This window comes from Dryobates pubescens, chromosome 3 (assembly GCF_014839835.1).
Source record: "Dryobates pubescens isolate bDryPub1 chromosome 3, bDryPub1.pri, whole genome shotgun sequence".
Lineage (NCBI taxonomy): Eukaryota > Metazoa > Chordata > Aves > Piciformes > Picidae > Dryobates > Dryobates pubescens.
Window position 1 is genome coordinate 12,945,859 of NC_071614.1, and position 69,820 is coordinate 13,015,678.

General features: G+C 52.2%; 1 protein-coding gene across 1 annotated transcript; it reads right to left on the bottom strand.

Moving 5' to 3' along the window:
• Positions 1-581: 581 nt before the first annotated feature.
• Positions 582-43,330, bottom strand: RBBP8 (RB binding protein 8, endonuclease). The gene is made up of 18 exons (XM_054180144.1): positions 43,176-43,330; positions 35,219-35,261; positions 27,818-27,913; positions 26,264-26,376; positions 23,264-23,339; positions 22,293-22,462; positions 20,539-20,640; positions 17,673-17,770; positions 16,902-17,029; positions 13,618-14,464; positions 12,712-12,838; positions 10,875-10,972; positions 7,034-7,145; positions 5,587-5,760; positions 5,219-5,288; positions 4,004-4,100; positions 3,344-3,485; positions 582-760 (listed from the first exon to the last, which is right to left on the bottom strand). Exons 1-18 carry the CDS (start codon positions 43,285-43,287, stop codon positions 663-665), a joined length of 2,703 nt encoding a protein of 900 aa, XP_054036119.1. The 5' UTR covers positions 43,288-43,330; the 3' UTR covers positions 582-662.
• Positions 43,331-69,820: the final 26,490 nt, after the last annotated feature.

Sequence of the window (69,820 nt, forward strand, 5' to 3'; positions counted from 1 at the left end):
CCTGTGTATCAGTCGAGGAGACACAAACATTCCAACAGCCAAACCAAGGCTGAAACTCCTCCTGTGAACTGCCTGTTCTGCTGTGCACACTGAGCTGCCGCCCATTTAACACCAAGATGCAAGAAAGACACTTGGACAACATTGGTTTTCACATCTCCAGCCCAGGAGAGGCAGGGCTGGCCCCTATCCAACAGAGCTTTATTCCAAGTAGACAGAACCCTTGGTGCCAAAGCAGGAAGGCTCTATAAAAACTCCAGTGCCAAAGAACAGCACCTACCAGAATCTGCAGCTCTGTCCCCTCTGGCCTGGCAAGAACAACCCAGTCCCAGGGACTCTCAACCAGGGGACACAAAGTTTGGCCAGGACTGGCTGGAATTTTAGCTGCTGCTGAAGAAAAAAACATAACAGAAGGAGTCCCTTGTGTGCCAGGTGCCAAAATGAGGCCCAGGTGATCCTCCCACCACCAGAGGAAGCACAAACCCACTCAGGAGCTTGGCTCCTGGGAGACCATCAGGTCAGCAAAGGACTGAACACATTGGATGGGGAGGATTTTACCTATCAGTGTGGAAAACACAGCTCCTCAGGTCAGGTTTATATTAACTATAAATAGCTAAGGACAGGAAAGAGACTCCTCAGGCTGCTGTGCCCCTCTGGCCCAGCCTTTATGTCTTCTGCTCTTTGGCTTTCGGAGAGAACATGACGGCGTAGGGCTGGCGCCGCTTGGGCCGCTGGCAGGGACCAACGTCCTCCTTGATGTAGCCTGCAAGGCACAGAGCTGAGGTGAGGAACCAGACACACAGGCCCACTGCCACTTTCTGCTCACCCCCAAAACACAGCTGGCCATCTCCTGTTTGCCTTCTGCGGCATATGCTTCTCACTTGACACCAAGTGAGAGATGCCAGAGTGCAGTAACTTGGTTGCTGTCTTGTATTGAATCCTACAACGGTTTGGGTTGGAAGGGACCTTAAAGAGCATCCACTTCCAACCCCCTGCCATGGGCAGGGACACCTCCCACCAGCTCAGGTTGCTCAAGGCCTCATCCAACCTTGCTTTCAACACTTCCAAGCTTGGAGGCTCCACAACTTCTCTGGGCAACCTGTTGCAGGGTCTCCCCACACTGGTGGTGAAGGATTTCCTCCTAGTATCTCATCTCAAGCCAGCTGCATCCAGCCTGAAGCCATCCCCCCTTGTCCTGGCACTCCCAGCCTTTGCCAAAAGTCCCTCTCCAGCTCTCCTGTACCACTCTTCAAAGGCTGCTTAAAGGCCCTCCCCAGAGCCTTCTCTTTTCCAGGCTGAGCAGCCCCAACTCTCTCAGCCTGTCCCCACAGGGGAGGTTCTCCATCCTCTGATCACCTTCATGGCCTCCTCTGGACCTGCTCCAACAGCTCCAGGTCCTTCTTGTGTTGGGGGCTCCAGAGATGGACCCAGGACTGCAGGTGGGGTCTCAGCAGAACAGAGGGGCAGAATCCCCTCCCTCCTCCTGCAGCCAACACTGCTGGGGATCAGCCCAGGACATAGCTAGGACTGGGCTGCAAGGGCCTGGTGCTGGCTCCTCTTGAGCTTCTCCTCACCCAGCACCCCCAAGCCCTTCTCCTCAGCACTGCTCTCTGCTCATTCTCCACCCAGCCTGGTTCTGTGCTTGGCATTGCCCTGACCCAGCTGCAGGACCTTGCACTTGGCTTTGTTGAACTGCATGAGTCTGGCTTGGGCCCAGCTCAGCAGCCTGCCCAGGTCCCTCTGGATGGATCCCTCCCCTCCAGCATGCTGACCACACCAGAGCTGGGTGCCCCTGGCAGACTGGCTGAGGGTGCCCTGATCCTACTGTCCTTGGCACGACAAAGATGTTGAACAGCACTGGTGCCACCACCTAGCCCTGAGGAAGCTGCAGAGCAGTGCAGTACAGACAGTGCTGAGGGGAGGACTGCAAGCTGTGGGTTGTCCACCTACTCCAAAACCCAATTCACTGTCCTTTCACTGCCTCTTCTCCTGCAGACCTTACCCAAAGCAAGTGCTGCAAATGCAGCTGAGCAGCAGCAGGCAGGGGCAGCATGTGGCCTGTGCCAAGCCCTTCCTGTTTCTCAGCACCAACACTTGCTGCAGCTCAAACCCTGCTGCAGAGCTGGAGGTGCTGCCTGGGCCACTCAGTGGCTACAAGTGGCTCAGGACAGCAGGAAGGAGCAGAAAGTACTCCTTTGCATCCCACTGCTTCAGAGGGACAGCTGCAGTTGCTCTGCATGGCAACACATCCAGCTGAGGGAGCTGGGGTTGTGCAGTGTGGAGGAGGCTGAGGGGAGACCTCATTGCTCTCTGCAGCTCCCTGAGAGGAGGCTGGAGCCAAGTGGGGGTTCCCCCTAGTAACAAGTGATAAATAGAGGACAGGGCTTCAAGATACACCAGGGAGGTTTAGGTTGGAGGATTAGGAAGCAGAGTCTCTACCTTTGCCTCCTAAAATGCTGACTTTTGTTCACAGACATCTGAGGATTTATTTATGTACTACAAAAATTCCAATAATTTCTGCCCTTATCTAGGCCACAGCTCTCTGGAACCCCTCCAGGGATGGGGACTCCACCACCTCCCTGGGCAGCCTCTGCCAGGCCCTGACCACTCTGGCAGCAAACAAATTTTTCCTCATCTCCAACCTAAGCCTCCCCTGGCACAATTTCAGGACATTTCATCTCCTATCACCTGAGCCTAGGGAGCAGAGCCCAACCCCCAGCTCACTGCAGCCTCCTCTCAGGGAGCTGCAGAGAGCAAGGAGGTCTCCCTCAGCCTCCTCTTCTCCACACTCAACCCCCCCAGCTCCCTCAGCTGCTCCCAGCCCTCTTCTCCAGACCCTTCCCCAGCTTGGTTGCCCTTCTCTGGACCTGCTCCAGCCCTCAATATCCTTTTTGGAGTGAGAGGCTCAAAACTGAACCCAGTATTTGAGGTGCAGCTGATATGTAACCAGACCTCAAGAAGAGAGGGTGAGAAGTGCTGCTTTATGGCCTGGAGAGAGCCTCAGGGAATGATTCTCAGGGAAAAAAAAGGAGAGGTTAGGAGGGAGGAGGAGAAGGAGGGAGGGGGAGAAGGAGGGAGGAGGTGAAGGAGGGAGAAGGAGGGAGGAGGAGGAAAAGGAGGGAGGAGGAGGAAAAGGAGGGAGGAGGAGGAAAAGGAGGGAGGGAGAAAAGGAGGGAGGAAGGAGGGAGGAAGAAAAGGAGGGAGGAAGAAAAGGAGGGAGGAAGAAAAGGAGGGAGGAGGAAGAAAGGAAAAAAAAAGATAAAAAGAAAATAAAAAGAGAAGAGACAACAACAATTAAAGGAAATGAGCTTTGCAGAGAGCTGGGGAAGCCTCCCTGTGCACAAACCTCTTTCCACACAGGTTTGGGTGGAAGGGAATCCAACCTCCCAGAAGTTCTCCGGGCTGTTTGGAGGGATGTAGCGGAACCTGTGCCGTGAGCAGGAAGCCAACTTCTTCTCTCTCTCCTCTTCTGGAATGTCTGCATAATACTGAGTGGTGGGGGGAAAACAAACCCAGGTTAACAAATCCAGACACACTGAGCAACTGCTTCACACAGCAGAAACAGAGAGTGGTCTGGGTTAGAAGGCTCTGACAAGGCCTGACCTTGGATATCTGCAGGGATGGGCCCCAACCACCTCCCTGGGCAACCTGCTGCAGTGTTCCAGCAGCCTCCTGGTGCAGAACTTGTTCCTCACATCCAATCTCAATCTGCTCTGCTCTGGTTTGAAGCCATTGCCCCTGGGCCTGTCCCTGCAGGCCTCTGCAAACAGTCTCTCTGCAGCCTTCCTGTAGCCTCTACTGGGAGGCTGCTATGAGGTCTGCCTGGAGCCTTTTCTTCTCCAGGCTGAACATCCCCAGCCCCCTCAGCCTGACTTATATGCAGGTATAAGAGGATACAGCACTGAGTGATTCCAGGAGCTGTACATTTCAGCAGAGGCTGTGAGCTGAGGGTCAGAAGCCCAAGCCAGCAGATGCCCAAGCCAGCAGATGCCCAGGCAGTACTCACAATCTCACACTCCTTGCAGGTGTGGCCAGGCAGCTTCCTTCTTTCCTCCTTCTTCCGAACGATCTCAATGTGAGGGAAATCCAGCACAGGGTTCCTCCTGCAAAACACACAACCCCTCACAGGATGCTTCCCCTGACTTCCTCTCCCTGCTGGGCAATGGCCACTTCTTAAGGTGCAATGAAGGAGAGCATCAGGGAAGTCAAAACTACCAGGCCACGCCTGCAGAACTCAAGCAGGCTGCATCTGAGAGCTCCACAAGGCCCAGCTGGGCAACCCCAACAGCTCCAGCAGTGTCTGACTGCAACTTGCTCTGGTACCCAACCAGAGATGGCAGTGAGGGCTGGGGGCAGGTTTGGGGCCTCACTCCAAGCAGGACAGTGAGAGGCTGGAGCAGGTCCAGAGGAGGGCTGCAGCCAGCCCCAGGAGGGGCTGAGGCTGGGGCAGGGGAACAAGCACAGGGACCCTCACACAGGAGGGAGCTGGGAAGGTTGGGCAGCTCTAGAGCCAGGGAATGACTGCTGCAGAGATGTGGAGCAGATGGGACACTCAGACACTGGAGGTGTAACTCATGAGGCAGGAACAGGAGGCAGCCAGCCTGAACTGCCACAGTGGCCAAGAAGGCCACCAGCAGCCTGGCCTGGAGCAGCAATGGTGTGGGCAGCAGGAGCAGGGCAGGGATTGTCCTCCTGTGCTGGGCACTGGGGAGGCCACAGCTTGAGTGCTGGGTTCAGTTTGGGGCCTCTGACTCCCAGAAGGACATTGAGAGGCTGGAGCAGGGCCAGAGAAGGGCAACCAAGGTGGGGAAGGGTCTGGAGAAGAGGGCTGGGGAGGAGCAGCTGAGGGAGCTGGGGGTGTTGAGTGTGGAGAAGAGGAGGCTGAGGGAGACCTCATTGCTCTCTACAGCTCCCTGAGAGGAGGCTGCAGTGAGGTGGGGGTTGGGCTCTGCTCCCTAGGCTCAGGTGCTAGAAGGAGAGGAAATGGCCTGGAGTTGTGCCAGGGGAGGGTTAGGTTGGAGAGGAGGCAGGTGTCCCTGCCTGTGGCAGGGGGTTGGAACTGGATGATCCTCAAGGTCCCTAACCCAAACCATTCTATGAGCAGGAATCTCTGAATCCTTTACCTGTGCTTCTTCAGCCACATTAAGTTTGAGCAGCACAAGTGCCCTGTGGGGAGGACACAAAGAGCCCTAAAGTGCCTGTGCAGGACAAACTGAATTACCTTTCATCACTTTTGAAATAGGGCTCCACAAAAGCTTTCTGCTTGGCTTTATCTTGTCTGTCCTCCTGCTCTGTAAGTAAACATGCAAAGCAAAAAACAACATCATGGGAGGTGAACAGAGTGCCTGGAGAAACAGCTGTAAAGCTATTGCTTAGCCAGCTGTGAAGAAACACAGAGCTCTACATGCAGTCTGAAGCAACAGAGTCAGACAGGTAGTTATAATAGCCCAGGATGGGTGGAAGCAGGGCTCACAAGGCAATGCCAGTGCCCAGCAGCCATGGCAGCAGGGCTAGGGCTGGACTCAGGATCTTAAAGGTCTCCCCCAACCTTAATGACCCTGTGATCCTATGACAAAATAAATGATATACCACTCTTCAGTCTCTTGCTTGCTGCTGGGATTCCTTTCTCCTGCTCTTCATCAGGGAGAGCTTCCTTCTCCTCACACCCTGAAGGGCTCTCTCCTGCCAGGCAGGACTCATAATCCTCATGGGATGTCCTATCAAACATCTCTGTGAGGCTGTCATTCATTTTTGTCTCTCCTCCTGTTACAGAAAGCACAATGAGCATCCAAACCAGTCAAAAAAGAACCCCCCCAAGGGTATTTTGATTGAATGTGTATCCAAAGAACTAACAGCTACTCCCTGCTCCAGGGCTGCTGAACTCAGCAGCAGCCATACATTGATTCCTCCTGCAGCTTCCCTGCCAGTTTCCAGGTGGCCAATGCTTGGTGATTTTTCACCCTTGATCTCATTTCTACCACCTCATGACCTTGAACCTGGACACTGGAGGCAATGACAGTTCTGTTCCTGTAATTCTGCAGCCAGCCAAGCAGAAGGAAACACTTGCTGGGGGTAGGAGATGAGCTGCAGAAATGTCAGCAGGTTGCAAAAGCTTAACAAAGCCCAAGCCCCACTGAGAGAAGTCACTGCCCTGCAGCCAGGATTCACCACACACCACACACTGAATGTGGCAGAAACACCTGGGCTTCTGACAGGGGCTTGCTGTGAGAGGGCAAGAGGGGAAGGATTGAAGCTGGAAGAGAGGAGATGGAGACTGCAGAGCAGAGCAGCCTTCCAGTACCTGAAGGGGGCTACAGGAGAGCTGGGGAGGGACTTTGGACAAAGGCTTCTAGTGACAGGACAAAGGGCAATGGCTTTGATGTGGAAGAGGGGAGATTGAGACTGGAGATGAGGAAGGAATTCTTTGCAGTGAGGGTGGTGAGACACTGGCACAGGTTGCCCAGGGAGGCTGTGGCTGCCTCCTGCCTGGAGGTGTTCCAGGCCAGGCTGGATGAGGCCTTGAGCAAGCTGTGCTGGTGGGAGGTGTCCCTGCCCATGGCAGGGGGTTGGCACTGGATGAGCTGTAAGGTCCCTTCCAACCCCTTCTGTGATCTGAGCTGACTGATTTTAAACAGTTCATCTCTCTGCCATTTAAAATGCCATGTCTTCCAACAGAAAGTCTGGTGTGACTGCACAGCCAACTTCTTGCTTGCTTTGAGGCTGCTGAGGTGGCAGCTGTGGCACACTTCACCCTTTAAGCACTGTAAAAGCCTAGCTGCTGGCTCCACCCCAGCACAAATTCTGTCACTTTCTTGATCTGGCTTGGAAAAAGCTCCACACCAAGCCCTGCTTCTGCTTGGAAGCACAAACTGACCTTTGCAACCCAGAGAAATGCATCAGCACTCTTTTACTGCAAACCTTTTCCCCCTGTTTACTCATACAGAGGGATCAAGCATTAGCCCTTTAACTCTTCCCTCCTTCTCCACAGAAAAACAGCAAACCAAAGGAGAGAAAAAAACCCAACTCCAAGTCTCACCTGGGCTGCTGTCCTGGCTTTGCTCTGGGGTTTTCAGTTTGAAGAGCACACTCTCATTAACATAGGTGTAATCCAGATCCACCTCCCCTCTGGCTCGGGACTGAGAACCACCCTGCAGCAAAAACAAGAGCAAACATCACAACTGCACTGAGCAGCAGCTGCTGTGGGGCCTCTGCTGGGCACCTGAAACACTCTCACAACAGGTACTGACATCTGCTTGGACAGCTGCTGTGAGTGGCTTTTTTCACCCATGATATGGATTCATTACTCCCAGAAGGACATGGAGAGGCTGGAGCAGGCCCAGAGAAGGGCAACCAAGCTGGGGAAGGGTCTGGAGAAGAGGGCTGGGGAGGAGCAGCTGAGGGAGCTGGGGGTGTTGAGTGTGGAGAAGAGGAGGCTGAGGGAGACCTCCTTGCTCTCTACAGCTCCCTGAGGGGAGGCTGCAGTGAGGTGGGGGTTGGGCTCTGCTCCCTAGGCTCAGGGGATAGAAGGAGAGGAAATGGCCTGGAATTGTGCCAGGGGAGGCTCAGGTTGGAGATGAGGCAAAATGCCTTTGCTGCCAGAGTGGTCAGGGCTTGGCAGAGGCTGCCCAGGGAGGTGGTGGAGTCCCCATCCCTGGAGGTGATGAGAAGTGACAGAGATGTGGTGCTGAGGGCCATGGTTCAGCCCCAGCCTGGGCAGAGTAAGAAGCTGGTGGGACTGGATGAGCTGCAAGGCCTTTGCCCTCCAAACCAGCTCTGTGATTCTATGAAATCCAAATGTAATGAAACTCAATTGTCCCTGCCCATGGCAGGGGGGGTTGGAGCTGGCTGATCCTTGAGGTCCCTTCCAACCCTGACAGTTCTGGGATTCCATGCACAGCATTTATCTGCTGCATGCCATTACTTGCCAAGCAAAAAGTGCCTTGACAAAGACAGAAAGTCCAGGAAACCACACAGAAATTACAGAGTGGTTAACTGAGACAGCTTCTAAGGGTGACAAAACCAACAGACTGCAGGACAATTGCAGCTGCACTGCAGTGTCTGAAGGTCTATTCTCTTCTGAGGGCACCTCCAGGCAGGCTGGGGAGGGACTGTTCAGAAGGGGCTGTGGGGATAGGATGAGGGCAATGGTTTGAAACTGGAGCAGGGCAGAGTTAGGTTGGGCATCAGGAGGAAGCTCTGCACAGTGAGAGGTGAGACACTGGCACAGGATGCCCAGGGATGTGGTTGAGGCTCCATCTCTGGAGACATTCAAGATCAGACTTGATGTGGCCCTGACTGATCTGTGGCCTGCTCTAGCTGGAGGTGTCCCTGCTGAGTGCAGGGGGGCTGGACAAGATGCCCTTTGAGGGTCCCTTCCAAGCCAATGGCACCTGTGATCCTAAAAAGCAGCCTGGACCCCTCCCAGATAAAGATAACAGACATGATGTCCATGTTTGATGACTTGAACAGCAGGAGGCAGGGGGTGCACAGGAAAAATCAGACTGACAACATTTTGTCTTACAATAAACACCAAGCTACTCCCAAATGTGGCACTTTCACACTGCCTGAATTGCTCAAGGGCAAGTGGGCAGGGGGAGGGTTTCAGGCTGGGCAGGGGGAGGGTTTTAGGCTGGGCAGGGGGAGGGTTTCAGGCTGGGCAGGGGGAGGGTTTCAGGCTGGGCAGGGGGAGGGTTTCAGGTTGGGCAGGGGAAGGGTTTCAGGTTGGGCAGGGGAAGGGTTTCAGGTTGGGCAGGGGGAGGGTTTCAGGTTGGGCAGGGGGAGGGTTTCAGGCTGGGCAGGGGGAGGGTTTCAGGCTGGGCAGGGGGAGGGTTTCAGGCTGGGCAGGGGGAGGGTTTCAGGCTGGGCAGAGGGAGGGTTTCAGGCTGGGCAGGGGAAGGGTTTCAGGTTGGGCAGTGGGAAGGTTTCAGGATGGGCAGGGGGAGGGTTTCAGGTTGGGCAGGGGGAGGGTTTCAGGATGGGCAGGGGGAAGGTTTCAGGCTGGGCAGGGGGAAGGTTTCAGGCTGGGCAGGGGGAGGGTTTCAGGCTGGGCAGGGGGAAGGTTTCAGGATGGGCAGGGGGAGGGTTTCAGGTTGGGCAGGGGGAGGGTGTCAGGCTGGGCAGGGGGAGGGTGTCAGGCTGGGCAGGGGGAAGGTTTCAGGCTGGGCAGGGGGAGGGTGTCAGGCTGGGCAGGGGGAAGGTGTCAGGCTGGGCAGGGGGAGGGTGTCAGGCTGGGCAGGGGGAAGGTTTCAGGCTGGGCAGGGGGAAGGTTTCAGGCTGGGCAGGAGGAGGGTGTCAGGCTGGGCAGGGGGAAGGTTTCAGGCTGGGCAGGGGGAAGGTTTCAGGCTGGGCAGGGGGAAGGTGTCAGGCTGGGCAGGGGGAAGGTGTCAGGCTGGGCAGGGGGAAGGTTTGAGGCTGGGCAGGGGGAAGGTTTGAGGCTGGGCAGGGGGAAGGTTTCAGGCTGGGCAGGGGGAAGGTTTCAGGCTGGGCAGGGGGAAGGTTTCAGGTTGGGCAGGGGGAGGGTTTCAGGCTGGGCAGGGGGAGGGTTTCAGGTTGGGCAGGGGGAGGGTTTCAGGTTGGGCAGGGGGAGGGTGTCAGGCTGGGCAGGGGGAAGGTGTCAGGCTGGGCAGGGGGAAGGTGTCAGGCTGGGCAGGGGGAAGGTTTCAGGCTGGGCAGGGGGAAGGTTTCAGTCTGGGCAGGGGGAAGGTTTCAGGCTGGGCAGGGGGAAGGTTTCAGGCTGAGCAGGGGGAGGTTTCAGGCTGGGCAGGGGAAGGGTTTCAGGCTGGGCAGGGGGAAGGGTTCAATCTGGGCAGGGGGAGGGTTTCAGGCTGGGCAGTGGAAGTGATTCAGGCTGGGCAGAGGGAGGGTTTCAGGCTGGGCAGGGGGAGGGTTTCAGGCTGGGCAGGGGGAGGGTTTCAGGTTGGGCAGGGGGAAGGTTTCAGGCTGGGCAGGGGGAGGGTTTCAGGCTGGGCAGAGGGAGGGTTTCAGGCTGGGCACCGGGAAGGTTTGAGGCTGGGCAGGGGGAGGGTTTCAGGCTGGGCAGGGGGAAGGTTTCAGGCTGGGCAGGGGGAGGGTGTCAGGCTGGGCAGGGGGAGGGTTTCAGGCTGGGCAGGGGGAGGGTTTCAGGCTGGGCAGGGGGAAGGTTTCAGGCTGGGCAGGGGGAGGGTGTCAGGCTGGGCAGGGGGAGGGTGTCAGGCTGGGCAGGGGGAAGGTGTCAGGCTGGGCAGGGGGAAGGTTTCAGGCTGGGCAGGGGGAGGGTTTCAGGCTGCGCAGGGGGAGGGTTTCAGGCTGGGCAGGGGGAAGGTTTCAGGCTGGGCAGGGGGAGGGTTTCAGGCTGGGCAGGGGGAGGGTTTCAGGCTGCGCAGGGGGAGGGTTTCAGGCTGGGCAGGGGGAAGGTTTCAGGCTGGGCAGGGGGAGGGTTTCAGGCTGCGCAGGGGGAGGGTTTCAGGCTGGGCAGGGGGAGGGTTTCAGGCTGGGCAGGGGGAGGGTTTCAGGCTGGGCAGGGGGAGGGTTTCAGGCTGGGCAGGGGGAAGGTTTCAGGCTGGGCAGGGGGAGGGTTTCAGGCTGCGCAGGGGGAGGGTTTCAGGCTGGGCAGGGGGAGGGTTTCAGGCTGGGCAGGGGGAGGGTTTCAGGCTGGGCAGGGGGAGGGTTTCAGGCTGGGCAGGGGGAGGGTTTCAGGCTGGGCACTTGAGATGTTTCAGGCTAACTGTAGTGTACTAGACACAAACACACATCTAAGGAGTGCAAACAAAGCTCAAATGAGCTGAATTTGGATTTGTGTTAGAAAGTGGCTTTGGTCTGCCCAGAACAAAGTTCCTGAGAGTACTTTTGGAGGCTTTTTTCAGCACCACAGGCCATGCAGCATTGATCTCCACCTTTACCTTTGTGTCAATTACTGTAACATCCATTTTGTACTGTGAAAAGTCAGCTCCTGGGTCTATGCTCCACTGGAAGCTCTCTAAAGGTTTCTCCTTCAGCTCTGAATGCAGAGAATATGAGAAAGAAAAAATAAAGAGAGACAATCAGAACCAAATTCAGCAAACTGTGTCAAGTTTAAGGCAGTTTTCCTCTCACCAATTCATCTTTGGGGGCAAGGTTGATTATTCTCAACCAACAAGCTCAGCTGCTGTGGATCACATCTTGCCTGAAGAGTCAGAAAGAGGTCTCCCAAGTTTTTGTCACCACCAGGCAGCAGGCTGCTCCTTGTGGTATGTTTGATGTATGGAAGAGGTAAAATACTCTGGGCAGCTAAACTGTACTGCAAACCAAATCCTATTGCTCCTGGGGAGAAGACTTTAGGTGGGTAGGAACAGAAAAATCAGGTGTCAGGATACAAAGCAGCACCAAAGTGTCTGTTCATTGCTCCAGAGGTGGCTCCTCATGGATCTGTGATGTTGAGGTGTAGATTCCAAGCTACATGGCCACACCAAAGACAGATTTTTTCTGCTTCAACTTCTAAGGCAAGCATTTCTACGTGAAGCATGCAGTGTGGCAGCTCAGCTGAGGAGTAGGGAAGCAGTGATGCTGCAATCCCAGTTTCAAAAGTCAGTTTTCAGACTTGGACAGCTTAAATGGGAGGAAGATAGGGTTGGACTAGGTGACCTTCCAGAGGTCCCAACCCAGACCAGTCTATGATTGTAAGATCATAGACTCAGCACTGGGGAGGCCACAGCTTGAGTGCTAGGTTCAGTTTTGGGGCCCTCACTCCAAGAAGGACATTGAGAGGCTGGAGCAGGTCCAGAGAAGGGCAGTGAAGAGTCTGGAGAAGAGGGCTGGGGGGGAGCAGCTGAGGGAGCTGGGGGTGTTGAGTGTGGAGAAGAGGAGGCTGAGGGAGACCTCATTGCTCTCTACAGCTCCCTGAGAGGAGGCTGCAGTGAGGTGGGGGTTGGGCTCTGCTCCCTAGGCTCAGGTGATAGAAGGAAAGGAACTGGCCTGGAATTGTGCCAGGGGAGGGTTGGGTTGGAGATGAGGCAAAATGTCTTTGCTGCCAGATTGGTCAGGGCTTGGCAGAGGCTGCCCAGGGAGGTGGTGGAGTCCCCATCCCTGGAGGTGTTCCAGAGAGCTGTGGCCATGGCACTTGGGGCCAGGGTTTGGTGGCCATGCTGGGGTTGGGTTGCTGGTAGGAGTCAATGATCTTAGAAGGCTTTTCCAAGCAAACCAAGTCTGTGATTCTCTGATAAGATACAGCTTGAGGCAGAGCACTTGGCAGCATCTGTTCATTACAACCAAAGGCACAAATTTCCTTAACAGATCATCAGGAATAACGAGAGACACCCAGGAATGGCTTACCCTGAGACTGAAGCACAGTTCCCAAGCTTTTGACAAAGCCAAACTCAAACCTCCTGAGCTTTTCAGTGTATTACTCACATGCAGTAAACACAAAGAAGCAGCAGACTCCCAGCCTGGGGAGTTCACAGCTGGATGCCAGCCATAGGTTTATTAAATATGGCAAAGGACTGCCAAGAAGAGAAGAGTGAAAACACAGTGGGTGACCCTGTGGCAGGGGTCAGTGGGGACCTCTGGAGATCACCCAGTCCAAAACAGGGTCACCAAGAGCAGGCTCTGAGTAGAGTAGTTCTGAGTGTACCGAGACTGAGTTGGCAGCAGAGCAGAGGAAGTGACTGAAGTGGGGAAAAGGAGGTGTGAAGAGTTCTGTGGAATCATGGCACAGGCTGGGGGAGCAGGGGGGCAAGAAAAGGATCATTTTCCTCAGGTTACCTTGGTCACTTGGCAGGGCTTTAGTTTTGGATAGTCTACAAGGGTTTGGTTGAAGTACAGATGCTGGTTCAGACTCTCCATGTCCTGTCCTTGCTTTCTTTCTGTGTGGTACATGGCCACTGGCAACCTAACAACACATTGCAAGTTTACCACTCATAGTATCACAGAATCAGTCAGGGTTGGAAGGGACCACAAGGACCATCCAGTTCCAACCCCACACTAGATCAGGCTGGCCACAGCCTCATCCAGCCTGGGCTTAAACACCTCCAGGGATGGGGCCTCAACCACCTCCCTGGACAACCCATTCCAGGGCTTCACCACTCTCATGGGGAAGAACTTCCTCCTCACCTCCAGCCTGAATCTCCCCACCTCCAGCTTCATTCCATTCCCCCTAGTCCTATCACTCCCTGAGATCCTGAGCAGTCCCTCCCCAGCCTTCTTGGAGCCCCCTTCAGATACTGGAAGGCCACAATGAGGTCACCTGGGAGCCTTCTCTTCTCCAGACTGAACAGCCCCAACTCCTTCAGTCTGTCCTCACAGGAGAGGTGCTCCAGCCCTCTGCTCAGCCTCCTGGCCCTGCTCTGGACACCTTCCAGCACCTCCAGATCCCTCTTGGAATAGGGGCTCCAGAACTGGAGGCAGTACTGCAGGTGGGGTCTCAGCAGAGCTGAGCAGAGGGGCAGAATCCCCTCCCTTGCCCTGCTGGCCACACTTCTTACTGCAGCCCAGGCTCTGATTTGCTTTCCTATCGCTCCCTGAGATCCTGAGCAGTCCCTGCCCAGCCTTCTTGGAGCCCCCTTCAGATCCTGGAAGGCCACAATGAGGTCACCTCGGAGCCTTCTCTTCTCCAAACCGAAGGAGAACAGTCCGAAGGAGAAGGGGAGCAAAGCGGTCAGGAAAGCACACCTTCAAGTCATCAAAGAGATGCTCTGTCTCTGCAGAACTTGGCAGTGGGCTGACTTTGAAGGGAAGAACTTCTTCTTTCATCTGGCTCTGGCTTTTCTTCTCTGGGAATGCCTTTCCCCGCGTGGCCTCCTGCGGGTAGGACTCCTCTTGCAAACCTCTGCCAAACAAACAGCTCTCACTGTTGGCATTGGACGAAGGACCTTCGGGGACAGGCTTCCCTAGCTGTGAAAAAATGTCATGCAGAGTCACCTGCTTCAGTCTGTTCTTACAGGCCTCCTCAGCTCCCTGCCTCCTCTCCTGACAGCGAGCTCCGGAGAAGCGATCGGAGAGGTCCAGAGGCTTATCGGCCGCGTGCTCCCCGCTGCCGGCCCGGGCCCCCGCGCCGCAGGGCACCGACTTCTCCTTGTTGAAGGACGCTTGCTCACGGCTCCCTGCACGCTCCTCTTCAGCTTGCTTTCTCTTAGCACACCTGCCTTCTAGCTGCTTCTGCTGCCCAGGCAGGAAATCGCTCTTGCTCACCTCGCTTTTGGCTGCGCAAGAGCCGCCCGCAAGCATTTGCCTGCAGAGAGCGGCCTGGCCGATAACGGAGTTGATCTCTGCTCCCAGGTTCAGGGGTGCAACAAAAGCAACATCTTCAGATTTTGGTCTACTTTTAAGAGCTCTGGAACAGGGAGGATTGTTGAAAAGGCTGGGTTTGAGGTTAGGCTTCAGTCCTGAATCTACAACACAAGGGGCACGGCTGGCACTTGAGTTGGTCTTCACACTGCTAGGAGCTCCGAAGACAGGAGAGGCTACCTGAGGATCCCAGTCAGCACGTGGTGGGGTGCTCTGAGCTGCATCTGAAAGGCTGGAGACAAGGAGAGGGGAGATGTTCACACAAGGAGCTGGGAGGAGAGGAAGGGCTGCACGAAAAGGCTGGGTTTCCTATCAGCAATCTGCTTGAAAGCTGGCTGCTGGTATCAGCTGAAAGCAGAGGGCAGAAGAAAAGGGAAGCCTGGGGTCTGCTGCACTTTGAGCTGCCAAAGGCAAAGGGAACACAGGCCTAAGCCTTCCTGGGAGTGTGCTGTGAAAGTCTCTTCCACACCCACCTGAGAGCCAAGCACAGAATGAAGCCTACCTTGGAATCCCTTCTATCAAAGGACTCCCTTTGCAGTCTTGTACAGACCTCAGCACAATCACACACACACAATCAGTAAGGTTGGAAAAGACCTCAGAGATCATCAAGTCCAACCTGTCATCCAACACCTCCTGACAACTAAACCATGGCACTGAGTATCATAGAATCAGTCAGGGTTGGAAGGGACCACAAGGATCATCTAGTTTCAACCCCCCTGCCATGGGCAGGGACACCTCACACTAGATCAGCCTGGCCAGAGCCTCAACCAGCCTGGGCTTAAACACCTCCAGGGATGGGGCCTCAACCACCTCCCTGGACAACCCATTCCAGGGCTTCACCACTCTCATGGCGAGGAACTTCCTCCTCACCTCCAGCCTGAATCTCCCCACCTCCAGCTTCATTCCATTCCCCCTAGTCCTATCACTCCCTGAGATCCTGAGCAGTCCCTCCCCAGCCTTCTTGGAGCCCCCTTCAGATCCTGGAAGGCCACAATGAGGTCACCTGGGAGCCTTCTCTTCTCCAGACTGAACAGCCCCAACTCCTTCAGTCTGTCCTCACAGGAGAGGTGCTCCAGCCCTCTGCTCAGCCTCCTGGCCCTGCTCTGGACACCTTCCAGCACCTCCAGATCCCTCTTGGAATAGGGGCTCCAGAACTGGAGGCAGTACTGCAGGTGGGGTCTCAGCAGAGCTGAGCAGAGGGGGAGAATCCCCTCCCTTGCCCTGCTGGCCACACTTCTCTTGCTGCAGCCCAGGCTCTGCTTGGCTTTCCGGGCTGCAAGTGCACACTGAGAGCTCCTGGTGAGCTTCTCCTCCCCCAGCACCCCCAAGGCTCTCTCCTCAGGGCTGCTTTCCAGCCAGTCCCTGCCCAGCCTGCATTTGTGCCTAGGGTTGCCTCAACCCAGCTGCAGGACCCTGCCCTTGGTCTTGCTGAACCTCCTGAGGTTGGCTTGTGCCCACCTCTGCAGCCTGTCCAGGTCCCTCTGGATGGATCCCTTCCCTCCAGCTGTCTGCTGCACCACACAGCTTGGTGACATCAGCAAACCTGCTGAGGGTGCACTCAATGCCACTGTCCCTGGCACCCACAAAGATGTTGAACAAGCCTGGTCCCAGGACTGACCCCTGAGGGACTCTGCTTGTCCCTGGCCTCCACTGGGACATGGAGCCATGGACAGCCACTCCTTGGGTGCAGCCATCAAGCCACCAGAGACCTTCTGTGAATGAAGGCTGAAGGTGCAAACTTCCTTCAGGTGCTCTGGCTGTTGTATTTTACAGACATTTGAGATGACAAGCAGGGGCTAAAAAAACAATGTCAGGTTGAGACCAGAACATCCTGAGGAGGGTGGGAAGGGTCATACTGGTCAGACATCTAGTCAGCAGAAAAGCTTTGTGACTGTTTGCCTACCCCGGCTCCAGGCTCTTGTTATGATGAGGCATCTTCTGAGGTGGTCTGTGGGCCTCAGAAGATGCCTCACCATAACAAGAAGGCAGTGAAGGAGGGACTGTCTACACAGATAGCCCAAACCAGAAGTGTGAGCCCCCCAGCTTTGTGCTCTATCACTTTGCTTGCTTCCACTGCTGTTTACTCTACTGGGGAGAGTCCAACAGAGGCTATGAGGATGATTGTGGGACTTGAACATCTCTGCTGTGAAGACAAGGCTGAGAGCCCTGGGGCTGTTGAGCCTGGAGAGGAGAAGGCTGAGAGGGATCTGATCAATGTCTATCAATAGCTGAGGGGTGGGGGGCAAGAGGAAGGGGCCAGGCTCTTTTCAGTGGTGCCCAGTGATAGGGCAAGGATCAGTGGGGCTAGGATGGAACCCAGAAAGTTCCCTCCTCAACGTGAGGAGAAACCTCTCTACTGTGAAGGTCCTGGAGCAGGCTGCCCAGGGGGGTTGTGGAGCCTCCTCCTCTGGAGACTTTCCAAACCTGCCTGGCTGTGTTCCTGTGGGACCTGCTTTGGCAGGAGGGGTGGACTCCATGATCTCTGGAGGTGCTTTCCAACCCCTACCACTCTGTGATTCTATGACTGAGACCTGTAGGACATGGACATCTTTATTCTCATGCCTGTACCTTCAAAGCAAAGTGCTGCAAGGTTTGAAACTCTCCTAAAAGCACAGCTTCAGCCAAGTTTGCTTAAAACAGCATCATTATCACCAAGTGGAAACACACACCCTACATTGTTGTCATCATTTCTTGAGTCAGAAGCTGGATGCTTTCTTGAGTCTTCAGCCTGCATGCTCTCTGGGGCCTGGCTCAGGGCAGTATTGGTGTGAGGAGGGCTCAGCACATTTTGGGACTCCTTGGAAGTGGTGAAGGAAAACCAAGAAAGGAAGAGTGAGAAGCCATTAGCATTACAAATCAGAAACAGGCTAGGCTTGCAGATCAGTACTTTGAAGACCCATTCCAACCAACCCCTTCAGACCACTGAAAAACACCAGAAGTGAAAAGGGAGATGACATCCTGGCCAGCAGCTCTGAAGAAATCTTATGGGAGTGGGAAGCTTTCATCACTGCAATGCACACACACAGAGCAGTGTTTGCATGCACTCAGTCTCACTGCAGTGACCAATCAAACCCAGCAAATCATCTCACCTGAGGCACCAATCTCATCACCAAATCATCTCTTCTGGGATCTCAGACTTGATTACTGCACTAACTGCTGCACCTGGCAGAGCCAAGGATTCAGGCTGCTGTCTGAGTCACAGCTGAGAGCAGTTCACACTGCAGGGACTGTGCCCCTGCCCCCTCCCCAAGCCCAGGCAGGTCAGCACAGTTGCCTCTCTTCTTGCTACACCAATTCTGTACTGAGTAAGCAAAAACAAACCCAGGGGAGCTGACTGCAGCTTGGGTGACTTCTGCACAGTATGAATGCAGAAAAGCAAAGTCCTTCTCTCCAGAACAACTGGCACCAAACTGTGCCAGAAATCTGGGACTAGTACTTACAGGTTCCTCTTGAACACCAAGTCCAATTGTTTCTGCCACAACTGCAGCCAAGTTAAATGCTGGCTTTGGAAGAGGATAGCCTCCCACCTTGGGTTTACCTTCAGGAGAAGAAAGAAGCTCACCATCAGTTGCATGCACAGTAGAGCATCTTACTGCACTCACACAGAGGGCACAAACACAGAACTGAGAAGTGTGGCCAGCAGGTCAAGGGAGGTTCTTCTCCCACTCTGCCCTGGTGAGGCCACAACTGGAGTACTGTGTCCAGTTCTGGGCTCCCTAGGTCAAGAGGGACAGGGATATAGGATAGGATAGGATAGGATAGGATAGGATAGGATAGGATAGGATAGGATAGGATAGGATAGGATAGACCAGGTTAGAAGAGACCTTCAAGATCATCACATCCAACCTATCATCCAACACCATCTAATCAACTAAACCATGCAACCAAGCACCCTATCAAGTCTCCTCCTGAACACCTCCAAGGGACACTATGAAGATGCTGAAGGGACTTGAACATCTGTCTGATGAGGAAAGGCTGAGAGCCCTGGGACTGCTTAGTCTGGGGAAGAGAAGGCTGAGAGGGATCTGATCAATGCTCATAAATATCTGAAGGTTGGGTGTCAAGAAGCAGGGGCCAGGCTCTCTTCAGTGGTGTGCTGTGATAGCACAAGGGGCAAAGGATATGAACTGTATGCCAGGAAGTTCCACCTCAACAGGAGGAAAAACTTCTTTGCTGTGAGGGTACTGGAGCCCTGGAGCAGGCTGCCCAGAGAGGTTGTGGAGTCTCCTTCTCTGGAGCCTTCCCAGCCCCATCTGGATGTATTCCTGTGTGACCTGCCCTAGGTGATGCTGCTCTGGCAGAGGGGCTGGGACTTGATGATCTCCAGAGGTCTCTCCCAACCCTAATCATTCTGTGACTCTATGAAGATCATTAATTAAACTTGATAATTATGCAGTGAGTTTCAGCTGTGCTCAACAACAGAGGCTGTCTCTGGAAGAGGTAAGTGGAGCAGGGAGGCTAAAGAGGAACTGCTGATGAGAGCAAAGTGCTGGATCACCCCACAGAAACACACTTCCAACTTGTACACAGCTCCCCAAAATCCAAATGCAAAGATGAGTCACTGCAACAGCTGCTTTTGAAACCCTCAGTGCAGGGCATGAATAGTCTGAGAGAAGCAGACAGAGCACTGCTAATGTGTCAAATGCTTGTGCTGAGTATTTCCTGGGTGACACCTGCAATTAATCTTCCTGTGCTCTCACAAGCAACAGGAACAGATGAGCTTCTCTCCTGCCAGGGCTTTAGCACTCCTCAGTTTATTAAACTAGGACAAGGCAACATGATTGGAAAGCACAAGAGCTACAAACACCACAACTCTTGACTTGCATGAAGCTGATTTCTTGCAGGCATTCAGTCCAATGCCTCACAGACAAAGATCAGGAACACAGGAGGCTTTTCCTCAAAGAACTGTTTCTGGAGAAGCAATTCAGAGTCCAAGACCTGCACCAACTCACAGCTGCAGAAAAGGCAATAAATAACAGCAGGACATCCAGTCATAAGTGGTGTTCTCCAGAGCTCAGCACCAGGGTGAGCTCTCTTTAATGGGAAGATCAGAGATTTGCATGAGGGGATTGAGGCTTCCTCAGGCAGTCTGCAGCTGACACCAAGCTGGGTGGCAGTGTGGATCTGCTGGAGGGTAGGAAGGCTCTGCAGAAGAACCTGGCCAGGCTGGACCCATGGCTGAGCTCAGCTGTGTGAGGTTCAGCAAGGGCAACTGCTGAGTCCTGCACTTGGCTCACAACAACCCCAGGAGTGCTCCAGGCTTGGGGCAGAGCGGCTGCAACCTGCCCAGCAGAGAAGGACCTGGGGGTGCTGGTTGGCAGCAGCTGAAGAAGAGCCAGGGGGTGCCCAGGTGGGCAAGAAGGCCACCAGCAGCCTGGCCTGGAGCAGCAATGGTGTGGGCAGCAGGAGCAGGGAAGAGATTTTGCCCTGTACTGGGCACTGGGGAGGCCACAGCTTGAGTGCTGGGTTCAGCTTTGGGCCTCTCACTCCAAGGACATAGAGGGGTTGGAGCAGGTCCAGAGAAGACCACCAAAGCTGGTGGAAGGGTCTGGAGAAGAGAGCTGGGGAGGAGCAGCTGAGGGAGCTGGGGGTGTTGAGTGTGGAGAAGAGGAGGCTGAGGGAGACCTCCTTGCTCTCTGCAGCTCCCTGAGAGGAGGCTGCAGTGAGGTGGGGGTTGGGCTCTTCACACTAGTGACAAGTGATAGGACAAGAGGAAATGGCCTGGAATTGTGCCAGGGGAGGCTTAGGTTGGAGATTAGAAGAAACTTCTTCTCTGAAAGGGTTCTCCAAGCCTGGCACAGGCTGCCCAGGGGGGTGGTTGAATGCCCATCCCTGGAGGTGTTTCAGAGAGGCAGAGATGAGGTGCTGAGTGGCAGAGTTTAGCCCCAGCCTGGGTGGATTTAGAGCATGGCTGGGCTGGATGAGCTGAAAGGTTGGGTTTCATTCTCCATGTCACACACTCATGGCAGAGAGCAGTTTGCAGAATATTCTCTCTCCTGTACACTTGGAAAATCAGACTCAGGACACTTGAATGAGTAGCCTGAAGAACAAGGTATCTGCAGTGGGAGCTGCACTGAGCTTCCATCCATTTCTTGACTCCAAGCCCTGATGCTGTGCCACTAGGTAAGGCACGCAGCCAGGCAGTACAAGGCAGCACTGCAGCAGCAGGTCTGTGCTTGAAGAGCAGATCCTTTCTCTGGCTCCTCTGGTGAAAGAGTTGAGCTCAGCTGCTGAGGAAGCCTCAGATTCACAGACCTCTGGCTTTATTCCGAATGGAATCAGAACTAAATGCATCCACACACTTACTTGGTACAGGGGACAGCTGTGGGTCACAGGTGTCTGCCACCAGTATCTCTTCTCCATGCTGACTGTTCACTTGTGTGGAAAAGAGAGGAATTTTTCCAAACTCTAGGAGAAGATGGAGAAACATTTCCATAGGGTGAGGTTAGGTAGATTGTTGTGGCAGCTTTGTGCAGATACAAACCATGACCTCGACCTTAAAGCACCTGAATGTGAGTTTTGCTGTGCCTCCAGACCCAGTGATCCAAGCACATCTGATTATTTTATTCCAAGGTATCACTATGCCAAATTATTATAGAAGCAAAGAATTGTTTGGGTGGGAAAAGCTCTCCAAGATCCTCCAGTCCAACATCAACCCAACCCCAGCATGGCCACCAAACCCTGGCCCCAAGTGCCATGGCCACAGCTCTCTGGAACACCTCCAGGGATGGGGACTCCACCACCTCCCTGGGCAGCCTCTGCCAAGCCCTGACCACTCTTGCAGCAAAGACATTTTCCCTCATCTCCAACTTAAACCTCCCCTGGCACAATTCCAGGCCATGGTTATGTGGACAGGGCACTTCAGGACACGCTTCAATGGCCATATTGGTCTTTAGCTGGTGGCTGGAGTTCATGATCTTGGATGTCTCTTCCAACCAACACAGTTCCATGACTCTATGAATCAGGCCTGCATGCATTTCTCTGACATGACAGAACAAAGCTTGGAGATCAAAATGCAGACAACACTTCTGGACTTAGATACAACCCAAAAGTACCAGCAGAAGAAAAAGACAGCTTGTGTAGCTGCTAGGATTAAGGATCTCCCAGTTCAGGTAGGTCAACTACAGAATCATTGCTGAGGGTGGCAGAACCTTTGTGTCCCTCTCCACGAGGTGGTGACAAAGCTGTGTGCCAGAGCTGTTATGCACAAGTCAAACCCTAACTTTTTGGGTATATTTCAATTTGTTTGCAGCTAGAGGAGAGACAGGGGCTAGAAACTTGCATTTGCCTGTGGATGTGGAGCAAGAAGAGTCAGCTGAGATAAGCTCTGAGCATGCTGATAAACTAGTTATTGGTAAAGGTGCTTCTCCTCTGACTCATGGTCCTCAGAGGCCCACAAGGATGATCCAAGGGCTGGAGCAGTTCTCCTGTTCAGCTGCTGTCACCCACTACCCCTAGGTCCCTTTCTGCCTGGCTGTTCTCAGCCACTCTGCCCCCAGCCTGTAGCACTGCCTGGGGCTGTTGTGGCCAATGTGTAGAACCTGGCACTTGGATGTGTTCAATCTGATGCCCTTGGCCTCTGCCCATCTGCCCAGCCTGGCAAGGTCCCTCTGCAGAGCTCTCCTACCCTCTAACAGATCAACTCCTGCCCCCAGCTTGGTGTTGTCTGCAAATTTACTAACGGTGGACTCAATCCCCTCCTCCAGATCATCAATAAAGATATTGAACAGGATGGGGCCCAGCACTGATCCCTGGGGGACACCAGGGCACCATTCACCACCACTCTCTGGGCTCAGCCCTCCAGCCAGTTCCTAACCCAGCTCAGAGTGCTGCCGTCCCAAGACAGGGGCTGACAGCTTGGCCAGGAGTTTGCCGTGGGGGATGGTGTCAAAGGCCTTGCCGAAGCCCAGGCAGACCACATCCACAGCCTGCCCCACATGCACCAGGCAGTCACCTGGGCATGGAAGGAGACCAGGTCGGAGAGGCCCTTCCTGAATGCATGCTGGCTGCTGTGTGATTTAACCACAGACCCGACAAGCAGCGCAGCCCCAGGGCAGGGCCCTCACCAGCGGCGCCGGCCCCCAGGCGCGGGGGGCTGTGCTCGGTGTAGCGGATGTGCCTGCTCTCCTTCCTCCTCCTCATGCGGCTGGCCGCCGACAGCGACGAGCTCAGCACGGGCGAATCTGGGATGACTTCGGCTTCCAGCTCCGCCGCCTGCTGCTTTCGCTGCCTGGACACCAAAGCAGAGGGTCAGCCCCGAGCGGCAAGATGGAGAGGTCTCAGGGCAGCAGGCAGGACGACCCCGTGGCGTCGAAAGCGGCGCGGGCGGCAGATGCACAGAGGAGACTCGGCCGCTCTGCTCCGCTGAGACCTCCGCGGCAGCACCGCAGCCGGCCCTGCAGCCCCCAGTGCAGGGACGTGCACCTCAGGGAGTGGGTCCAGAGGAGGAGCCACACAAATCATCAGGGGCCTGCAGCCCCTCTGCTATGAGGACAGGCTCAGAGAATTAGGGCTGCTCAGCCTGGAGAAGAGAAGGCTTTGGGGGGAATTTAAAGCAGCCTTCCAGTACCTGAAGGGCTCCAGGAGAGCTGGGGAGGGACTTTTGACAAGGGCTGGGAGTGACAGGAGGAGGGGGAATGGCTTTGAGCTGGCAGAGGGGAGACTGAGAATGGAGACTAGGAAGAAGTGCTTGAGATGAGGGTGGGGAGACACTGGCACAGGTTGCCCAGGGAGGCTGTGGCTGCCTCCTCCCTGGAGGTGTTCAAGGCCAGGTTGGATGAGGCCTTGAGCACCTGGTCTAGAAGGAGGTGTCCCTGCCCACAGCAGGGGGCTAGAACTAGGTGGTCTCGGAGATCCCTTGAAACCCAAACCATTCTGGATTTCTATGACTCTATGAAATCAAAAGAAACAGCAAAACAATGAACTCATCCAGGCCCCAACCTGTTCCAGTGCTTAGGCATCCTCAGTGCCGTTAAAACACTTGAGAAATGGGGGTAGGAGGGCTAGAAAAACAAAACCCATCAGAACTCACTCCAACTCCTTCTGTAATTGCTGGAACTGTTCAGTTATTTTCTTGTTTTCATCCTGCAGGTTGTTTTTTTCATTCACTGCAATTCATAGGGGAAAAAAAAAGAGTCAGGAGAGGAAAAGGAAATCACTGTAGAGATGGCAGCACCAAACTCTATCTAACCCTAGCAGGTCCTTGAAGGGAGCAATCAGCTCTCAGATGTAACCCCACACACCCTCTCTGGGGCTCACCACAATGAATTTTCAAGCTAGACATTCAAAGGTTATCAAATGATGTGTTGGAGAAGAGGAAAGTGTCACCATGACTGGAGCATGACATCACTTCTGCACAGGCACTCATCACCTCTGGCCATCTCCATGCATAAAGATGAAGGAATTGTTGGGGAGGGACTTTTGAGGGTGTGAGGGGTTTTATTTGTAGAGCACCCACAAACCACCCTTGCACCATTGCCCAGAGAGCCAAGCAGAGCCAGGGCTGCAGCAAGAGAAGTGTGGCCAGACTGAACAGCCGCAGGTCACTCAGCCTCTCCTCACCAGGCAGTGCTGCAGTCCCTTCAGCATCTTCATATCCCTCCACTGCATCACTGCATCACAGTATCACCAAGGATGGAAGAGACCTCAAAGATCATCAAGTCCAACCTGGCACCACAGACCTCATGACTAAACCATGGCTCCAAGTGCCACATCCAGTCCCCTCTTGAACTCCTCCAGGGATGTTGACTCCACCACCTCCCTGGGCAGCACATCCCAATGGCTAACAACTCTCTCTGGGTAGAACTTTTTCCTCATCTCCAGCCTAAACTTCCCCTGGTGCAGCTTGAGACTGTGTCCTCTTGTTCTGGTGCTGCTTGCTAGAGAGAAGAGACCAACCCCCACCTGGCTACGACCTCCCTTCAGGGAGTTGGAGAGAGCAAGAAGGTCTCCCCTGAGCCTCCTCTTCTGCAGGCTAAGCAACCCCAGCTCCCTCAGCCTCTCCTCACAGGGCTGTGCTGCAGACCCCTCCCCAGCTTTGTTGCCCTTCTCTGGACACCTTCCAGCAGCTCAACCTCTTTCCTAACCTGAGGGGCCCAGAACTGGACACAGGACTCAAGGTGTGGCCTCAGCAGTGCTGAGCACAGGGCACAATGACCTCCCTGCTCCTGCTGGCCACACTATTCCTGATTCAGGCCAGGATGCCATTGGCTTTCTTGGCCCCCTGGGCACACTGCTGGCTCATGTTTAGGCAGCTGTCAATCAGCACTCCCAGGTCCCTTTCTGCCTGGCTGCTCTCAGCCACTCTGCCCCCAGCCTGTAGCACTGCCTGGGGTTGCTGTGGCCAAAGTGCAGCACCTGGCACTTGGACTTGTTGAATGCCATCCCATTGGACTCTGCCCATCTGTCCAGTCAACTCCTTCCAGCAGATCCCTGTCCCTCTTCAACTGGGGGGCCCAGAACTGAACCTTTTCTGCTTTTTTTTTGCTGTTGATCTTGCCCTCTGGATTATTCTGGACCAACCTTTTTTTTGGCCAGTTGCAAGAACCCATAAACTGGCATCTAGATCTCACCCTTGGAAAATCACTGGCAGCCAGTCCTCAAGAAGGTTTGTACCCAACAGGCCTCCCCTTGATTTTTAAGGCTCAGGGGTTTATCTACATGTTGGTTGTACCTTTGTTTTGTTGCCAGTCATTAAACCCAAGGACTCACCAAGATTTTTGTACAAATACCTAACATTAAAATCCTTTGGAAAGTGATGTGTTTTCTATCAGTACAGAATCTAATACTGGTACCATTTAATTAAGCACTGAAAAGGGTTATTTTGTGTGGCTGGCATTTCCCTGAGAGTCTCACTGAATGCCTGCTTGTTCTTGAGCAAGACAACTAAGTAGAACAGAATAGAACAGAATAGAACAGAAGAGAACAGACTAGACTAGACTAGACTAGACTTAACCAGGTTGGAAATGACCTCTGAGATTATCAAGTCCAACCTCTCACCCAACACCAGCTAATCAACTAACCCATGGCATCAAGTGCCTCATCCAGGCTCACTGAGTCAGTCATCAGCAAATTTGCAGATGACACCAAGTTGGGAGCAGGAGTTGATCAGTTACAGGGTAGGAGAGCTCTGCAGAGGGACCTCGACTGACTGGCCAGATGGGCAGAGGCCAACAGGATGGCATTCAACAAGTCCAAGTGCCAGGGGCTGCACTTTGGCCACAGCAACCCCAGGCAGAGCTACAGGCTGGGGGCAGAGTGGCTGAGAGCAGCCAGGCAGAGAGGGACCTGGGGGTACTGGGTGACAGCAGCTGAACATGAGCCAGCAGTGTGCCCAGGGGGGCCCAAGAAGGCCAAGGGCATCCTGGCCTGCATCAGGAATAGTGTGGCCAGCAGGAGCAGGGAGGTCATTGTGCCCTGTGCTCAGCACTGCTGAGGCCACACCTTGAGTCCTGTGTCCAGTTCTGGGCCCCTCAGTTTAGGAAAGATGTTGAGCTGCTGGAAGGTGTCCAGAGAAGGGCAACAAAGCTGGGGAGGGGTCTGGAGCACAGCCCTGTGAGGAGAGGCTGAGGGAGCTGGGGTTGCTTAGCCTGCAGAAGAGGAGGCTCAGGGGAGACCTTCTTGCTCTCTCCAACTCCCTGAAGGGAGGTTGTAACCAGGAGGGGGGGTTGGTCTCTTCTCTCTAGCAAGCAGCATCAGAACAAGAGGACACAGTCTCAAGCTGTGCCAGGGGAGGTTTAGGCTGGAGGTGAGGAGAAAGTTCTTCACTGAGAGAGTCATTTGTCATTGGGATGTGCTGCCCAGGGAGGTGGTGGAGTCCCCATCCCTGGAGGTGTTCATGAGGTCTGTGGTGCCAGGTTGGACTTGGTGACCCCTTGAGGTCTCTTCCAACCTTGGTGACACTGTGATACTGTGAATGGACTTGTTGTGGTTACTGCACACACTATCAAATGACAGCAGGCTCCAGGAAGTGCTGAAGAGCTTAGCTCACAAAAGAGAGTGCTCTGCCTGCAGAGCCATGGCTGGAACTCACTGAGCTCAGTGATGAGTTTAAGGTTCTGCTGCCGGATGCTTTCGAACTCCTGCTGCTTCTTCCTCATGTGCTCCTCAGTCACGGCGCAGCGGTCGCACAGCCCTGCCCTCAGCCTGCAGCGAGACAGGAGCACAGAAGAGCCTGCTGACAAAAGACTGCCACACATGCAGCACTGCTCCACACTCAGCTGGGCTGTAGAACATCCACAGCACCACTTCCCATAGCATCATGGAATGGGAGGGGTTGGAAGGGACCGCTGGAGAGCACCCAGTCCAAACTCCCTGCCAGAGCAGGAGCATAGAATCCAGCTCAGATCACAGAGGAACACATCCAGACAGGCCTTGAAGTCTCCAGAGAAGGAGGCTCCACAACCTCTCTGGGCAGCCTGCTCTAGGCCTCTGGGACCCTCACAGTCAAGAAGTTCCTCCTCATGTTGAGTTGGAACCTCCTGTGCTGCAGCTTACATCCATTGCTCCTTGTCCTGTCCCAGGACAAGGAGTAGAGCCTGTCCCTGTCCCCTCCCTCCTGACCCCCAGCCCTCAGATATTGATAGACATTGATCAGATCCCTCTCAGTCTTCTCCTCTCCAGACTGAACAGTCCCAGGTCCCTCAGCCTCTCCTCACCAGGCAGTGCTCACTCTCCTCATCATCCTCATAGCTCTCCACTGGACCCTCTCCAGCAGATCCCTGTCCCTCCTGAACTGGGGAGCCCAGCACTGAACACAGTACTCAAATGAGGTCTCAGCAGGGCAGAGTAGATGGGGAGGAGAACCTCCCTGGATCTGCTGGACACACTCTTCTTAGTACACCTCAGGATCCCATTGGCCTTCTTCCCAGGGCACACTGCTATCCCATGCAGAACTTGTCAGCCACTAGCACTCCCAGGTCTCTCTCCACAGGGCTGCTTTCCACACAGGTCACACAGGAACACAACCAGGTGGGTTTGGAAAGCCTCCAGAGGAGAGTCCACAGTCTCTCTGGGCAGCCTGCTCCAAGAGCCCTCACTGTAAAGAGGATTTTCCTCATGTTGAGGTGGAACTTCCTGGGTTCCAGTCTGTGTGCACTGCCCTTTCTCTTACCACAGGACATCAGCAAAAAGAGCCTGGCCCCTTCTTCTTGACAGCCCTCCTTCAGATATTTATAGACATTCCTAAGATCCACTCTCAGTCTTCTCCAGACTAAACAGCCCCAGGGCTCTCAGTGTTTGTTCACAGAAGAGATGTTCAAGTCCCTTCATCATCCTCATAGCCTCCACTGGACTCTCTCCAACAGCTAACTGCTGCTATTTCCAAGAGCTCTGCAGAACACCCCTAAGCACTGTGGGTTCCCACGTTGCAACAGGAGCAGTTTGTGATTTCTGACCAAGCCACTCCTGCAGTAGTGACACTGACACACATGCCTGCAGAGCTGGACACTCCTACAGAAACAGGCACTACATTTTCATATACTAAAGAGAGGGGAGCAGGTTACACCTTGCCACTGAAAGCCTTTGGGAGGTCAAATGAGCGCTGATGGTAAGCAAAGGTCACTCAAGCTAAAAGACACCACCTCACCTGTCTTCTAAAACCTTGATAGTGTCATGCAGTGCTTTTTGCTGTTCTCTGAGCTGTTGGTTCTTGGTATAAAACTCTTCAAGCCTCTCTGCATCCCTAGAATCAAAGAGAGAAAACCAATGAGTGGCAGCTTGAAATGTTACCTGTTACCAGACTGTCACCAGAGAATGCTCTCTGGCATCGTTCTGTGGTGCTCCTGGAAACTGTGAGGACCTTCAGCACAAACATTGAGTTGAAGACAAATGAAGGAAGTGGTTCTGGTGAAGGGGAGCTCCTAAATCACAGAATCCCAGCATGGTGAGGGTTGGAAGGGACCTCAAAGATCATCTAGTTCCAACCTCCTGCCATGGGCAAGGACACCTCCTGCTGGCCCAGCTTGCTCAAGAACCCACCCAACCTGGCTTTCAACAGTTCCAGGCTTGGAGCCTCCACAGCCTCCCTGGGCAACCTGGTCCAGTGCCTCACCACCCTCATGGGGAAGAATTGCTTCCTAAAGTCTCATCTAAATGCAGCTTCTTGAAGTCTGAAGCCATCACCTCTCACCCTGTCATGCCAGGCCTTTGTAAAAGTCCCTCCCCTCTCTCTGGAGCCCCTTCAGGTACTCTCTAAGGTCTCCCTTGAGCCTTCTCTTCTCCAGGCTGAACAGCCCCAACTGTCCCCATAGGGGAGGTGCTCCAGCCCTTGGATCATGCTGGTGGTCTCTTTTCCACCCCCTTCCTTCCATGTCCTTCTTGTGTTGGGGTCTCCAGAGCTGAACACAGGACTCCAGGTGGCATCTCAAAGTCAAATATAAGGACATTCCCAGACACCAGTCCTGCCTGGCTTCCAGTAGAGCCTGCAGCTTGTCACACTAAGGAGTAAAATGACAGCAGGAACTAGGTGCTTTGTTGGTGGAGCTCCAGTGCACCTGCTAAACACAACAGACACTTCTGGCTATGAAGTAGCTTTGCATAATGAGGAGTCTCTGACCTGGCATTTAAAAGTCATTAGCTCTGGGGGGGGTACAAAATAAGGCTCTCATTGTCAGCTGATTACCAAGGCTGAAACACTAAACCTCAGGTATGCAGATGCACCAAGGAGAACAAGACCTCCTATGTAAGAGTACTGCAGCTACAGGCTGCTGATTGCAGAAAGAGTCCAACAACCAATAATCAAACCACTCAGCATCTGCTCAGCCACAGCACTGATACAAGAGTTATCATCTGAAAGATTAACTCATCCATGTCAGCCTTCAGGAGGTGGAAGCAACTCTTACCAGTGCAGGTTACCTTAATAGCAGCAGAAAGAATCCTTTCAGAACCAGTGTGAGATTCTTAGAATCCTGGAATGGGTTGGGTTGGAAGGGACCTTGAAGATCATCCAGTTCCAGCCCCCTGCCATGGGCAGGGACACCTCCCACCAGCCCAGCTTGTTCAAAGGTTAAAAGAGAACTGCAGAGCTGCCAGTCTGACCTTGGTGCCAAGGAAGGTGATGGAGCAGATCACCTGCATCACTGAGGGCTTATAGGAAAGATGGAGAAGGACTTTACAAGGGCCTGTAGTGACAGAACAAGGGGCAATGGTTTTAAGCTAGAGCAGGGGAGATGTAAATTGGACATTAGGTAGAAGTTCTGCACTATGAGAGTGAGGAGGCACTGGAATGGGTTTCCCAGAGAAGCTGTGGAAGCCTCATTCCTGAAGTGTTTGCAGCCAGGCTGGATGTGGCTGTGAGCAGCCTGCTGCAGTGTGAGGTGTCCCTGCCCATGGCAGGGGGTTTGGGACTGGATGGTCCTTGAGGTCCCTTCCAGCCCTGACAGCTCTGTGATTCTATCAAAATGCCCAGGAAAATAAAACAGTTACTGGTGAGACCTCAGGGGTCCTGGGAGAGAGCTCACAACACAGGAGCCCAGCAAGGAAACTCACAGCACAGCACCGTGTCCAGGTCAGGGAGAAAGGAGGCGGTGGGGGGGGAATCAGAAGGCAAAGGGAAGAGTGGGGAAGTTAAAACTCCTGGTGCTGGCCAAGCACTGCCTGTGGGAATACATCCTGAGCACAGCACTGATCCCAGCACAGCAGCACTGCTGCCAGAGCTTGCAGGGGCAGTCACCAAACAGAGGGAAATTCCAAACCAAGACTCATCTGCAGCCCTGAAGAGGAGCAGCTGAGGGAACTGGGGAGAAGAGGAGGCTGAGGGAGACCTCGCTGCGCTCTACAGCCCCCTGAGAGGAGGCTGCGGTGAGCTGGGGGTTGGGCTTTGCTCCTCAGTCTCAGGTGATAGAAGGAGAGGAAATGGCCTGGAATTGTGCCAGGGGAGGCTTAGGTTGGAGATGAGCCTGGGGCAGAGTGGCTGAGAGCTGCCAAACAGAGAGGGACCTGGGGGTGCTGATTGACAGCTGCCTAAACATGAGCCAGCAGTGTGCCCAGGGGGCCAAGAAGGCCAATGGCATCCTGGCCTGCAGCAGGAAGAGTGTGGCCAGCAGGAGCAGGGAAGTCATTGTGCCCTGTGCTCAGCACTGCAGAGGCCACACCTTGAGTCCTGTGTCCAGTTCTGGGCCCCTCAGTTTAAGAAGGACATTAAGAGACTTGAAGGTGTCCAGAGAAGGGCAACAAAGCTGGGGAGGGGTCTGGAGCACAGCCCTGGGAGGAGAGGCTGAGAGAGTTGGGGCTGCTTAGCCTGCAGAAGAGGAGGCTCAGGGGAGACCTCATTGCTCTCTCCAACTCCCTGAAGGGAGGTTGTAGCCAGGTGGGGGTTGGTCTCTTCTCCCAGGCAAGCAGCAGCAGAACAAGAGGACACAGTCTCAAGCTGCACCAGGGGAAGTTTAGGCTCGAGGTGAGGAGAAAGTTCTTCACTGAGAGAGTTGTTAGCCATTGGGATGTGCTGCCCAGGGAGGTGGTGGAGTCCCCATCCCTGGAGGTGTTCAAGAGGGGACTGGATGTGGCACTTGGTGCCACGGTCTAGTCATGAGGTCTGTGGTGACAGGTTGGACTTAGTGATCTTTGAGGTCTCTTCCAACCTTGCTGATGCTATGATACTGAGGGAAAATGTCTTAGCTGCAAGAGTGGTCAGGGCTTGGCAGAGGCTGCCCAGGGAGGTGGTGGATTCCCCATCCCTGGAGCTGTTCCAGAAAGCTGTGACCTGTTGGAACTGGATGATCTTTAAGGTCCCTTCCAAACACACCATTCTATGATGCTATGAGTTCTCTCCAGGCTTCAGAGGGGAGGGCTGCATGAAGACAAACAGCATTGCCCAGGCTGAGAGTGCTGCTGTGGATTATCCAATGTCCATCTTTAACTGAGACAAGCAAAGCAAAACTCTCAGAGGAGGTTTGAGCACTAAAAAGAAGAAATAAAAGCCAACAAGTTATCCAGGGAAGGCAGCACCACAGGCATGAGACAACCAGAGACAGCTTCTTGCAACAGCTTAGTAAGGAGAAACAATTTTCCTGGAAGTGAGACATAGGCATAATTACAGACCAGGAGCTCTATAAAAGCAGACAGCAAGGTAATCATAGGATGATGAAATCACTGCAGCTGGAAAAGACCTCTAAGCTCAAGCCCAACCATTCTCTACCCAGGCTGGGGCTAAACCATAGCCCTCAGCACCACATCTCAGCCTCTTTGAAACACCTCCAGGGATGGGCATTCAACCACCTCCCTGAGCAGCCTCTGCCAGGCTTAGAGAACCCTTGCAGGGAAGAAGTTTCTTCTGATCTCCAACCTAACCCTCCCCTGCACAACTCCAGGCCATTTCCTCTCCTTCTGTCACCTGAGACTAGGGAGCAGAGCCCAACCCCCACCTCACTGCAGCCTCCTCTCAGGGAGCTGCAGAGAGCAATGAGGTCTCCCTCAGCCTCCTCTTCTCCACACTCAACACCCCCAGCTCCCTCAGCTGCTCCTCCCCAGCCCGGTTGCCCTTCTCTGGACCTGCTCCAGCCTTGATGATCTTTGAGGTCTCTCCCAACCTTGGTGATACTGTGATACCTCCAGGGATGGTGACTCCACCACCTCCCTGGGCAGCACATTCCAGTGGCCAATCTCTCCTTCTGGGAAGAATTTCTTCCTGACATCCAGGCTAAACCTCCCCTGGTGCAGCTTGAGACTGTGTCCTCTTGTTCTGGTGCTGGGTGCCTGGGAGAAGAGACCAACCCCCACCTGGCTACAACCTGCCTTCAGGGAGTTGGAGAGAGCAAGAAGGTCTCCCCTGAGCCTCCTCTTCTGCAGGCTAAGCAACCCCAGCTCCCTCAGCCTCTCCTCACAGGGCTTGTTTGTCTTTTGACCTCAGCAGGGAATGGCAGGGATGCAAATATGAGGCATTTTAACTCATTTAGCAAGGTTTTCTTTCTTAATTGTACCAACCATAATTACACTGTTTACCAAATTGAAATAAAACAAAGACAAGAAAAGATCAAGTGAGTGATTTGCATTCCTCCTGCAGCAGACTTTCAAAGTGCACTTTGCAATCCAGGTCATCCATAACGTTAACAGAACCCTAACAGAGTGTGAACAGAATTAAACCTCAAGGCATAGTTTAAACAAAGACTCACATCAGCATATCTCTGATCTGTTATCACAGGCTCACAGAATGCATTGTGTTGGAAGGGGCCTTCAAAGGCCATGGTGGCCAAGCCCCTGGCACTCAGCAGGGACACCTCCAGCCAGAGCAGGCTGCCCAGAGCCACAGTGAGTCTGATCTCAAATGCCTCCAGGGACGTCCCTGGGCAGCCTGCTCCAGTGTCTCACCACTCTCACCATGCAGAACTTCCTCCTGATGTCCAGAAGGTAGAAGGGCTCTGCTCAACTGACTGGCCAGATGGGCAGAGGCCAACAGGATGGCATTCAACAAATCCAAGTGCCAGGGGCTGCACTTTGGCCACAACAACCCCAGGCAGAGCTACAGGCTGGGGGCAGAGTGGCTGAGAGCTGCCAAACAGAGAGGGACCTGGGGGTGCTGATTGACAGCCGCCTAAACATGAGCCAGCACTGTGCCCAGGTGGCCAAGAAGGCCAATGGCATCCTGGCCTGCAGCAGGAAGAGTGTGGCCAGCAGGAGCAGGGAAGTCATTGTGCCCTGTGCTCAGCACTGCTGAGGCCACACCTGGAGTCCTGTGTCCAGTTCTGGGCTCCTCAGGTTAGGAAAGATGTTGAGCTGCTGGAAGGTGTCCAGAGAAGGGCAAGAAAGCTGGGGAGGGGTCTGGAGCACAGCCCTGTGAGGAGAGGCTGAGGGAGCTGGGGTTGCTTAGCCTGGAGAAGAGGAGGCTCAGGGGAGACCTCATTGCTCTCTCCAACTACCTGAAGGGAGGTTATAGACAGGCAGAGCTTGGTCTCTTCTCCCAGGCACCCAGCACCAGAACAAGAGGACACAGTCTCAAGCTGTGCCAGGGGAGGCTTAGGTTGGAGGTTAGGAAGAAATTCTACACAGAGAGAGTGATTGCCCATTGGAATATGCTGCCCAGGGAGGTGGTGGAGTCCCCATCCCTGGAGGTGTTCAGGAGGAGACTTGATAGGGTGCTTGGTGGCCATGGGTTAGTTGATCAGATGGTGTTGGATGATGGATTCGACTTCATGATCTTGAAGGTCTCTTCCAACCTGGTCTGGTCTGGTCTGGTCTACTCTATTCTATTCATTGCCCTCATCCTATCCCCACAGCCTTCTGAACAGCCCCAGCTCTCCTGGAGCCCCTTCAGGTACTGGAAGGTTGCTCTAAGGTCTCCCTGGAGCCTTCTCTTCTCCAGGCTGAAGAGCCCCAACTCTCTCAGCCTGTCCCCACAGGGGAGGTTCTGCAGCCCTCTGATCATATTTGTGGCCTCCTCTGGACCTGCTCCATCAGATCCATGCCTCTCTTGTGTTGGGGACCTCAGAGCTGGACACAGCACTGCAGGGTCTGAGCAGAGCAGAGGAGCAGAATCCCCTCTCTCCATCTGCTGGCCACACTACCATTGGCCTTCTGGACTGCAGCTGTCCACTGCTGGCTCCTGTCCAGCTTCTCAGCCACCAGCACACCCAAGTCCTTTTCTGCAGGGCTGCTCTCAATCTCATCACCCCCCCAGCCTGTACTGATACTGAAGGCTGCCCTGACCTAGGTGCAGGACTCTGCACTTTGCCTTATTGAAACCCATGAGATCACTTAATTAAATCTGGCTTTAGGAGACAGAAGGAAAAGAAAAGCTAATTCAATGCTGTAAATAGATTGTGACTCTACTGTACATGGAGAGGGTGGAATTCAGATTGTTTTGCCCCAAATTGCTTCTAATGAACAGAACTAAGAATCAGCAGCAAATAATATATGTATTAAAATGCAAGACTCGAGGAAAATTAGCAAGTTATTTCCAGAATCTTTACTGAATGAGCAATCCCAGGCACTGCTATAGGCTGGGCAGGGACTGGCTGGAGAGCAGCTCTGAACTAAAGGCCTTGGGGGTGCTGGGGGAGGAGAAGCTCCACAGGAGCCAGCAGGGAGCACTTGCAGCCCAGAGAGCCAAGCAGAGCCTGGGCTGCAGCAAGAGAAGTGTGGCCAGCAGGGCCAGGGAGGGGATTCTGCCCCTCTGCTCCACTCTGCTGAGACCACAGCTGGAGCTCTGGGGCCAGTTCTGGAGCCTCTGTGCCAGGAAGGCTCTGGAGGTGCTGGAAGGTGTTCAGAGAAGGGCCACGAGGAGAAGCAGAGGGCTGGAGCTGCTCTGCTCTGGAGACAGCCTGAGAGAGTTGGGGTTGTGCAGGCTGGAGAGGAGAAGGCTCCCAGGAGACCTCATTGTGGCCTTCCAGTATCTGCAGGGGGCTCCAAGAAAGCTGGGGAGGGACTTTTGAGGGTGTCAGGGAGGGACAGGACTTGGGGGTATGGAGCAAAACTAGAAGTGGGGAGACCGAGATTGGATGTGAGGAAGAAGTTGTTCCCCATGAGGGTGGTGAGAGCCTGGCACAGGTTGCCCAGGGAGGTGGTGGAAGCCTCACCCCTGGAGGTGTTCGCAGCCAGGCTGGATGTGGCTGTGAGCAACCTGCTGTGGTGTGAGGTGTCCCTGCCCATGGCAGTGGGGTTGGGACTGGCTGAGCCTTGAGGTCCCTTCCAGCCCTGACCATTCTGGGATTCCATGACAGCTGACTTCAGGCACAGCAGCTGAAACTGAAGGCAAACATGTCATAAAGACAACTTGCTTTTCTCCAACGAGCTGCCCTGGTGCCCTCTCACTCCCTAATCTTTCACAGCTTTTACTTCCAGTTTACAGAGGCTCCCTCATTATCTTTCACATTCAAATGTCAGCATCTTGCTAGGCCTTCCAGAGATCCTGCAGAGCAGAACAGTCACCTGCTGAAGGCAGGCAGCGTTCAGGTTACACAGCCAGGAAACCTCCACTACTCTGAGAAGAGTCAAGGCTCATTAAAGGGGCTCAGACACTCCTTTAGTCTCTCAGGTGGTTAGGATGAGTACTTACAAGCATCTTTCCTTTTTCAGCTTAGATATTTTCAGCTGTAAGCCTGGAAAGTGGAAAGAAGAAAACACATGTTATAGAATTCTGCTTCAAAAGAGTGAGTGAGACAAGAAAAGAACTCTCCTTGTTGTCAGGGACAGCTGCCAAAGTGAGAAGAAAGGTCACAGGTCTGGGGAGAAAGGGCTTGCTCTGGACTGCTGGAGTAGGTTCCACAGGCTCCTGGAAACAAACAATAGCTGTTCTGATTTCCAGGAAGCAGGGACTTGACCAAACACACAGGCTCCCTCCTGGGGAGGTGCAAAAGCAGCTTTGTGAGAAGCCACAGGTGCACAGCAGGCACTCTGGGTGTATTCTCGCTGCTTGCGGTAGCACAAGGTATGTTCTGTGTACACATCAATGTTGCACTTGAAATGTGGCAGCCCACCAGGGAGCTGAAAGGTGTACTGCAGTGTCTGGGCATAAAGGGAACAGGAAATGCAGGTTGCAAAGCTTTGGGGCAGGTAGGGACAGCCTTCTCTCTTGGAGGGGTGTCACCAGATCCTCTCAGCAAAGCTTCTGTGGAACATCAGAAGGGGAACAGAGGAATGATTATTTCATCTGGGCTTAACCCCAGCAGTGTTGACAGCAGGGGGGGAGGGGATTCTACCCCTCTGCTCTGCTGAGACCCCACCTGCAGTGCTGGAGCAGCTCTGGAGCCTCCAGCACAATCTGGACAAGGAACTGCTGGAGTGGGTCCAGAGGTGACCCACTCCACACAGATGGTCCAAGGGCTGGAGCACCTCTGCTATGAAGACAGCCTGAGAGGCTTAAAGCTGTTCAGCCTGGAGCAGAGAAAGCTCAGGAAGACCTTAGAGCAGCCTTCCAGCACATGAAGGGAGCTACAGGAGAGCTGGGGAGGGACTGCTGACAAAAGCATGGAGTGACAGGACAAGGGGGGATGGCTTCAGACTGGGAGAAGCTGGATTGAGCTTGGCCATTAGGAAGCAATTCTTGCCCATGAGGGTGCTGAAGCACTGGAACAGGTTGCCCAGAGAAGCTGTGGAGGCTCCAAGACTGGAAGTGTTGAAAGCCAGGTTGGCTGAGGCCTTGAGCAAGCTGGGCTGGTAGGAGCTGTCCCTACCCATGGCAGGAGGTTGGAACTGGATGACCTTTGAGGCCCTTTCCAAACCAAACCATTCTATGATTCTGTGACCTGTTGCCCTCCCCACACTGAGACCCACAGACTCCTAAACCTGTGTTCTGTGCAGAAGAAAGGAGGCTTGCAAAGACCACCAATGCCCTCAGTGGCCAGCTGACAGCACAGGGGGCAGCTCTGCAGGCTTGGGGCAGGCAGCTGAAGGTGCTGCAAGTACAGCACAGCTCAACAAACGGGCTGCAGGGCTATGGAGACTTCTGGGTCACTGCCCACAGCCATGCTGGCCACTCCTGTTCTAAACCATGGTCAGACATAACTTCCTTACATGTTAACCCAACAGGAATTGCCACATGACATCAAAAGGGAACCTCAGCAGTGTTCTAACTGCTAGATTTTCACCAGACTCTGCAGAGTTGTGAGCAACTTCAGCCTGGGGGAGCTCCTGCAAGTGTTGATCACTTGGAAGAAAAACAGGAAGTGAGGCAACCAGAACACTTGTGGCAAATCTGAATTTAACCAAAGCCCACACCTCAAGCTACATCTGAACAGAGGAAGTGGAGGGTAAGGCAGCTAACAGGCTTCTCAGGGCTCTCCCTGCCACTTTCACCTGGCAGTAGCCCAAAGGAGGCTGAGGGGAAACCTTCTGCCTCTCTACAACTCCCTGAAAGGAGGTTGGAGCCAGGTGGAGGTTGATCTCTTTTCCCTAGGAACAAGTGACAGGAAATGGCTTTAGGTTGCCCCAGGGGAAGTTTAGGTTGGTCTCTTCTCCCAGGCAAGCAGCAGCAGAACAAGAGGACACAGTCTCAAGCTGTGCCAGGGGAGGTTTAGGCTGGAGGTGAGGAAGAAATTCTTTCCAGCAAGAGAGATTGGCCACTGGGATGTGCTGCCCAGGGAGGTGGTGGAGTCCCCATCCCTGGAGGTGTTTAGGAAGAGCCTGGCTGAGGCACTTGGTGCCATGGTTTAGTTGATCAGATGGTGCTGGGTGAGAGGTTGGACTTTATGATCTCTGAGGTCTTTTCCAACCTGGTTAATTCTACTCTATTCAAAGAAACTTCTTCCCCTAAAGGGTTCTCAAAGCCTGGCACAGGCTGCCCAGGGGGGTGGTTGAATCTCAGTCCCTGGAGGTGTTTCAAAGAGGCAGAAATGTGGTGCTGAGGGACCTGGTTTAGCACCAGGCTTGGGGGAGTTAGAGCATGGTTGGGCTGGATGAGCTTAAAGGTCTTTTCCAGCCAAAAGAGCTCTGTGACTGTATGGAAAGGAGAAAACTGCTGGCTGGGGAATTTCACTCTCCAGGCCACTTGCACCCGAAGTGAGGCCAGCCAGAGTCTCAGGGAAGCCATGGCACAGGCTGCTCCAAGATGCCAGTGAGACAATGGGACAAGAATGCCCAGAGGCCACTTGGAAAAAAAAACATGTCCTTAGGAAATACAGCAAGATTTGTTTCATCTCCAAGTGTCCAACACCTGGGAGATGCTGTGTTCTATCATGCAGATCAGCATATAAAGGAGGTTTATTTTCTTTCAAGCAGCTGCTATTCATCAAGGCAATTAGGCATCTGCAATTAGAACCCCTATAAAGTGTGCTTTAATGCTGCTCCACACCCAGCAGAAGGAATGAAGCTGCCCAACAATGCATCTCCTGTATGAACAGGTTGTCTGTTCTGCAGGTCTTCAGGATTGTAACACTGGCAACCTGAGCCCCAGATGGCAGGGGCAGCACTCAAAAGGCTCAGTTCTGTGCTGCAGGTAACCCAATCTCCCCTCTCACCTGAGCTCAGGAGCAACCACACCAGCTACTTAAAGGTTGCATTTTTCCCTCATTCAAATGACTGCAATGAGGAGGCAGGAAACCAGTTTGTTACATTGATCCAAGAGCATTGAGTTACTGCCTCCAGTGTAATCTCTTCCTTTGCTTGTCCTGAGCACTGGGAGGCTTTAAGCATCCTCATTCAAAGAGCTTTGCTTTTGCAGATCTCCTTATTTGACACCACAGGGAGTGCAGAAGCTGATGTGGAACTGCAGTGTGAGCACTCCTGGCCCAGTGCTAGCCTGAGCTCAGTGTTTCTGTGGAACACATAAGCTGTGGCTGAGGGAGCTGGGGGTGTTGAGTGTGGAGAGGAGGAGGCTGAGGGAGACCTCATTGCTCTCTGCAGCTCCCTGAGAGGAGGCTGCAGTGAGCTGGGGGTTGGGCTCTGCTCCCTAGGCTTAGGTGATAGGAGAGGAAGTGTCCTGAAATTGTGCCAGAGGAGGCTTAGGTTGGAGAGGACTGAAAATGTCTTTGCTGCAAGAGTGGTCAGGGCTTGGCAGAGGCTGCCCAGGGAGGTGGTGGAGTCCCCATCCCTGGAGGTGTTCCACAACTGTGTGGCCATGGCACTTGGGGCCAGGGTTTGGTGGCCATGGTGGGGTTGGGTTGATGTTGGACTCAATTTTAGGTCTTTTCCAACCCACACAATTCCCTAATGCTGTAAATCTTGACCCACCTAAAGCTCAGCAGTGCTTTGGGAAATGCCATGCTGCTCCCATGCAGGTGATGGAGGCTGTCTGGCAATGATCATTAGGCAGATTAATGAAACACCCCACACTGCTTTATGAGGCCTGCCACTTGCTCAGCCTCTGTGCCTGCAATGCTGCAATTAAAGGCTATGACAACTTCTGTGCCCAGGGATTCTCCAGTGCCTGGATGCCTGCAGAACCTTTGCTGCTGGAGCTCCCAGAACAGGTTGGAGCAGCTTCTGTCAGCACTGACACAGGCCTAATCCTGCCTCAAGGGTACAGAGATGGACTGGATGACCTTCTCAGATCCCCTCCAGCCCTGTTTTCTCTAATTACTTACTTCTGAGGAGCTTCCAGTCATTTCCTTTCCTGAAGCAATCCATCAAACTGCTTTCCTCAATTCTCTCTGTGTTTCTGACTGTTGCCCTAGTTATGTTTTCTGCTTTTCAGAGGTAAGGAATCAAAGAATCACAGAATGGGGGGGAGGGGAGTTGGAAGGACCTCTGAAGATCATCAAGCCCAACCCCCCCTGACAGAGCAGGATCACCTAAAGCAGCTGACACAGGAACACATCCAGGAGGGCCTTCAAAGCTACCAGAGGAGACTCCACCACCTCCCTGGGCAGCCTGCTCCAGGGCTCTGTCAGCCTCCCAGTAAAGAACTCTCCTAACATTTTTACACTGGAATAGGATTTGAGTCTAGAGCTTCAGACCTGAATTGAGTCAGGAAACAAGCTGGTGAGCCCCACATCCATCTAATCATTTTGAGCTACATGCAAGGATCAACAGCTGCAGAGATTAGGCACTTCATAAACAGCATTCCTAAAGCCCTCTCCAGCTTGGGAGCATTCTGCAAGTGCCCCACACAGCCTGCAGGCAGGAAGTCAAAGTCAAAATACAGTTTTCATCATCACCATTCTGAGTTGCTGATCACTTCTGAATTTCATCAACAGCCAAGCTGGCACTGGTCATGCCCAACACCTCTTGGAGATGGGCTGTAGGAGCCCCCTACCCACTGCCACACAGTGAGTTTGACAAAGAAATGGCAGCTGTTTTCTCTCTAAATGATAGAGAAAGACCTAGAGAGAGGGAGAAATCCAGAGAGACAGGGAAATCTCTTTAAGTGACTCAGAGAAAATGGTATTCTCTTGAGAAATGGCTGCTGGAGGGCCAAAGCTTGGGAGGCTCTTGTGCAAGTGACCTGTTTAAAGGAAGCAGCAGCAGCTGGGGTTGTGTAGCTCCCATGGTGGGGAAAATACACTCCTCACAAGATAACAATTTACAAAGTCAATCAAAGCCATTTCAAACTGTCAAAGTTTGATGTATCCTCTCCTCCATCTTCTACAGCCATACCTACATGTGTGCCATAAATCCTACTTCTCATGGAGCTGTGATAAATACTAATTCCCCAGTGACAGTGCTGAGTGCATGGTAGATGGAGAAGCTCATTGTAGCACTGCACATGAAGCAGCTGGGTTTAGATTGGCCCTTGGGAAGAAATTCTTCCTCATGAAGGGGGTGAGGCATTGGAAAAGGTTGCCCATAGAAGCTGTGGAGGCTCCAAGCCTGGCAGTGTTGAAAGCCAAGCTGGCTGGAGCCTTGAGCATGCTGGTCTAGCAGATGTAGGGGGCCTGCAAGAAAGCTGGGGAGGGACTTTTGAGGGTGTCAGGGAGGGACAGGACTGGGGAGAAGGGAGTAAAACTAGAAGTGGGGAGATTGAGATTGGATGTGAGGAAGAAGTTGTTTCACATGAGGGTGGTGAGAGCCTGGCACAGGTTGCCCAGGGAGGTGGTGGAAGCCTCCTGCCTGGAGGTGTTTGCAGCCAGGCTGGATGTGGCTGTGAGCAACCTGCTGCAGTGTGAGGTGTCCCTGGCCATGGCAGGGGGGTTGGAACTGGCTGAGCCTTGAGGTCCCTTCCAACCCTAACCATTCTATGACTATGTCCCTGCCCATGGCAGGGGGGTTGGAACTAGATGACTTAAGGTCCCTTCCAACCCCCACCATGCTGTGCTCCTATGATACATGCAGAAAGCTTCTTCTCCAGCTATTATCTTTCCCTTAATCCACCTTCTGCCACCTTGAATGCAATTGGGTTGTTTTTTTTTGCTGACATGCAGATTGGAAACTCATGAGTCAATTTTAATTCTTATTTATAGACTTCAGCAACAAGCACAGCCCAGGCAAGCCTGTGTTTGATGTTGCTGAAGTATCTTCCAGTGCCATTTTCTACAAGAGGATCCCCACCTCCTGAAAAAATTAACTCTCCTGCAGGCATGCCTTTGATGTTATCACTGAAGGCCTAATTTTACCTAACACAGTGTGGGACACACTGACAAAGGGCCAGGCATGAAAAAAGCTGCCTGGTGGCAAAATTCTCTGGCCACACCCAGCAGGGATTCTAAAGGGGATCTGCACTGGCAGAAAGAAAACCCAGACCTGAACATCACGTGCTGCACACCCCCAAGAAAGTAGAGGAAGAGTCACTTAACACTCCCCCCCCCCCACACACACACCAGAGGTTTTTGTTTGCTCTGGTTTTGTTGTTCAGACTTGCCACAGATTGCCAGATCCCATCCTGTCAGGGCTTCTGCAGCTGACAGCACACCCACTCAGAACAGACCCAGCAGGAATTTCATAAGGAAAAAGTAAGGAAAAAGCAGGGGGCTGTGGTTTGGGACACAGTGTGAAAGGGTCTCTCTGGGAAACTCTGTGAAAGGGCATTCATTTCCTAGGGTCACTGAGCCTTCCTGGCATGTAACAAACCCCTGCTCTCTGCTACATCTTCCTTCCAGCTGCCAAACTGGAGTTGGAGCAGTTAGTATCATAGTATCAGTCAGGGTTGGAAGGGACCACAAGGATCACCTAGTTCCAACCCCCCTGCCAGGGGCAGGGACACCTCACACTAGATCAGGCTGCCCAGAGCCTCATCCAGCCTGGGCTTAAACACCTCCAGGGACGGGGCCCCAACCACCTCCCTGGACAACCCATTCCAGGGCTTCACCACCCTCATGGGGAAGAACTTCCTCCTCACCTCCAGCCTGAATCTCCCTACCTCCAGCTTCATTCCATTCCCCCTAGTCCTATCACTCCCTGAGATCCTGAGCAGTCCCTCCCCAGCCTTCTTGGAGCCCCCTTCAGATACTGGAAGGCCACAATGAGGTCACCTGGGAGCCTTCTCTTCTCCAGACTGAGCAGCCCCAACTCCTTCAGTCTGTCCTCACAGGAGAGGTGCTCCAGCCTTCTGCTCAGCCTCCTGGCCCTTCTCTGGACACCTTCCAGCACCTCCAGATCCCTCTTGGAATAGGGGCTCCAGCACTGGAGGCAGTACTCCAGGTGGGGTCTCAGCAGAGCTGAGCAGAGGGGTTAGCAAACAGAGAAGTTAGATCACAGAAGCACAGGATCAGGTTAGTGGAAATAAACAATGCAAACCATTTTAAAGTGTCTGAAGTGACTTAAGGCAAGGGCAAAAGAATCACAGAATCACATTAGGGGCTGGAGGGGACCTCAAAAGGTCATCCAGTGCAACCCCTCTGCCAGAGCAGGATCACCCAGAGCAGGTCACACAGGAACACATCCAGGTGGGTCTTGAATGTCTCCAGAGGAGACTCCACAACCTCTCTGGGCAGCCTGCTCCAGGGCTCAGCACCCTCACAGGGACAAAGTTTTTCCTTATGTTCACATGGCACCTCCTCTGCTCCAGCTTGCCCCCAGTGCCCCTTGTCCTATTATTGGGCATCACTGAGCAGAGCCTGGCTTCATCCTCCTGATGCTGCCCCTCACATCTTCATCAACAAGAATGAGGGCAGCCCTCAAGCTCCTCTGGCCCAAGCTAAAGAGCCCCAGCTCCCTCAGCAGGGAGGTGTTTCACTGCCTTCAGCATCTTAGTGGCTCTGTGCTGGACTCCTTCAAGCAGCTCCCTGAGGTCCTTCTTGAACTGAGGGGTCCAGAACTGGACACAATAGCCCAGATGTGGCCTCAGCAGGGCAGAGTTTAGGGAGAGGAGAACATCTCCCCAAAAATGTCACTGAATTGTCTGATTTGGAAACTTTGAGCCAGAATGCATGGGCAGTAACACTGAAATATTTCCTAAGCTAACAGAGCCCCCAGGTAACTCTGTGCTACTTTTTCTTCACTGAACCATTTATACTTGTTGGCAGTTCAAATCTAATCCAGGCTCAACAGGCTCAGGTGGTCAATCTATAATGATCAGCTGGAATTATCCAGCTCAGCTTTCCACACAAGGCATGCAAAATCTGTCCTATTCCACACAGAAACAGTAGTACTCTGCTTCCAAGTTCTCCTGTGGCAGCAGCCAGCCTCCTGTGGCACCTTACCTTGTACTTCTTTATCGTGACACTCCTTCAGCTTGGACCACAGCTCCTTGAAGAAATCTCCTGCAGGCTCTGCAGAACCAGGGCTCCCACAGCTTGCTCCAGATGCATTCATCTTGCTTTGTCTCTGCTCCCAACTTCTTCTTGGCAGAACTGGCTCAACTCTTCACACTGGGGTTTTAAATTACATCATGATGGAGCAGCTTCTGGAGACAGGTGTGTGCCTGCAATGACAAACCAACAACAGCTCAGAGGGGAACTTGCAGCCACAGAGCCTGCTGCCTGTCCTTGTCAGGTTGAACTTGGATACTATCAGCCATCCTGAAAGTGTGGCATCATGGAACCACAGAATGGTTTGGGTTGAAAGGGAGCTTAAAGATCATCTGTGCCATGGGCAGGGACACCTCATACTAGACTCTGATGAATCACACAGCATCACAGAATGGCAGGGGTTGGAAAGGAGCTCCAGAGATCACAGAGGCCAACCCCACTGCCAAAGCAGCATCACCTAGGGTAGGTCACACAGGAACACAACCAGACAGGGCTGGAAAGTCTCAAGAGGAGACTCCACAACCTCTCTGGGCAGTCTGCTCCAGGGCTCCAGCACCCTCACAGTAAAGTGTCTTATGTTGAGGTGGAAACTCCTGGGTTCCAGCTCGTACCTGTTGTTCCTTGTCCTATCAGAGGACACCATAGAAAGAGTCTGGTCCCTTCTTGACACCCACCCTTCAGATATTTACAGATGTTGATGAGATCCCCTCTCAGCCTTCTCCTCTCCAGACTAAACAGCCCCAGGGCTCTCAGTCTTTCTTCACAGGAAAGATGTTCAAGCCCCACAACCATCCTCAAAGCCTCTGCTGGACTGTCTCCAGCAGATCCCTGTCTCTCTTGAACTGAGGCACAGTATTCCAGGTGTGGTCTCACCAGGGCAGAGTAGAGATGTGAAGTATTTTGAAGATGCTGAGTGTTTGCTCTAAGTAATTTCAACCTAACAGATTTTATCCCTTCCCCTTACCCAGCTAGCAACTTCAAATCAGATTAAGATGTTTAGAAGCCTTTATTCTTTCCCTGTGGAAAGCTACAGTTGAACAGAATTCCTGTTTTCCAAAGGGACCCCATGCTTCCAAAACTCTGGCTGGCAGCAAAAGCATCTGTCAAAGGTTTTGTCACAGATGCATTTGTTTATATACATCCCTTACATAAACATGGGTTCAAAGGACACCCTTCTGCAAAGGAAAGCTCACACCCCCTTGAAGCCTGGAGGTGTTTAAGAGGAGACTGGCTGAGGCACTTGGTGCCATGGTTTAGTTGATCAGAATGTGCTGGGTGATAGGTTGGACCTGATGATCTCAAAGGTTCCAACCTGGTTAATTCTGTTCTATTCTGATGGAAAAGTAGAGTAACTTCATGAGAAGAACTACCAACATGGGAGAGCTTTGTCCCAAAATGCAGCCTGCCTACACAGCTCTGCACAACCCCACCCATCACCCTGGCTTGTTTTGAAGGCTTTCTTAGCACAGATGATGCCCTCAGGTAAACTACAGGGGAAGCATGGTGCTCAGACCTGGCAGGGAGCCACAGCACCATGCAATTCCACTGGCACTGGGTGTCCAATATCAAAATCACAGAATGTGAGGGGTTGGAAGGGACTTCTGAAGCTCATCCTGTCCAACACCCCCTGCCAGAGCAGGGTCAGCTAGGGCAGGTCACACTGGAACATGTCCAGACAGGTCTTGAAGGTCTCCAAAGAAGGAGACTCCACGACCTCTCTGGGCAGCCTGCTCCAGCACCCTCTCAGTACAGAAGTTTTTCCTCATGTTGGGGTGGAACCTCCTGGGTTCCAGTTTAAAAGAAACACATAAATAAAAGCACCAAAGCTGCTCAGAGTTCCTGCAAATGGTTAGCACACCAGCACAACACAAACAGGGACAAAACCAGCAAGGCCTTCTCCCCAGGCTTCACCTGCATCAAGGTCCCAAAATGATGTAGTGCTTTGAATCACAGAATGGTCTGGCTTGGAAGGGACCTCTAAAGGCCACTGCAGGTGTTCAAGGACAACTTTTGACAGGTCTGGGCAGTTGCACAGGTGTAAAAGGTGCTCTTAGCTTACTCTCTTGTCCTGTGAAAGGTTTTTCTAGTCCTTAGGGAACATAATGCCTGGGATGGGTGTCCAGACAATTGCAAGAAGGGAGAGAGCCAGATGCTGGGAGGAAGCAGAATGCCAGCCCCTCTCCCTGCGCTGTCCCCAAACTGGATTCCTTCACCCAGTGTGCCAAGCCCAATTCACACACAGAGCAGGCAGGTTTATTAGGGTCCTGTGCAGGATTGGCTGCTAGCAGGGTGATGCCCAGAGGCTAACACACTTTCTAGCACACAAGCTGTATACAAAATACATACCAAATAGCTACAAAGCAAGGAGGTCACTTTACTACTCCCAACTCCAGACACAAAGAGAGAAATCCACCGCTCCTTTAGCTCCATGCTGCTTCTGGGATGACTGGTGCTCACCCAGGTGGGATACCACCTCCCACTCCCTACCCCTGGCTGCAGAATCTAAAACCTTTGTTAGTCCCTTTCCTCTTGACCATAGCTTGGGTCAGTCCTCAGGCTGGGGTAGTCACACTGTAACCAGCAAGAGGAAAGGGGAACATTCCAGCAGTCCACATGCCAGCTCCTCTGTTCACAAGACCCTGCCCTCCTTTAAGCTTAATGCCCCATTATTTCCATTACCCCAAGGGGACTACAAGGAAGCAGGGGAAGGACCTTTTACAAGGGCTTGCACTGATGGGAAGAGGGACAACGGCTCTGAGCTGGAAGAGGGGAGACTGAGACTGAAGATGAGGAAGAAATTCTTCAGAGTGGTGAGCCCCTGGCACAGGTTGCCCAGGGAGGCTGTGGATGTATTCAATTCCAGGCTTGGAGGAGGCCTTGAGCAGCCTGGACTGGTGGGAGGTGTTGGGGGTTGGAACTGGATGATCCTTGAGGTCCCTTCCAACCCAACCCATTCTGTGACTCTATGAATGACTGCCCCTTAAGGCTCTATCCTTCCAACATATGTAGGCAAGCCAGGAACCAGGCTACCCTCAGCCGGGGCTCTGCTCCTTATTAACCCTTCCCCAGAAGCTAAACATTCCTATTTTCCATGAACTGCCTTCCTCCACACACCCCCAGCAGTGTGAATAGAATAGAATTAACCAGGTTATAAAAGATCTTTGAGATCATCGAGTCCAACCTCTCACCCAGCACCATCTGATCAACTAAACCATGGCACCAAGCACCCCATCAAGTCTCCTCCTAAACACCTCCAGGGATGGGGACTCCACCACCTCCCTGGGCAGCACATCCCAATGGCCAATCTCTCTTGCTGGGAAGAACTTTCTCCTCACCTCCAGCCTAAACCTCCCCTGGCACAGCTTGAGACTGTGTCCTCTTGTTCTGGTGCTGGGTGCCTGGGAGAAGAGACCAACCCCCACCTGGCTACAGCCTCCCTTCAGGGAGTTGGAGAGCAAGAAGGTCTCCCCTGAGCCTCCTCTTCTCCAGGCTAAGCAACCCCAGCTCCCTCAGCCTCTCCTCACAGGGCTGTGCTCCAGACCCCTCCCCAGCTTTGTTGCCCTTCTCTGGACACCTTCAAGTCTCTCAATGTCCTTCTTAAACTGAGGAGCCCAGAACTGGCCACAGGACTCCAGATGTGGCCTAACCAGCGCTGAGCACAGGGCACAATGACTTCCCTGCTGCTGGCCACACTGCTCCAGATGCAGGCCAGGATGCCCTTGGCCTTCAAGGCACTGAAGCAGCTTCTCCGCGCTCCGCAGGCGCAGGCTCCGCGAGTCCCCCGCACCGAGCTCCCCGGCCCGCAGCGAGCAGCCCGAGCGCAGACCTCCTCCCGTGCCGCCCCGCGGCGCTTTCCCTTTCCCTTTTCCTTTCCTTTCCCCCTGCACACACAGCAGACACACAACTCACTGGTGACGCTCGCCGGGGCGCCGGGAGGAGTCCCGCCATGACCGGCGCCTACGGGAGCCTCAGCCGCTACAGCTTCCCGCCCGGCTTCCCTCACGCCCGGGAGCCGGGACGACAAAGGAGGGCTCGGGCATGTCCCACGCGCTCCGTCCCCCCGAGCGACACCGAGGTCGCCCGGATCCTCCGAAACGGAGAGAACGGGCGAGCGCGGCGCGGCCCGCCCCGCCGGCCCGGGGCGTCGCGGTGGGAGAAGGGGCGGTGTTTGCAGCGTGCCCCGCCGCAGCCCAGCGGGGCCGGGGTGGGTCGGGTCGGTCCCGTCCCCGGGGCCGGGCGGCAGCGTCCCGCGGGCGGCAGCGTCCCGCGCGCGGCCGTTACCAGGCGGCGGCAGGAAGGAGCGAGCGCGCGCGCCGTTACCTGGTTGGCTCCCGGCAGCTCCGCGCGAAACGGCGGGAAAAGGCAAAGGCGGCGCCGGCGGGGGCAGGCGCGTGTGTGTGAGGGGGTGTCCGCGCAGCTATCGCGAGAGTTCGGGGGCCCCTCTCGCGAGAGCGGGGCCGTGAGGGTGTGAGGGCGCTGGGGGTGGGCTGCGGGGCAGGCGCTGTGGGGCAGGCCGGGCGGGAGCCGGCGGCCGGCGTTAGGCTGCCGCGGGCGGAGCCACGGCCGGGGGCTGCCGGCCGCGTCCTGGGTGCGGGCTCCCAGACCGCCCCTCCGCTCGCCTCTGGCCTGGCCTTTGGCTCGTCATAGACTCGCTGTGGTTGGAAAGGACCAGCTGAGTGCAGTCGAGACCGAGTCCAGCCATGAAGCCAGCGCTGCGGTGTCTGCTGCTAGGCTGTGTGCTCAGCTCCGCATCTGCGCTGCTCCCAAAGACCTGCAGGGATGGGGCTTCGAGCAGCGCCCAGGGCAGCCTGTTCCAGGGCTTGACGGCTCTGTGAGGATCCTAACGGGGCAGGTCCAGAGAAGGGCAACCAAGCTGGGGAAGGGTCTGGGGAAGAGGGCTGGGGAGGAGCAGCTGAGGGAGCTGGGGGTGGTGAGTGTGGAGAAGAGGAGGCTGAGGGAGACCTCATTGCTCTCTACAGCTCCCTGAAAAGGGGTTGGAACCAAGTGGGAGTTGGTTGCTTCTCCCAAGTAATGGCAAGAGAAAATGTCCTGGAGTTGTGCCAGGGGAGGTTTAAGTTGGAGATGAGGGAAAATGTCTTTGCTGCAAGAGTGGTCAGGGCTTGGCAGAGGCTGCCCAGGGAGGTGGTGGAGTCCCCATCCCTGGAGGTGTTCCAGAGAGCTGTGGCCATGGCACCTGGTTTGGTGGCTATGGTGGGGTTGGGCTGGTGTTGGACTGGAGGCTCTTGGAGAGCTTTTCCAACAAAACCAATTCTATGATTCTGTGACTTGGGGACAGAAAATTCTCTGATCCTAATTGGTTGTTTCTAGGGAGAAAAGACTGATGCTCACCTGGCTCCAGCCTCCTCTCAGGGAGCTGTAGAGAGCAATGAGGTCTCCCTCAGCCTCCTCTTCTCCACACTCAACACCCCCAGCTCCCTAAGCTGCTCCTCCCCAGCCCTCTTCTCCAGACCCTTCTCCAGCTTGGTTGTCCTTCTCTGGACCTGCTCCAGCACCTAAATGTCCTTCCTCTAGTAGGGGGCCCAAAACTGACTGCACTACTCAAGGTGTGACCTCACCAGTGTTGACTGCAGGAGACAATCCCTGCCCTGGAGCAGCCTGAAGGAGGCCAAGGGGATGAGCCAGGGCTTGGTGGGTGTCATGGCTAAGCAGAGCACAGAACACTGTGGAAGACAAGGTAGGGTGTGAGAGCCTGTGTGAGAACAAATGTAGCCCATACAGGGGGAGCCCACTTGAAAGACATTCTTTCTGGTTTAGGTGTGAAGAAGATCTCTAGGATAAACTTGTGGCAGAAGTGGCCTTGCTAGTATTCAGGCCATGCTGCCAAATGTTTGCACCCTGAAGATACATTTGCAGTGCTTCCCTCTCCTTCTTGATCTTAACAGATTCATGGCTTCATCATCTTAGCAGAACAGCCTAGAGCATAGTTTTATGGGAGTGTGAAACCCATTAAATCCATGTGATTAGCATAGCATAAGGCAGCTGAACTTTAGTAGCACTTTGGAGATTGTCACCAGTGTAATCTTTTTGCCCAGAGGACAGATCAATATTCTTTCATTCATTGAGACCAACCCTGCTGTCTGCCATGAGGTAACCCCCTTGGTAGTCAGTCTGTAGCTCTCCTTTGTAATGAACTCCATGAGGAGAGGCTGAGAGACCTGCAGCTGCTTGGTCTGGAGAAGAGTGAGAGGGGATTTAATAAATGTTTAGAGATATCTAAGGGGTCAAGAGGGAGGGGACAGGGACAGGCTCTACTCAGCTGCACCCTGTGATAGGACAAGGGCAATCCTCCAGCAGAGGAGGTTCCACCTCAACATGAGGAGGAACTTCTTCACTGGGAGGATCCCAGAGCCCTGGAGCAGGCTGCCCAGAGAGGTTGTGGAGACTCCTTCCCTGGAGACTTTCCAGCCCTGTCTGGATGTGTTCCTGTGTGAGCTGTGCTGGATTCTGTGGTCCTGGGGGGCTGGACATGAAGATCTCCAGAGGTCTTTTCCAATCCCTAACATCCTGTGATCCTGTGAAAATAAATCCAAGCTGTCTGATGTTACTGTTCTGCCTTTACATGATTCCATGTGAAGTGCTTGCAGAGACAACTTAGTGGTACAGTCAGAGGCCACAAAGGTGATCAGTTTATCAGGAACAGTGCTGCCAACACATGCTGTCTAGTTTATCAATGGTGGTATGCAAATAAATCAGGTGTTCAGGTATTTATCTGCTCTGGTAAGACCTCACCTGGAGTACTCTGTCCAGCTCTGAAGCCCCCAGCAACAAGAGAGACATGGACCTGATGGAGCCATGAAGAGGAGCCATGGAGAGGGGTGCCACAGAAGTGAGCAGGGGGCTGAAACATCTCTGCTACAAGGACAGGCTGAGGGAGCTGGGGGTGTTCAGCCTGGAGAAGAGAAGGCTCCAGGGAGACTTTAGAGCAGCCTTCCAATACCTGAAGGGGCTCCAGGAGAGCTGGGATGGAGCTGTTCAGAAGGGCTGTGGGGATAGGATGAGGGCAGTGGTGTGAAACTGGAGCAAGGCAGACTTAGGTTGGACATCAGGAGGAAGTTCTGCACCATGAATAGAATAGAATTAGAGTGGAATAGAATTAACCAGGTTGGAAAAGACCTTCAAGATCATCAAGTCCAACCTGTCACCCAACACCATCTGATCAACTAAACCATGGCACCAAGTGCCTCATCCAGGCTCTTCTTAAACACCTCCAGTGATGGTCACTCCACCACCTGAGGGTGGTGAGACACTGCAACAGGCTGCCCAGGGATGTGGTTGAGGCTCCATCCATGCAGACATTCAAGATCAGACTTGATGTGGCCCTGGGCAGCCTGATCTGGTTGGAGGTGTCCCTGCTGAGTGCAGGGGGGTTGGACAAGCTGCCCTTTGAGGATCTCTTCCAACCCAATGCAATCTGTGACCCTGTGAATTAAGCAGGCTTTAAATCTCTTCTTCACCTCTTGGTGTACCTTGAATTTTGAAGTATTTTGAAATGTCCTTGTTTGACCACTTGGTTTTCAACTCAACAAACCCAGTGCTCTGCAGCTCCTCAGCATATCAGTTATGTTAGAAGTTTGATCCATTGTGGTATCACTGCAGACATGGTACAAGTCACATTAGCTATGGGAGATGCAGTCATCAAAGGTTGTGACAGACACTCCAGACTTCTTAATTATTTCAGGTTGGCAGCTTTTTCTTCTGCTTTTGAAACCTTTAAATGTTTGTGATGTAGGAAAGTAATAATAGTGTGGCCAGCAGGAGCAGGGAAGTCATTGTGCCCTGTGCTCAACACTGCTGAGGCCACACCTGGAGTCCTGTGGCCAGTTCTGGGCCCCTCAGGTTAGGAAAGATGTTGAGATGCTGGAAAGTGTCCAGAGAAGGGCAACAAAGCTGGGGAGGGGTCTGGAGCACAGCCCTGTGAGGAGAGGCTGAGGGAGCTGGGGTTGCTTAGCCTGCAGAAGAGGAGGCTCAGGGGAGACCTTCTTGCTCTCTCCAACTCCCTGAAGGGAGGTTGTAGCCAGGTGGGGGTTGGTCTCTTCTCCCAGGCAAGCAGCAGCAGAACAAGAGGACACAGTCTCAAGCTGTGCCAGGGGAGGTTTAGCCTGGATGTCAGGAGGAAATTCTTCCCAGCAAGAGAGATTGGCCATTGGGATGTGCTGCCTGCGGAGGTGGTGGAGTCACCATCACTGGAGGTGTTCAAGAGGGGATTGGATGTGGCACTTGGAGCCATGGTTTAGTTGTCAGGAGGTGTTAGGTATTGGGTAATAGGTTGGACTTGATGATCTGTGAGGTCATTTCCAACCTGGTTGATCCTATGATTCTATTTTGCTTAGAGTGAAGAGAAACTTCAGCTGTCTTAAATATATACAGAGATCTGATAAGCAGCAGTAAAAGAGCCCTCTTGCCAAGTGTACCTCACCCTAAGCTGGACCTTTCTTTCTCTTTAGAGGAAACAGTCTGGTAAATAATCATGTCACTCCTTTTATTTCCCAATAAACTGGGAAAGTAACTTCTGCTATGGAACTGTGCAGCAATGGAAATCCAGTGACTGCTGCAGTGTTATTCCTATCTGCTCAACACTATGTGATAAAGGATTAAGAGCAGCAGCTGAACTTTACCTTTATCTCCCTTGCAGATTGATTTGATTTGATGGGTTCTGTACTCACATGCTTGGCCACCAGCTGCTGAAGAGATCCCTGGCTTGTTTAATGTAGCAGAAAAATACTGAATCACAGAATGCACAGCACAGTAGGGTTTGGAAGGACCCTCTGGAGATCATCCAGTCCAACCTGCCTGCCAGAGCAGCATCACCTAAAGCAGGCATCCAGGTGAGTCTTGAAACTCTCCAGAGATGGGGACTTCACCACCTCTTTGGGCAGCCTGCTCCAGGGCTCTGCCACCCTCACAGTAAAAAAGTTCCTCCTCCTGTTTAGATGGAGCTTCCTATGGTCTAGTTTACAGCCATTCCCTCCTGCTCTGTCACTGGGCACCACTGAGGAGAGTCTAGCCCCATCCTCCTGACCCCCACCCCTCAGATCTTTGTAACATGGATCAGATCCCCCTCAGTCTCCTTCAGGCTAACCACCCCCAGCTCTCAGCCTCTCCTCCCATGAGAGCTGTTCCAGTGCCCTCAGCATCTCAGTGGCCCTGAGCTGGACTCTCTCCAGTAGCTCTTTGTCCTTCCTGAGCTGAGGAGTCTAAAACTGGAACCCCCACTCCAGGTGAGGCCTTACCAGGGCACAGTAGAAGGACAGGAGAACCTCTCTTGACCTGCTGGCCACACTTCTGATGCACCCCAGGATGCCATTGACCTTGGCCACAAGGGCACATTGCTGGCTCGTGGTCATCCTGTTGTCCACCAGGACTCCCAGGTCCTTTTCCCCAGAACTGCTTTCCACAGCAGAATGGTAGAAACAGTGATGCACCCAAAAAGGGCTGTGTGGGGTGTGTGAGTTAAAGGCTATCTTTTATTTGCTACAGTAGTGCAGCACTGCAGTACTGTGACAGTAGAAATCCAGTCCCTGGATGGCTTGCTGGCCAGTGGCCCAGTAAGAAGGAAGCCGTTGCCACTGAAGGGTAACCAAAAGCCAGCAGCTGGGAGTGACAGCATGAGGGGTGATGGCTTCAACTGGAAGAAGCTGGATTTAGATTGGCCATTAGGAAGCAATTCTTCCCCATGAGGGTGGTGAGGCACTGGAACAGATTGTCCAGAAAAGTTGTGGGCCCTCCAAGCCTGGAGGTGTTGAAAGCCAGGCTGGCTGGGGGCTTGAGCAAGCTGGGCTGGTGGGAGGTGACCCTGCCCATGGCAGGGGGTTGGGACTGGGTGATCTTTAAGGTTCTTTCCATCCAAACCCAGTCTATGATTCTATGATAGATATCTATGTACAAAATAGTGAGATGCCTGCTTACTGACAGGAGAGTGCACAGCAATGGTCAGTGAGCTCACAGCCTGCTCCACCTCAGATCTGCACTGGGGGCTAAGTACATTGCTTAGCTCCCCACTGTCAGCTTCCTTTAGTGAACTTCACACTGACAATAAGGACATCAAAGGAGCTCAACTTCAGATGCAGCAAATAAGAGCAAGTGGCACAGCTCAGCTGCTACTTGAAGAGGACTTGACCTCAGAAAGGGGCAGTCCCTGAGTGGTATGATGCCAGCTGAGAGGGTACACAGAGCACAGCCTTGCTGCCTGGCACAGGGCGGTTCTTTCTCTGGGAAAACTGAGGAGCCCCTCCATCAGCCCTTCCATCAGCCTCTCCATCAGCCCCTCCATCAGCCCCTCCATCAGCCCTTCCATCAGCCTCTCCATCAGCCCTTCCATCAGCCCCTCCATCAGCCCCTCCATCAGCCCCTCCATCAGCTCCTCCATCAGCTCCTCCGTCATCCCCTCCATCATCCCCTCCGTCATCCCCTCCGTCATCCCCTCCGTCATCCCCTCCGTCATCCCCTCCGTCATCCCCTCCACCAGCCCCCCATCAGCCCCTCCATCAGCCCCTCCATCAGCCCCTCCATCAGCCCTCCATCAGCCCTTCCATCAGCCCCTCCATCAGGTTCTCCATCAGCTCCTCCGTCATCCCCTCCGTCATCCCCTCCACCAGCCCCCCATCAGCCCCTCCATCAGCCTCTCCATCAGCCTCCATCAGCCCCCCATGAGCCTTCCATCAGCCCCTCTATGAGGCTCTCCATGAGCCCCACCAGCTGAACTGGCATTCTCTCCAGCTGCTTGCATAGCCACTGTTGAAATGGAGCCAAGATCAAATTCCCTGCTGCCAGTAACACGGTTCACTTTAAGAAACCCTCTTCTTTGAAGTGCTTTCACTGCTCCTCATCTGTAGTCAGAAACAGCCAGGAGTTATTCAACTGAAACTCTCAGGTCTTTTAAGAGAGCCTTGATGAAGAGGGGGCAAAAAAAGCAACCTGAGGGATGCTGTTGCACAGGTCACAGAGTCACAGAATGTGAGGGGCTGGAAGGGACCTCCAGAGATCATCCAGTCCAACCCCCTGCCAGAGCAGGGTCATCCAGGGCAGTTCACACAGGAACACATCCAGGTGGGGTTTGAATATCTCCAGAGGAGACTCCACAACCCCCCTGGGCAGCCTGCTCCAGGGCTCTGTCACCTCACAGGGGAAAAATCCTTCCTCCTGTTTCCAATGCACTTCCTCTGCCTCAGCTTCCACCATTGCCCCTTGTGCTGGCATTGGGCATCCCCCAGCAGAGCCTGGCTCCAGCCTCTGGGCACTCACCCTGCACAGCTTTAGCAACAGCAAGGAGGTCACCCTCAGGCTCCTCCTCTCCAGGCTACAGAGCCCTCAGCTCCCTCAGGCTCTCCTCCTAAGGAAGATCTTCTACTACCTGAATGATTTTTGTGTCTCTGTGCTGGACTCTCTCAAGCACTTCCCTGAGGTCCTTCTTGACCTGAGGGGCCCAGAACTGGACACAAGATTCCAGATGTGGCCTCAGCAGGGCAGGGTAGAGGGGCAGGAGAACCTCTCTAACCTACTGCCCACAGCCCTTCTAATCCAGCCCAGGATGTCCTTGGCCTTCTTAGCTACAGGAGCACATTGCTGGCTCATGGTCAGCCTGCCATCCACCAGGACCCCAAGCTCAGAGCTCCTGGTCCTCAGACCCTGAGCAGCAGCACCTGCTTGTGTTAATTGTATGCACAAATGGTTTTTATCCAACTGACGTCTCTCAGCTTAACAGGAATGTCACAGAGTGCCAGGTTGGAAGGAACCCCAGGTAGCATCTGCTCCAGCCTCTCCAGCTAACAGCAGAGCTGAAAGGAGCTGGCCCAGCACCCTGCCAAGCTGAGCCTTCCAACTGCCCCATGGAGGGGACTCCACTGCTGCCCCTGGGAGATGATTCCAATGTCTGAATAGTTGTGCATACTTCTATCAGCTTTAGAGGGCTGAAGGAAAAGTTTAGTGGTCTCTCTACCAAGCCCACCTGCCTTGTGCCATAGTGAATGACAAGGATCTGGGACAGGGGAACAAGCAAAAGAGGAACAAAACAAAACATGGAGGGATTGGTATTTTACTTACCTTTAGAGAGGAAAAATACCCAGAGGCTTGCCCCTGCCCTTCCTGCCCCCTAGAAACCAAACCATGCCCAGAGTCTAGAGACAGGTGTCAGGCAGTGGCTGGTAAGGCTGAGGCCTTTCACTTGGCTTTCAAACCTGTGATGGTGACTCCACCACCTCCCTGGGCGGCACATCCCAATGGCCAATCTCTCTTGCTGGGAAGAATTTCCTCCTGACATCCAGGCTAAACCTCCCCTGGCACAACTTGAGACTGTGTCCTCTTGTTCTGGTGCTGGGTGCCTGGGAGAAGAGACCAACCCCCACCTGGCTACAACCTCCCTTCAGGGAGTTGGAGAGAGCAAGAAGGTCTCCCCTGAGCCTCCTCTTCTCCTGTGGAAAACCAAGCTCCTGCCTGGCAGGGTAGAAGCTCTCCAGGCAGCCCCTTTGCACAGCCTGCATCTGGGCCACCTACTTCCCTCTTTGGTTTTGGGAATGATTTCTTCTTTTGTTAAAGCTTCTTTTTTAAATCTTAAACCTCTCTTTATTTTATTCAAAGCTTCTTTATTTTAGCCATTTGTAAAGGATTTGGTCCTTTTGAAAAGCTACTTATGTCCTTTGAGCTATTTTTAAGGATGTCTCCCTTTCTTAAGGCTATTTTTGAAGCTATTTTTTAATGATTTGTTCCTTTTTGGAGCTACTTTGAAGCTATTTGAATGATTTATTCCTTTTTTTTTTTAGCCATTTCTTTATTTTAGTTGTTTATTGATTTATTCCTTTTTAAGCTATTTTAAGCTATTTGAATGATTTATTCTTTTTTTCAGCCATTTACTTATTTTAGGTTTTTTTAGTGATTTATTCCTTTTTAAGCTATTTCCAATGATTTATTCCCCTTTCAAAGCGATTTTTAAGCTATTTTAATGATTTATTCTTTTTTAAGCTATTTGTTTATTTCAGTTTCTTAATTATTTCTTCCTCTTTAAGCTATTTTTGACCTATTTTAATGATTTCTTCTTTTTCTAGCTGGTTATTTGTTTTAGTTTCTTAATGATTTATTCCTTTTAAAGCTATTTTTAAGCTATTTTTAAGGATTTATTCCTTTTTTAAGCTACTTTGAAGCTATTTTAATGATTTAGTCTTTTTTTAGCCATTTACTTATTTCAGATTTTTACTTATTTTAGATATTTAATGATTTATTCCTTTTTTAAAGCTATTTTTAACCTATTTTTAATGATTTATTCCTTTTTCAAAGCTATTTTAAAGCTATTTTTGATGATTTATTCCTTTTTTAAAGCCATTTCTAAGCTATTTTAATGATTTATTCTTTTTTAGCTGTTTATTTATTTTAGTTTCTCAATGATTTATTCCTTTAAAAGCTATTTTTAAGCTATTTTTAAGGATGTCTTCCTTTTTTAAAGCTACTTTTGAGCTATTGTAATGATTTCTTCTTTTTTGAGCTGTTTATTTATTTCAGTTTCTTATTGATTTATTCCTTTAAAAGCTATTTTAAGCTATTTTTAAGGATTTATTAATTTTAAGCTATTTTTAAGCTATTTTAATGATTTATTCTGTTTTATTTATTTTAGGTTTTAAATGATGTATTCCTCTAAAAGCTATTTTTAGCTATTTTAAATGATTTATTCATTTGTAAAGCTATTTTTAGTGATTTTTTAAAAAGCTATTTATTTTATTTTTGAAAAATTATTCCTTTTTAAACTATTTTTTAGCTTTTTAAAATGATTTATTAATTTCTAATGATTTTTAAAAGCTATTTTTAAAGGTTTCTTCCCCCCCTTTAAGCTATTTTAAAGCTATTTTAAATGATTTATTATTTTTTTAAGCTACTCACTTCTTTTAGACTTTTAAAGTGATTGATTCCTATTTCAAGCTGTTTTAAAGCTATTTTTAATGATTTATTCCCTTTTTAAAGCTATTTTAAATGATTTATTCCCCTTTTAAAGCTATTTTTAATGTTTTATTCTTTTATCTATTGATTTTAGGTTTTAAATGATTTATTCCTCTTTACATAGAATAGAATACATAGAATAAACCAGGTTGGAAGAGACCTTCAAGATCATCGCGTCCAACCCATCAACCAATCCAACTCCGCCCAAGCAACTAACCCACAGCACCAAGTACCCCGTCAAGTCTTCTCCTAAAAACCTCCAGTGATGGTTTTGAGCTAGTTTTAATGATTTATTCTTTTTAAGAGCTATTTAGTTATTTTAGGTTTTTAAACAATTTGTTCCTTTTTCAAGCTATTTTTTTTAGCTTTTTTTTTTTTATGATTTATTCCTTTTTAAAGCTATTTAAAAACCATTTAAAAAATGATTTATTCCTTTTTTAAGCTGTTTTTTTCAGCTACTTTAAAGCCATTTATTCCTTTTTTAAAGCCATTTTTTTTAGCTAATTTTAATGATATATTCCTTTTTTAAGCTTTTTTTTTAAGCTATTTAATTTTTAAGCTATTTATTTTTAATTGATTGATTCCTTTCTCTTTAGGCATTGCTATAATAATAATAATAATTATTATTATTATTATTGTTGTTATTATTATTAACAACAATAATAATGTTGATATTATTAGTGCTATTTTCTAAAAAGATTTATTCCTTTTCCTCCCATATTTGATAGCAAAATCAACAGAGATGATAAAAATTAACCCTTCCCCCCCTCTTTTTTCCCTGATTTCCTCCTGTGAAGTACAAAACTTTCCCTTCTTTCTTTGATGTCTTTGAAGGAGAAGAGGAAAACCTTTGAGGAAGAAAAACTTTAGGGGAGAAAAACTTTGAGGAAGGAAAACTCTGACGAAGGAAAACTTTGAAGGAGAAAAACTTTGAGGAAGAAAAACTTTGAAGGAGAAGAACTTTGAGGAAGGAAAACTTTGAAGGAGAAAAACTTCGAGGAAGGAAAACTTTGAGGAAGGAAAAAAACTTCGAGGAAGGAAAACTTTGAAGGAGAAAAACTTTGAGGAAGGGAAACTTTGAGGAAGGAAAACTTTGAAGGAGAAAAACTTTGAGGAAGGAAAACTTTGAGGAAGGAAAACTTTGAAGGAGAAAAACTTTGAGGAAGGAAAACTTTGAAGGAGGAAAACTTTGAGGAAGGAAAACTTTGAAGGAGAAAAACTTTGAGGAAGGAAAACTTTGAAGGAGAAAAACTTTGAGGAAGGAAAACTTTGAAGGAGAAAAACTTTGAGGAAGGAAAACTTTGAAGGAGAAAAACTTTGAGGAAGGAAAACTTTGAAGGAGAAAAACTTTGAGGAAGGAAAACTTTGAAGGAGAAAAACTTTGAGGAAGGAAAACTTTGAAGGAGAAAAACTTTGAGGAAGGAAAAAAACTTTGAGGAAGGAAAACTTTGAAGGAGAAAAACTTTGAGGAAGGAAAAAAACTTCGAGGAAGGAAAACTTTGAAGGAGAAAAACTTTGAGGAAGGGAAACTTTGAGGAAGGAAAACTTTGAAGGAGAAAAACTTTGAGGAAGGAAAACTTTGAGGAAGGAAAAATTTAAAGGAGAAAAACTTTGAGGAAGGAAAACTTAGAGGAAGGAAAACTTTGAAGGAGAAAAACTTTGAGGAAGGAAAACTTTGAAGGAGAAAAACTTTGAGGAAGGAAAACTTTGAAGGAGAAAAACTTTGAGGAAGGAAAACTTTGAAGGAGAAAAACTTTGAGGAAGGAAAACTTTGAAGGAGAAAAACTTTGAAGGAGAAAAACTTTGAGGAAGGAAAACTTTGAGGAAGGAAAACTTTGAGGAAGGAAAACTTTGAGGAAGGAAAACTTTGAGGAAGGAAAACTTTGAAGGAGAAAAACTTTGAGGAAGGAAAACTTTGAGGAAGGAAAACTTTGAAGGAGAAAAAGTCTGAGGAAGAAAAAAATTTTGAAGGAGAAAAACTTTTTACCCCCCCAGATACTTTTGCTGATTAGGGTCACTTCAGTCTGCTGTTCCTTGAAGCTGTTAAGCTGCTCAGAAGCTTCTCTTCAGTGGCACTCTACAGGAGGGCACCACCGCTCCGTTTTTTTGCAGCAGCCTGGAAGCAGCTGGCAGCGAACATTTGCAGTTGCTGCAGCTTCCTGTGCTGTGTCTGCCGCAAAGCCTTAGAGAATCCTCTCAAGGTATCTCTGTGTCTAGTGGTTGAAGTCCACTGCAGACTCTGATTAATTTATTATTATTATCCTTGTTTATTTTTTCACTTCATGTAATAATTTCTCTTCAGGACAGACACACTTCTGGTTTGCAGGGAGGTGCAAGCGGCTGGGTGACAGTTTTCAGCCAGGCAGTTAAAGACAGGTGGTGAGAAGAGTCACATTTGCCTCAGTTAAAGAGTTATTTTGTCCTAACAGGCATGACAAAACCTGTCTTCATTCCTTTCTATTCAGCTCAGCAAGTACTTCTGTGCTGCGGTGGTTAATCAGTTACCAGATTCCACAGCTTTTGTTTTCACACTGTTTAATTTACTGCTTTGACACAGAACCTTGTGAATGGATTCAGTCGCAGACGCGAGGCACAGCTTTGAGGGCTTCCTGCTGCTTATCCTTAGGACCTGAAAGCTGTTGCCGGTGCCACCACCCCGTTACTCAGCCTACCCAGGCACCCTTCTAAGAAGCATTTAGGAAGCAAGCAGCAAGAATGACAAGTGCATTTCCTAGCTCACCGTGAAGCCAGTTCTGAGTTTGTAAATCTAGGTTTACTTAACTCACTCCATAAAGGTGAACAACAAAACAAGTTAGTCTGGCAAGAATCAGACAGCACACCTCACTGGGATGGCACCGTGCCCTGCTCCCAGCACCGCTGCTGCGTGCTCCCAGCACCGCTGCTGTGAGCCAGGGCTTACAAAAACACTCTAGAAAAGAGAAGACCACCAGGCAGTGCTGCAGAGAACACTACCAGGCTATACTGAAGTGAAGACCAAATGGCAATAATGCAGTGACAGACTACCAAGCTATACTGCAGTGAAGACCAAAAGGCAATACTGCAGTGAAAGACCACCAGGCAATACTGCAATGAAGATCCCCAGGCAATGCTGCAGTGAAAACCCAAAGGCAATGTTTCAGTGCAAGACCACCAGGCAATGCTGCAGTGCAAGCCCACCAGGCTATGCTGCAGTGAAGCCCACCAGGCAATGCTGCAGTGCAAGCCCACCAGGCAATGCTGCAGTGACCTGCTCCAAACACTAAGTCGGTGGCAGTGCAGTTTCTCTCTCCCCCTCCCGTGCTTAGCTCACTGAGCTGTCTTTCCAGTCAGGGCTCCTGCAGGCACAGCAGATGATGTTGAGCTGCACTCACAACAATCCTGTGCCCAGGTGCCACGGAGCCTGGCAGCACTCAGCCACGTTAAGGAGAGAGCCATGAAGCATTAAGAGATCTTCCCCCCGCCCCCTCTTTATTTTTCCCCCCTTTTGCTTAAGCTTTATCTTAAATTAATGTTAAAGAAAGACTTTCAAAACTCACCCTTCTGTTTGAATTGTGCAAAGCTCTGTCCTGGGTCGGGGTGATAAATGTTTACTATTGACTTCCCCTCCAGCTATCAACCTCAAGTGTAAGTAAGATGAGGAAGCCACCGTGGACCACAAGCAGAGAGTGCCGAGAGGAGATCTGCTGCACCTAAGATATATACAATGTGCAATGGATAACCTAATATGCCTTTCATTTAACTGGCTGGGCAGGTTTCTGCATTCTGGAGAGCATGGAATCATACCAGAATTTGTTGGCATTAACAGGCTCGTCAGACCGGTTCCCGGGGCGCCCAGGAACCTGCCCAACCAGTCCGCATCAAAGGCCAGCCCAACATGCTGCAGCTCAGCCGGGCTCGGGGAGGCTTCCTGCACCGGCAGGGATCCACGCCTCTGTCAGCTCCCAGCCTGCTGCTCCCGGAGAATGATGTAGCCTCCAGCGAAACAATTTACTGAGGGGTGGGGGGATGAGACATCCTGCTGAGGTGCAGCAACAGCGCCTGAATTTGCTCTCCTCCTTGTTGTTGCAGATGCCCTGGGCTGGAGGTCTTGCCCAGCCTGGGGACATCGAGAAGCAGGGGAGGAGAGACCTTTTCAAAACGACCCTTGCAGATTATTTGCTAACTAATAAACTGTACAGATGACTTCCTAATTAACTGTCCAGATTATTTACTAGCTAATAAACTGTAGAGCTTATTTACAAGTAAACAGTAGAGACTATTTATTAGCTAATAAACTGGACAGATTATTTACTAATAACCTGTGCAGATTATTTACTGACTAATAACCTGTACAGATGATTTCCTAATTAACTGCACAGATTATTTACTAACTAATTAACTGTAGAGATTATTTACTAGTAAACAGTACAGATTATTTCCTGGCTAATAAACTGCACAGATGATTTATTATCAGCTGTATAGATGATTTGTTAATTAACTGTATAGATGATTTGCTAACAACCTGGACAGATGATTTGCTAACTAATAAATTGTATAGATTATTTATTAAGTAACTGGACAGATGGTTTACTACCTAATGAATTGTATAGATCATTAATAAACTGTGTAGATTATTTACCAGTAAACTGCACAGGTTGTTTGCTAACTAATGGGACAGCAAAGTGCCCTGGGGACCAAGAGAGCCAATGGGGTCCTGGGGTGCAGCAAGCAAAGTGTGGCCAGCAGGGCTGGGGAGGTTCTGCTCCCCCTCTGCTCTGCCCTGCTCAGACCACACCTGGAGCACTGTGTCCAGCTCTGGGCTCCCCAGCTCCAGAGAGACAGAGACCTGCTGGAGAGAGGCCAAGGGGGAGCCAGGAGGATGCTTAGGGGACTTGAGCATCTCCCCTGGGAAGAGAGACTGAGAGCCCTGGGGCTGTTTAGTCTGGAGAGGAGAAGGCTGAGAGGGATCTGATCAGTGTCTCTCAATAGCTGAGGACTGGGGGACAAGTGGAGGGGGCCAAGCTCTTGTGGGTGGTGCACAGCAATAAGCCAAGGAGCAGTGGAGACAAACTGGAACAGAGAAGGTTTCAGCTCAAGAGGAGGAGAAACTTCTGTACAGTGCCAGAGCCCTGGAGCAGGCTGCCCAGAGAGGTTGTGGAGTCTCCTCTGGAGCCTTTCCAAAGCCACCTGGATGCCTTCCTGTGCAGCCTGCTCTGGGTGATGCTGCTCTGGCAGGGGGCTTGGACTGGGTGATCTCTGGAGGTCCCTTCCAACCTCTAATGGACTGTGGTCCTGTGATTCTGTAATAAACTGCATAGATGATTTACTGTGCAAGTTATTCACTGAGTAATAAACCCTATGGATTATTTACTAATAAACTATACAGGTGAGTTGGTAACAAATAAACTGCACAAATTATTTACTGATGAGCTGTACAGCTTATTTACTACCTAATAAGCTGCACAGATTATTTGCCAGTGAACAGCAGAGATGATTTCCTAACTACAGATTATGATGATCAAATAGTAATTGTAGCTGCTCTTTAGTATGACCATCTGAAAATACAACTACAAATTCTGCTCTAATTTAGAGTTATTTCCAGCCCTGCTCTAAACAAGTAGGACATGGAGATGTTGGAGTGGGTCCAGAGGACTCTACCAGGATGATCAGAGGGCTGCAGAACCTCCCCTGTGGGGACAGGCTGGGAGAGCTGGGGCTGTTCAGTCTGGAGAAGAAAAGCCTGCAGGGAGACCTTAGAGCAACCTTCCAGTACCTGCAGGGGCTCCAGGATTGCTGGGGAGGATCTTTTGTCAGGATGAGAGGAAATGGGTTTGAGCTGGAAGAGGCTGGAGATGAGGAAGAAATTCTTTGCAGTGAGGGTGGTGAGACTCTGGCACAGGTTGCCCAGGGAGGCTGTGGCTGCCTCCTCCCTGCAGGTGTTCAAGGCCAGGTCAGATGGGACCTTGAGCAAGCTGGGCTGGTGGGAGGTGTCCCTGCCCATGGCAGGGGGTTGGAGCTGGATGGTCTTGAAGGTCCCTTCCAACCCAAATCATTCTATGACCTCTATGAAATGTTTCAGTGTCTCTGCCATGCTGTGTAGGATCCAGCAAGGCTTTGTTAGCTGTGGGACACAGGGCTCTGGGAGCCTGCAGCTAGAACAGCCTCCTCCTGCCTTGGCTGGAGCCCTGGCTGAGTACAAGCTCTCTGAATTACTGCACAGGATGCCTCAAGGTGAAACAGGTCAGAGAAGATGGGGTGCAGGGGATGTGCTTCCAGAGCTATGAGGAGCACCCTGCTTCTCCCAGGGCTCCAGCAGCTGCCCTGCTACGACAGCAGCTGGGCTGCAGCAGCTGCTGTGCTGCTGCTTGCCGGTGGCTGGAGGGCAGGAATCCTTCTACAGCAGTGCTGCATGCAGTGTGGCCGTGCAGGCTGGAGGCACACACCAGGACAGGCCATGGCAGAAGCCTGCATCTGTAAACTTAGCACTTCCCCACCTCCCCATTTTGAGTACAAACACAAGCTGGAGCTTTCAGATCCCCTGCAGTGATTGTCAGAGGTGCTGACTGAAAGCAGCAGGAGCTGTGGTTGAACACTCCTGGAAACCTGACTGTGAGTACAATCAGTCTGCTAAAGCTTGGTGCAGGCTGCCTGGCTTTGGATTTAGGCACCTGAGTATAAACACCCAGGCTTGACAGGAGTGGCTGTGAGAATGTGGCCAAAGGCTCTGAGTGCCTGTGGAAACCCATTCATAAAATGACCCCACAGTGGTGTCCTGGGTCATAGAACCAGTAAGGTTGGAAAAGACCTCAGAGACCATCAAGCCCAACCTGTCACCCAACACCTCCTGACAACTAAACCATGGCTCCAAGAGCCACATCCAAGCCTTTTATGACCACCTCCAGGGATGGTGACTCCACCACCTCCCTGGGCAGCCCTTGTCCCATCACAGGACACCACAGAAAAGAGCCTGGCCCCTTCCTCTTGGTGTCCACCCCCCAGATATCATAGAATCACAAAATCACGCAGGAAGAGGCCCCAGAGACATCAAGACCAACCTATTGCCTAATCCCTAACACCTCCTGACAACTAAACCATGGCTACAAGTGCCACATTCAAGCCTTTCTTGAACACCTCCAGGGATGGGGACTCCAGCAGGAGCAGGGAAGTCATTGTGCCCTGTGCTCAGCACTGCTGAGGCCACACCTTGAGTCCTGTGTCCAGTTCTGGGCTCCTCAGGTTAGGGAAGATGTTGAGCTGCTGGAAGGTGTCCAGAGAAGGGCAAGAAAGCTGGGGAGGGGTCTGGAGCACAGCCCTGTGAGGAGAGGCTGAGGGAGCTGGGGTTGCTTAGCCTGCAGAAGAGGAGGCTTAGGGGAGACCTTCTTGCTCTCTCCAACTCCCTGAAGGGAGGTTGTAGCCAGGTGGGGGTTGGTCTCTTCTGCCAGGCAAGCAGCACCAGAACAAGAGGACACAGTCTCAAGCTGTGCCAGGGGAGGTTTAGGCTGGAGGTGAGGAGAAAGTTCTTCCCAGCAAGAGAGATTGGCCATTGGGATGTGCTGCCCAGGGAGGTGGTGGAGTCCCCATCCCTGGAGGTGTTCAAGAGGGGACTGGATGTGGCACTTGGAGCCATGGTTTAGTTGTCAGGAGGTGTTGAGTGACAGGTTGGACTTGCTGATCTCTGAGGTCTTTTCCAACCTTATTGATTCTATGATTGTATGATCTTCTAAAAAGATCTTAAGAAGATTTAAAAGATTTCTAAGACCCTTTTCTTAAGCAGATCTGAAAGTATTTTGTCTTCAGATCTGGAAGATATTCTACAAAGATTCTTTCTTTCACAGATCTAAAAGATTCTCCTTGGTGGCAAGGGACAGGAGCAGAGGCAATGGCTCCAAGCTGCCCCAGGGGAGGCTCAGGCTGGAGCTCAGGAACTATTTCTTCCCTGGAGGGGATCTCAGCCATTGGAAGAGGCTGCCCAGGGCAGTGCTGGAGTCCCCATCCCTGGGGGTGTCCCAGCAGCTGTGGCCCTGGTGCTTAGGGACATGGTTTGGTGCTGCCCCTGCAGTGCTGGGTGGAGGGTGGGACTGGCTGAGCTTGGAGCTCTTTTCCAACCAGATCTTTCCTGTGGTTCTGTGGTTTCTAAAAACCTCCTTTCTTAAGAAGGGCAAAAAAGACCTTTTCACCAGAGCTGCTGACCAGCCAGAGCAGCAAGCTGCCATCAGCTCTGACTGCTGGTGTCCAACCCTGGGAGCTTTTTTGTCACTCATATAAGTAAAAGAAGAAATGATGAGATCTGAATCTTCTCAGCTTGTTTTGCTGCAGGACTGAGACCCACCCCCCTGTAAGACTGCATCTCCTGACAGCCTCAGAAGGAAGGCTGCTTTCAGAGCAAGGCAGCTGGATTCCTGCCCCAGCTGAAGTGACAGCTGCACACTGTTTGTGCTTGCAGTCACATCACCTTGGGCTATGATTTCACCCAGCTCAGCAGGGCTGGGCTTGGTCAGTACCTGGATAAGGGATTTGCAAACAGCCCACTGCAGGAAGTGGGTTGGGTGAGTCAGTAGCTTAGACTGAATAGTTGAGCACCAGTGCCAAAGGGGATGGAAACACTGGGCTCTGGAGGTACCACCCTCTTGGTGCCACAGAAAACTGAAGTTATTGAAGACTCCAAAGCCTTTTCCAAAAGCACTGCAGCCCAAAAGTAAATCCCTGGCCAAGGAATGTGCTGCCTGCCTCCAATTAATTTTCATGAGTATCACAGAGCTGCCGAACAGAGGTAAACTGCCACCCAAAAGAGCTGCTAGGCTGCGGCGTGGCAAAGCTGCTGCTGGCACAATTGACTCACAGTCTCACAGTCTCACAGTGTCACCAAGGTTGGAAGAGACCTCAGAGATCATCAAGTCCAACCTGGCACCACAGACCTCATGACTAAACCATGGCACCAAGTGCCACATCCAATCCCCTCTTGAACTCCTCCAGGGATGGGGACTCCACCACCTCCCTGGGCAGCACATCCCAATGGTGAATGACTCTCTCTGGGAAGAACTTTCTCCTCACCTCCAGCCTAAACTTCCCCTGGCACAGCTTGAGACTGTGTCCTCTTGTTCTGGTGCTGCTTGCCTGGGAGAAGAGACCAACCCCCACCTGGCTACAACCTCCCTTCAGGGAGTTGCAGAGAGCAAGAAGGTCTCCCCTGAGCCTCCTCTTCTCCAGGCTAAGCAACCCCAGCTCCCTCAGCCTCTCCTCACAGGGCTGTGCTCCAGACCCCTCCCCAGCTTTGTTGCCCTTCTCTGGACACCTTCAAGTCTCTTAATGTCCTTCTTAAACTGAGGGGCCCAGAACTGGACACAGGACTCAAGGTGTGGCCTCAGCAGTGCTGAGCACAGGGCACAATGACTTCCCTGCTCCTGCTGGCCACACTCTTCCTGATGCAGGCCAGGATGCCCTTGGCCTTCTTGGCCCCTGGGCACACTGCTGGCTCATGTTTAGGTGGCTGTCAATCAGCACCCCCAAGTATCTCTCTGTTTGGCAGCTCTCAGCCACTCTGACCCCAGCCTGTAGCTCTGCATGGGGTTGCTGTGGCCAAAGTGCAGCACCTGGCACTTGGACTTGTTGAATGCCATCCTGTTGGCCTCTGCCCATCTGTCCAGCCTGGCAAGGTCCCTCTGCAGAGCCTTTCTGCTCTCTAACTGTCCAACATCTGCTTCCAGCTTGGTGTCATCTGCAAACTTGCTGATGACTGACTCAATTCCCTCATCCAGATCATCAATGAAGATGTTAAAGAGCATGGGGCCCAGCACTGATCCCTGGGGGACACCACTGGTGCCTGGCTGCCAGCTGGCTGTGGCACCATTCACCACCACTCTCTGGGCTCAGCCTCCAGCCAGTTCCTAACTCCAGGAGGACTGGAGCGCTTCAGCCATGCTCTGCTCCTTCCAGCCATGGCAGCTGCTCTCATGAAAGATCATAGGATCATAGAATGGTGGGGGTTGGAAGGGACCTCCAGAGGTCATCCAGTCCAACCAACCTCTAATCTAAGCCATCCTTTCTGTTAAAGCAGGATCACCTGGGTCACGTTGCCCAGGATCACATCCAGGTGAGTTTTGGAAGGCTCCAGAGAAGGAGACTCCACAGCCTCTCTGGGCAGCCTGCTCCAGGGCTCCAGCACCCCCACAGCAAGGAAGTGTTTCCTTATGTTGAGGTGGAGCTTGGCAGTTTGTGTCCACTGCCTCCTGTCCTGTGACAGGACTCCACTGAGAGAAGACCAACACTTCCCTGACACCTCCCCACCAGACTGCCTGAGATTTTACATCCTGCATCCTGAGCTCCTTGTGACAATGCCAGGGCTGAGGAGAGAGAACTTGGACCAATCTCACATGGACTGAATAAATGCTGCCTCTCTGGACTCCTCATCCCCAGAGTCAGCCTGGAGCTGTATGGTGAATCTGCTGGGGGGCTCTTAGCAGGCACTGGGTTGCTACTGACTGTTTAATGGTGTCTGGAAAGTGTAGGGATAAAAGAGATCTTCACTGCCTCATCCCTTGGACTTGATAGCTTCAAGAAGACTTTGAACACTTCTTCAGCCTCTTGCTCCTCCAAAGCAAACCCACTATGTGCACACCTTACAGATCCAGCAGGGGCTTCTCACTGGTAGGGGCTTCTTGTACAAGGTCACTGGCAGGGCTGAGACCTTAATATTTTATATTCACTTCCATAGGTTGCAGGAGTGTAAATTTTATAAGTGAAAAAGCAAGGTTACAGAACAGGGAACTCATGGCATGGATTGGGGAAACATCACTGCAGTGGTCTCAGCCTTGGAACTCAGGAGGGCAACCCTGGGCTCAGCACTGGGGAGCCCACAGCTTGAGTGCTGGGTTCAGTTTTGGGTCCCTCACTCCCAGAAGGACATTGAGAGGCTGGAGCAGGGCCAGAGAAGGGCAACCAAGCTGGGGAAGGGTCTGGAGAAGAGGGCTGGGGAGGAGCAGCTGAGGGAGCTGGGGGTGTTGAGTGTGGAGAAGAGGAGGCTGAGGGAGACCTCATTGCTCCCTGCTGCTCCCTGAGAGGAGGCTGCAGTGAGGTGGGGGTTGGGCTCTGCTCCCTAGGCTCAGGTCATAGAAGGGGAGGGAAAGGCCTGGAGTTGTGCCAGGGGAGGCTTAGGCTGGAGATGAGGACAAATGTCTTTGCTGCCAGAGTGGTCAGGGCTTGGCAGAGGCTGCCCAGGGAGGTGGTGGAGTCCCCATGCCTGGAGGTGTTCCAGAGGGGATTGGATGTGGCACTTGGAGCCATGGTTTAGTTGTCAGGAGGTGCTGGGTGACAGGTTGGACTTGGTGACCTCTGAGGTCTTTTCCAACCTTATTGATTCTATGATTCTATGGAAGAGGCTGCCCAGGGCAGTGCTGGAGTCCCCATCTCTGGGGTAGTTCCAGCAGCTGTGGCCCTGGGGCTTAGGGACATGGTTTGGTGCTGCCCCTGCAGTGCTGGGTGGAGGGCTGGACTGGCTGAGCCTGGAGGTCTGTTCCAACCAGATCTATTCCAGAGAGCTGTGGCCATGGCACTTGGGGCCATGGTTTGGTGGCCATGGTGGGGTTGGGTTGCTGGTTGGACTGGATGATCCTGGAGGGTTTTTCCAACCCATGCAATTCTGTGATTCTCTGATCTTTGACAGCTTGTAGAACACATATAGCACAGAAGCCATTACTGTCCTCTCAGCTTGCCTTTGCTTTTCCTCCTAGAGAAGGCAGGATGGTTGGATGGAGTACTGCATCCTCTCGGGTTTCAGATCTCATCAGCAATAAAGGGACCCTACAGATCAGTGCTCTTTCAAACCAAGCTTGTTACTAAATGCTTCCCCAAGGTGTCCCTGCCCATGGCAGGGGGGTTGGAACTGGCTGATCCTTGAGGTCCCTTCCAAGCCTGACAGTTCTGTGACTCTGTGAATTAAGAAGTTACAAGTTGTCACCTGCAGCTCCAGTCAGGAACAGTCACATCAGTGACCTCTTCCAATTCATGCAAGGATCTCTGTCCAGTTCTGGGCTCCTCAGTTTAAGAAGGACATTGAGAGACTTGAAGGTGTCCAGAGAAGGGCAACAAAGCTGGGGAGGGGTCTGGAGCACAGTCCTGTGAGGAGAGGCTGAGGGAGCTGGGGTTGCTTAGCCTGGAGAAGAGGAGGCTCAGGGGAGGCCTTCTTGCTGTCTACAACTACCTGAAGGGAGGTTGTAGCCAGGTGGGGGTTGGTCTCTTCTCCCAGGCAAGCAGCAGCAGAACAAGAGGACACAGTCTCAAGCTGTGCCAGGGGAGGTTTAGGCTGGAGGTGAGGAGAAAGTTCTTCCCAGAGTTAGTTGTTGGCCATTGGGATGTGCTGCCCAGGGAGGTGGTGGAGTCCTCATCCCTGGAGGTGTTCCAGAGGGGATTGGATGTGGCACTTGGTGCCATGGTTTAGTCATGAGGTCTGTGGTGACAGGTTGGACTTGATGATCTTTGAGGTCTCTTCCAACCTTGGTGATTCTGTGATCACAGAAAATCTTCTCCAGAAGAGGCCTGGGGAGGTGCACTTCTCAAAAGTGAGACAACCCCCATGGTGCAGGCTTTGACTTGCCCTCCTGGTGCAGGTATGCACAAACATTCATGTCTACAAGTGCTCATTAGAGAGAGTTTACAACATACCTCCCCATAGCTACCCCAAG

Coding starts and splice junctions, on each gene's coding strand:
- RBBP8 (XM_054180144.1), bottom strand. CDS start 43,287: ATGAATGCATCTGGAGCAAGCTGTGGGAGCCCTGGTTCTGCAGAGCCT. Junction 7,146..10,874: donor TTACAGTAATTGACACAAAG/GTAAAGGTGGAG, acceptor TTTTTGCTGCAG/GGTGGTTCTCAGTCCCGAGC. Junction 5,761..7,033: donor AAGCCAGGACAGCAGCCCAG/GTGAGACTTGGA, acceptor TTTCTGTAACAG/GAGGAGAGACAAAAATGAAT.